At 48.1% G+C, this 71,822-nt stretch overlaps 1 protein-coding gene and 1 long non-coding RNA gene across 3 annotated transcripts; one reads left to right on the plus strand and one right to left on the minus strand.

Annotated features, from left to right (window-relative positions):
- Positions 1–1,539: 1,539 nt before the first annotated feature.
- Positions 1,540–27,039, plus strand: HS3ST3A1 (heparan sulfate-glucosamine 3-sulfotransferase 3A1). Its single transcript, XM_015880124.2, has 2 exons — positions 1,540–2,132; positions 22,736–27,039. Exons 1-2 carry the CDS (start codon positions 1,555–1,557, stop codon positions 23,352–23,354), a joined length of 1,197 nt encoding a protein of 398 aa, XP_015735610.1. The 5' UTR covers positions 1,540–1,554; the 3' UTR covers positions 23,355–27,039.
- On the minus strand, positions 10,607–40,812 carry LOC116654209. 2 transcript variants are annotated; one of them, XR_004309232.1, is made up of 4 exons: positions 37,225–40,812; positions 31,962–32,102; positions 30,860–31,012; positions 10,607–12,233 (listed from the first exon to the last, which is right to left on the minus strand). It is a non-coding gene; the product is annotated as an uncharacterized LOC116654209 (long non-coding RNA). The 2 variants fall into 2 exon arrangements; XR_004309233.1 differs by lacking the exon at positions 10,607–12,233 and having other exon boundaries at positions 26,251–31,012.
- Between the last annotated feature and the right edge of the window lie 31,010 nt (positions 40,813–71,822).

Genomic DNA, 71,822 nt, shown 5'->3' on the forward strand with positions numbered 1-71,822 from the left:
ATCAGGTGTATGGATCTGGTTGCACTGCTGCTGAGTGGGTCTAAGTTTGGAAGTCCCAACATTCGAGTGTCAGCTTAGAGAGGAAGCATCCTCAAGCTGAGAGAAGATCGAGTCGAATAATTCATTGCAAGTAACATTTGTTATGAATTTTGGCCTGTTTACTATTTGGAAACACATTTCTAGTAGTCAGCCAGCTCTGCAGATGGCTGATTACTATTCATTGCAATTTTTCCCCCTTCTCATGGAATAATTTGTAGACGCACCAGCTTAACTTCCAAAGAGTTGAAGTTTAATTCCTTAGTTAAGTCTGCACCAAACAGAGCTGGGGGGGAGGGGGGGGGAAGAGGGCATGAGGGGTGGAGGGGGGTATCTAAGACAAGTGTTTCATGTGTGAGTTTGTTTAAAAAACCTGCAATCTATGACAAACATTTCAAATGAAAAGGACATTCCCACAGGCAATGGAATAATGAAGCCCTCAGCACCAGGCAGCCGAAGCACGGAGCTGATGGATGCTTGGGTATTTCGTGTGCTCTCAAAGGAGGAGAGCAAATTCAGAAGGCAGCATTGCTTTTTGTTCGTGGGAATGCCAGCATCTGCTGATTCCACAAGCAGCCTGCGGGTCATTTGTTCAGGGGAATGGGGAAAAAAAGCTTGATTTCAGGTCTTCCAGCACTGATTTCGGGTCTTTCAGTGTTGAATTGGGACGTTTCCTTGCTGATTCTGTCTTTCAGCACCGATCTCAGGTTTTCCACACTGATTTCAGGTCTCTCCGTGCTGGTTTCAGGTCTTTCAGCACCGATTTCAGGTCTTTCAGTGCTGATTTCAGGTTCCTTCACCACCTATTTCGGGTCTTTCAGTGCTGCACGCATTACAGCTCTCAGTGTAACAACGTCCCCGCAGCTGGACTGATGCTATAAAGAGGATGGTTCTGTGCGAAGAACCTCTTTCCAGGTAAGGATACACCATCGGGCACAGCAGGACTTTGTCCCGGACACCGGGCTGATGATGACGGACACCGCAGGGTGGGGTGGGGGAGCTGACACCCCCCCGACAGACGCCCACCGGACTCACCGCGAGAGCAACTGCGCTGTCGGTGGGGCCGGGAGCGACGTGCCACTCCCGGGGCCGCCCTCCGCCGCCGCTCCCCGCGGACACCCCGCAGCTCCCTCCCGCCGGGATGGGCTGTGCCGCCCCCTCCCCTCCATTGGCCGCCGTTCCTCCCCGCCCCGCCCCGCTCCCCGCCGGTGGTTCGGGCGAACTTTGCCGCGGCGGCCGCCGCACGTGGAAGCCCCGCGCCGAACCCCCCTCCCCTTTCCCCCCCCCCAGCACCCAGAGCCGGCGGCTCCCGGCAGCGCTTTCCCACCCGGCCCCGGGGGCGGCGGCTCCGCCGAGGCGATGCCCCCTTGAAGCTCCGCCGCGGCGAGGTCCGGGGGGCGGCGGGGATGCGGCGGAGCGCGGTCCCCCCCCTCCTCGTCTTCCTCCTCCGCCGCCGCTGAGCGCTGCGGGGCGGCGGCGGAGCATGGCCAGGGCGCCCGGCCGCCGCCTCGGGGTAGCATGGCCGTGAGCGCGGCGGCCGCCCCCGCCGCCGAGCCGCTGCCCCGCAGCATCTTCAAGAAGTTCCTGGTGATGCTCTGCTCCCTGCTCATGTCCCTCTACGTCTTTTACTGTCTGGCCGATCGCTGCCAGACCTTACCCGGACCCATCATCGCCGCCGGCGCCGCCTCGGAGGAGGAGGAGGGCGGCGGCGGGGGGTACCTGGGGGGTTCGGCCGAACTGGCTCCCTGGCAGGCGGCGGCGGCGCGGAGGAAGCGGCTCCTGCAGCGGCTCAAGCAGCGGCGGCGGCGGCAGGAGGCGGCGCCGGGCTCGGAGGTGCCGGCCGGGGAAGGAGGGAGCCGTGCCGGAGGTTCGGGAGGAGGAGGCGGCGGGGGCAGCGCGGCGGGCACGGCCGGTACCCTGACACTGCTGCTGGGAGAGGGCAGCAAGCGGCTGCCGCAGGCCATCATCATCGGAGTGAAGAAGGGCGGCACGCGGGCGCTGCTGGAGTTCCTGCGGGTGCACCCCGACGTGCGCGCTGTCGGCGCCGAGCCCCATTTCTTCGACCGCAACTACGAGCGGGGCCTCGCCTGGTACAGGTACGGGACGGGGGTGCGGGCGGCGGCACGGCGGAGCCGGGCAGCGCTGTACCCGAGCCGGCAGTGCCCCCCGCTGGCCGCCGAACCTCAGCCCCGCTCCCCGGTCCTCAGCCCGAGCGGGCTTCTCTCTCCCCGCATCCCCCAGCCCACGGCTCTCCACCGCTTTCCCCGTCCCTGCTGCTCCCGAACCCCCTCCACCAGCCCTCTCCGTGACCCTCAGCTCTCCCCGCTCCCAGCTCATCTCCCGACTCTCTCGGGGCAGAGCTGCGGGATGCTCCGGGGGCTGACAGCGAGGTGAGCTCCGCGTCCCGGGGCTGCGCGGTGATACGGGGTGGGAGCCGAGCCCCAAAGCCCGCTGCTCCTCAGCCTCCCAGCCCATCGCAGCCTTTAAAAGCGGCTTTCCTGCCTCCAGCGTGCAGAAGGCGCACATTTCCCATGCAAATGTTGCAGGAGCTCTGCGATGAGTAACCCAAAGTGTCAGTTCCAGGGCAACCCACGCGCTCACCTGCCTCAAAAACAAACAGTACGGTGGATGGGGTGCTTATTTAGATGCGTTAGTGTTTCATTGAGCCAAAGAGAAGGAGTCCCCTTGAGAAGAAAGAGAATGTTACAGCCGAGGGGCATTGCTGCTGCTCAGATGTTTGCCTTATGTGTTGCAAAGTTCGCAGAGGAGCATCTGCCAGAGGTTCCTAAGGAAAAGATTGGTCGGGGTGAGGGAGAAACAGCTCTTCTATATAGCGTGTTTGTGGCTTTTGTGAATAAGCAAGCAAAAAGGAGACGATTCGGGGCAGCCCCAGAGCTTATTTTGCTTGCAAGTGAAGCACGGCTGTTGGTAGAGAATAAGAGTGATTTTGGCTGAGCTCGTGGTGACAGCCTTGAAATGTGGAGTAGGATAGTACCGACAGTCCAGTGTTTATGTAAAGTCTTAACACGTGGAAGTGATGAGCTTCCCTGTGTGTCCGATGGTGTCAGGAGCGTGCTGGGCTGCTGCTGGCAGCAGGGTGTGGGTTCTCCAAGCAGAACGATTTCCTTTGGTGTGGGCTGAAGCTGTCTACAGAATTACATTTTTAGTGCGCGCTTATCCAATTTCCACATGCCGACCCCATATCAGAAAGGAAGCATTAAAAAGGAATCTGCAAACCTCAAGGAGTTTAATCGAGGCTTGACTTGGAAAAATAAACACATGGCTTTGGGATGGCATCTACTGAAATTTATGGGGGATACGCAGGAAAGCTCATTTATCAGTGATGCTCTCGTAGCACTGGGGAGCACACTGCAGTGGGTTTGCCCCGCTGGCTTTGAAATGAAGCCTGGGCGAGGAGCGCGGACCCAGACAGAGGAGGAGCCACCAGCACTGAGTGCACAGCGCAGCCCTCAGCACAAGGGGTTTCATTTCCCAGAGGTTTGGTCCTGATCCGGCAGCTCGCACTGGTTGGAGGTGCTGCCCTGCAGGCTGTTTGTGTAATCGTTATGTGTGAGCACTGGGTACGCTGAGCGCTCCCATTAATTGCTGCAGTTTGTTTGTTCTGGTATTTGATGTACTGAATTTCAGCATTTTGTTTTTGCTTTTATTAGCCCTATGGAGGCTGAGGTACAGTGAATGCTTTGTATGGGATTATTCCTCTGAGACCTAATCTTGCTGGCTTTGCTTGTGTGAGTAATCTCTCCAAATGCACACGGTCCCGTTGTGATGGCAGTGTCAGCCCCCCACTTACCCATTATCCACCCATTGTAAATGCTCGCTGTACAAAAATCTATGTCTCTCCATGGGTTTGCTGTAATCTTTGATGAGGGTTCAGTGCTGGGGAAAGGGCCAGATGTTTGCCAGGGGTCCTCGTTTCTTATCTTTGGCATCAGAGTCTTAGGTTTCACGTGCATTTCTGTTTCCCGGCCGTCAGACTAAACAGCATCATTACAAGGCATAAACAGTGGGGTTGGCTTTCAGTGCCCACGGGAAGCCGGCTTGGCCAGCACCCTGTTGCAGGGAGCACCACGTTTATGGCTGTTTGCATGGACACAGGTTTGCATTAGGGGGAACTGCTGCTGGGTCAGTGGATCCAGGTACCACAGAGGGCACCCTGAGAAGCAAAGAGGTGAGATGTTATAGAATCATAGAATGGCCTGGGTTTAAAAGGCCCACAGTGCTCATCCAGTTCCAACCCCCTTCTTCCTATGTGCAGGGTTGCCAACCAGCAGCCCAGGCTGCCCAGAACCACATCCAGCCTGGCCTTGAATGCCTGCAGGGATGGGGCATCCACAGCCTCCTTGGGCAACCTGTTCCAGATGGGACCTCAGGTGTGAGAGGATTGTGGTTCCTCCTGGGAACAAAAGAACACCTCCAGTGCCCGCTGCTTGTTGCACATGATGTGGGGTGCATGGATGGGAGTGGGTCTGGATGGTCCTGGGGTGCTGCACAGTGCACACAAGTGATGGGAAGTGCTGCCTGTTAAATCAAGCAGAATAATGGCTCACCTCACAGCCAACATTGTGTCTGGGCAGGAAGGCGGTTGTCCTACAGAGAGGCTGATTTATAAAAGTCAATCTGACTGGTTTAATTTGGGAAGTGTGACACCTCCGAGCTGGTGTGTGGGTTGAATATGGAGGGAAGATGTGTGCCAATGGCAGCTCTCTCTGTTTTGGGTTTGCGAGCCCCCTGTTTGTACGGGGACAAAGGGAGGGAGGGGGCAGCCCACAAAGCTCTCATTGACTTCCCAGCACAGAAATTGCTGCTTCAGCCCTGAACAAGGCTATTGAGCTCACAGAGTTCAATAGCAGGTGAGCATGTGTTTTAATAGTGTTCAACTGCAACCCCCCACCCAGAGCACGGCTTGCACACAGCCCGGGGACAACTCAGGAATAGGGGCTAATCCAGTCAAGGGAAAAGAGGAGGGAGAAAAAAAAGCCTGAATAAAAAAAGTATCTGTGTTTGTGGGTGATATTGCAAGTCTGGCTGGTTCCCTCTGATCCTTTGTTAGCCTCGCGCTGATTGAGCTGCCTGTTGGAATGTCATTAGGCTGTCAGTCACCCCAGGAACATTTATTTCATATGTTTTAATCTCCCTGCTCTGCAGCACCGATGCCAATTCCACTAGAGCGAAGCCAAGCTAATGTCATTAGATTACACCCGATCCAGGGGAAGATGAAAGATGCTTCAAAGTTACCCCGTCAGGTTGGGAGTGTAAGTCTCACTCCTCCTCACTGCTCCCAGATCTGGGGAGTTCTCATAATTAATGGCCTCTTGAGGTTTCTCTACAAGCCTTTCTATATTTTTCCTTCTTTTTTTCCTTCTTCTTTGTTTTTAAGTCCAGGCAACCAGTGCGAGTCGAAGGGAACAGAGGATGTCTTGGGATGGTTTGGTTTGAGGGGGGGGGAACATGCTCAGAGCAGCTGCTCACAGCTGCATCCCACCTTCTTGTGTAATTTCCCAGCTCAAATCACAGCAAAACGAGAGCCCTGGGGATGAAGGAGGTGGCCCATTCCTGCAGTGCTGGCTGGCCCAGAGGTCTGGGTTTTGTGGTCCCTGTGATTCAGCAGCACCATCTGGGAGTGCTTTGTGACCCCAGTGGTGAGCAAGGGGACAGGAGGGCACGAATGGTGTCAGGGGAGGTGTTGGGGAGTGAGTACAATGAATGAACATTGCAGCAGGCATCGGGAGGTGCAAACCTCTCTGTAGGAGGGAGATGCTGTAGCAATAGCTGCCTTGGAGCAGCATGATCTTATCACCTGTCCTCGCAGCATCTGCAACAACACCAAGGTTGTGTGTTCACAACATGCCCTGCCAGAATGTGGCTTGTGCTGTTGGACATCAAGTTCGTGCTAGTTTGGTTTTCCACTCCCTGCTATGCGTGTGTGAGAAGTTCTGGTTTAGCAACGGCTGCTCCTTGTCCTGAGAACACCATGTCTCCCAAACACATCTGAATTGCAAATAGCATCAAGTGCAGCCTGCAGCAGTTTTTCTGGACAAACCCATGTTGAAGAGGATCAAGGTCCTTGTTTATTTATTAGCTGTGTAATCAGATAGCGTTTCACACCGAGTTCATTGTGCCAGGTGCTGTATAAGAAAAGGAACAAAGGATGGTCTTGGCCCCAAAGCACGGATAATTCACTGTCAACAGCAGGTGGAGACTGGCTGGGATAGGCTCAAAGACAGCGCTCATGTCCTGGAGTTGCTATAGGATGGTAACTGACTGGTTCTGGCACTGCCTTTGCAGGGAATCTGGGCTTGGGCACTCTAGGTCATGTTGGTGAAGGCTTGAAGCAGTTGGAAGGTTGTGCCCTGTGGCTTTGTAGGCACAGAAGGTATTTCTGTTTGCCCATGTGTAAAAGCAGGAGGGAAGTCACTGCTCTGTGTTGGAGACATCGGGATGTGGCACTAAGGTTTAGTGATAGGACTCGGCAGGTCAGGTAATGGCTGCACTCTGTGATCTCAAAAGTCTTCTCCAACGGTACCAGTTCTGTTGATTCTAAGGCACTGAGAACACCAGGAAGGCAGATACAGACGGGCCTTTCCCTGTCGCAGATGCCTGGGACAGCCTCGGCTCCCTGTCACCTCGCAGCAAGGCAGAGTGCCATCTAGTGTACATGCCTGATGGCACCGTCAGATGGTGGCACCGTCTGGATGCAGCACCCCAGCAAATCCAAGTGCAAAGAGCTGGGTTTGGGGCTCTCATCCCTTAAATAAACCCCCAAACGTTATTATTATTGATGGTGCTTTGAAACATTTTGCATCCATATGTATCACTTCTCGTTTTGGGCAGCGGAGAATTATGTTTACAGTGTTGGTTCCTGATGGTGGGGTGAGCTCCCCTGTTGGCACACAGGGAGAAGTCAACCCCATTCCCATCAGAAAGCATACAAACAAATGGTCGATGTTTTATTGGACTCGTTGTTTCAGTTCTTGGGGACATTCAGAGATTCAGAATTCTGAGGGGCCCATCGTCTTCTTCAGCTCAGCTTCTCACCCTTGTTGGTGCCTGGGTGCAGGACCCTGCAGGGGGTCCATCCATGTGCCCCCCATTGCTCTGCCCGGGCCCCAGGGGACTGCAGCTGGGTCTGTCCCGACCCTGTCTGCTGATGCTGAGCAAGCTTGAAAATATGGCCCCAGCCATCCAAGATTTTGTCAGTTAAATTCATAGAGCTGCATCTTGTGAAAAGCAGCGCGAGGCTCCAGCTGGCTGGGGCCAGAGCCCATTTATGGCAAAAACTGCGATGCTGCTTTAGAGAAGCAGCAAATTCACCCTGCTTATAAACCCTGAGTCCTCCTCTGGGGTCGGATCCTGCATTGGCCCTCCCTCCTGCAATTTCTTTGCTGCCTGCAGGGGCTCCTGCCAGTAATTCTGCCAGGTCTATGGGGCTGCCCCATCCCTACCACTGTGCCTGCAGCTGAGCTTGGGTTTCACCCCGACCTTTTGAAGTCTCTAATAAGAGCAGTTGGGTCTGGGGAGGGGGAAGGGAGCTGGGTCCTTTCCAAAGAGCTCAGAGCAATGAACATGTAAGCAGCAAATCGGAGAGTCACCTCCCCCCTGTTTGCCCTCCTTGTCTGCATTAAAACTCCTGAGCCGCTAATTACACTATTTCCCTGGAGAGCATCGAGGTAACCCAAACTGCCTCCACAGTGAAACAGAAGAGGTTGGCAACAGGGAGCAGGGGCTGCTGTTGTGGCCATAAATCTTTGCAAATTCATTATGTGCAGGTATTAGGGAAGGGAAGTGGATTAGATTGCAGTTAAGGTCATGTTCTTAGGGTGGGATGCTGTGGGTATTCCCCCAGTGCAGAGCCCTGTTGGGGCAGTGGGGCTGTTCACGTATGGTCTGGAGGGCTGAGGCTGCCCCACTGTCCTGGCTGCTGTCCCTGCATTGCCTGGAACATGTGAGTTTTCATGGCTTGGGGTTAAACACGTTCACCCCCAAGCTGTGGGACCATTAGCAGGATGTGAATCACAAACAACTCTGCAGGAAGACATTCTCAGAAATGCCTGGTTCCCTTTGGGCACAGCCAGCCCATCCTCCTGGCTTCCCAGAAGTGCTGCATAACTCGTTTTTTCAGTTGCAACACCATCAGCTGTGGAGATAGATAGAAAGATTCCCACTTCAAACTCCCATTGAGCCACAGCCTGGGTCTGGAGCAGCATCCCCTGCCCTGACTGGTGGGTGAGTGGGAGCTGGGAGCAGCCTGTGAGACCTTCAGCTTCCATTGCTGCTGAGCCATCTGAACCTGCTCCATTTCCATTGTATTTTCTTTTTCCTCTAACAAGACATTTATTTTCTGCTGAAAATGTTAGAAAGTCAGGGTGATTTGTTGTGACGTTTCCAGCTGGAAAAGGGCAACTTCCCGGAGCCTGTGCTTGCTGGGGTTGCCTTCTATGGGGAAATATCAAAGCTAATTGTTTCTGATTTCCATGTTTATCTGATGATTGATACGTCTGCACCTTCACACGAGCATTTTTGGGCTCTCAAATGTTGCATTTTGTCAGTAACATTCAATATCACTTTCATGTTCCTTATTGTAATGCCATATACCAGCATCTTTTACTGTTCTTAGTGTTTGTGCTGTCTGGAAGCCTTTTTGGGGGAAGAAATCCCACATCCCAGCTTCTAGGTTTCCCACCATAAGGAAGCTGTGTCCCTGTGGCACAGGGTTAGTGAGAGAAGGTTCCTGTGTTGTACCTTGACAGGCCTTGGGAATCTCCCTCAGCCTGAGCGATGATAAGTCAAGGCCATGTCTGGGCTGTTTCCCCATCTGTACAATGGGGCTGCACTGCTGCACTCATCCACAGAGGGCTTTGTAAGAGCTGCTTTGCCTCCTGTGCTTTCCAGAGCAGTGGATCCACAAGAAGGGGCTCAGAGAGGAAGGATTTAGTGGGATGTGCACACCTGGAGGTGCACTCCAGAGGAGCCAGAAGTGGGGGAAGGGCTTCCTGGCCGGACCCAGATGCAGAGCATGGCAATTAATTGAGTTTGTCTCCCTCCAGCACCATGGGGGTGGGACACAGGCAGGAGCCCTGCACAAGCCCCCCGTGAGCAAAGCATTTGGGTGCAGATATCGCAGGATTCATCTGCTCACAGCTTCCTGATTACAAATGGGGTGTCTGGCCGGGTGACAGTGACCTGCCAGCTTGCAGCTGGTGCCTGGATTTGTCCCCATTTCTGGCTCCCATCTGTGCACCCTGATGATCCCAGGGGCTCTGGCAGCACTGAGCAGCCATCACCCTCCCCTTGGCTGTGCTGACCCTGGCCAGCAAAGGGAAGCGAGTGAGGCTACCACGTCACACCTCAGCTCAGGTACCTTTCTCCTCTCCATCCAGATCCACCTTGGCACCCATGCTTGTAATCTGGCACTCCCTGAAGGCACAAATCATCCTGTTGCACAGAGCTGCTGGAGCTCGCTGGGAGTTCTGCCATGCATGAAGGCTCTTCCCTCCATCCCTGGGAGTTCCTGCTGAATTCCCATGGTCACACTTGCTGAGTGCCCTGTTGGGTCCTGCTCTGCTCCAGGTCACCTTCATGGTCACCTTGCCTTACTGGAAGCTGGCTCATCCAGGAGCTTTACCTTACTACCCCAGGAACGTATGTATCTATCAGACCACTGAGTTTAGCAGACTCTCTGGAGTCCATCTGTCCATCTGCATCCCTCAGTGCAGCTGAACCCATCATCCTCACCCTGCAGTGCTTTCCCACAAGTGAGTCCTCCCCAAGTCCTGCAGCTCAGGCCCCCCCAGGGCAGGTTTCCAGGAATGCTGTCCTTAGCATCTCCTGTGAGCTCAGCAAATCGTAGCCATCATATGTTTAGGGGAGAAATTGGATTTGCCTTGTAATCTAATCGATGTTAAATAACAGTAATTCTAACTCCGTGGCTGTGTGTTTAAAGTGCAGTTGGTCTCTGGGGATCATCGGAGTTATTTAATCTAATGAAATCACCATTACTGTCTAATGAGGGTGCACCACGGGGATGCCTTTCACTGTGCCTTTCTTTCCCTGGAAGAAAGCAATGGTTTTAATAACTGGCAGCCAGAGCAGAGCATTCAGCAGAGATAGGCAGGTAGGGTGCAGTGGAGTGAAGATGGGAACCCCAACCTTGTTGTGCTTTTTTGTTGTTCTCCTTGTTTCTTTATCTCCTTGTAGAGAGAGACAGGGCCTGTTCCAATGCAGTTTCTGAGCCTCCCAGTCAGCTCAAGTCATTGCAGCCCAAGCCAAGCACATGCTGCTCTCCTACGCACGGAGCTCATTGTGTGCAAATAAATGGGAGTTACGGCAGCAGCAGGCAGGGGCTGCGCTGCTGTCAGCTGTCAGCGTGGCTGCATCCCGCCTAGCCAGGGCAGTGCTCCTTCCCCATAGCGTGTGCGCTCTAATTTCCCATTATGATTTCTTTAATAGAACCGATACTTACTGTACGTCGCTCATTTGCTGCTAAAATGGGAACCATTAGAGCAATAAGTGGCAATTACCGTCGGTGCGGCATGGCAGGTGAACTCAGCACAGTGTTTCCCTGAAGGCAGAGCCCTGCCTTTGTGGAATGGACACCCACAGCCTGCAGTGCTGGGGCTCACGGGCAGTTTGTTTGGGATGGGGTGGGATGAGATGCATTGAGATGGGATGGAGTGGAGTAGGATGGGATGAGGTTCCTGCTGTAAGGGTGCCCAGCAGCTTCCAGGTGCAGTGGATGTATCTGGCTTGCTATTGGCAGCTGGTGTGGATGAGGATGGGTTGTGGCTCTATGTGTGCTGCTGATCCACCTGGGGATGTGTCCCCATTCTCTGGGCAGCCCGTCCTCAGGCTTTTCCCCAAGAAACAGTTTCCATGATGGGAGAAAAAGAAAAAAAGAGGAACATGTCTACTGATTCAATCAACACCTAAAAAACCCATATCCATGCTGCACAACAGCACATCAGAGGTCTGGGAAGGATCTGACACCCCGGTGAGGTTGGGTGCAGGTTGGGTCCCCATGCATGTCAATGAGCACCGGGATGGCTGCGTTCAGTGCCTGCAGCCCTCTCACACTGCCTTCATTATTTGTGTGCTATCCAGCGTCATTAAGATATCAAGTTCATTTAGGTACATCCACATTGGCAGTTTAATTATGTCTGGGTACTACTCTGTATTTTATTCATGGACTATCTGGGGGCGGTTGTCAAACACAAGCCCAGGAGATAAAGGTTTGGTGGCTGCAGAATGCTAATGTCCTGCTGGCTCCCTTTTGACAAATACACATGCCAGTTATTACCAAACTGATTATTTCATTCATTAACACCACATACATCAGCTCCCTTCACCCACTATTATTGTATACATTCATCTTTTCATAAACAATTACCTGACAAGGTTGGGAAAGGCAAGTACTGGGGAATTAATGCTCTGATGGGAATTTCCTGGCGTGGGCTTGTAACAAGGTGCTGGGTGTGTGTGGAATGCCCCGTTAGCGTGATCGCTTCATTAATCAAATTAGGGACAATAGCACATCACATGTGCCCTTGTCCCTCAATGGGTTGGGAGCCGCTTGCCTTGTGCTGGGCACAGCGGATGGGCCCCATGTCCGTGATGGTAGCAGGGGACCTGCAGTGATGCTTACAGAGCATCCCCTGTGACCAGCCCATGGTGTGCAGCTTTTCTTTTTATTAGTGTTATTACCGTCACAAGGAACATTTGCATGAGAACAGGTTCTTTGTTCATTTTTTCTGCCCTTTTTTTTCCTGGCTCTCTTGTACTGCTTTCCCTTCCTACAATGGTGATGGGAACAAGTAAGGCACCGGGGAACAAAACATCTGGGGAGCATCTGGAGAACAAAATCTCTGTGTCTTCTTGATACACTTTTTTATTGTCAGGGAGAAAAGAGAATATGGGGAGACATGAGCAGTGAAGAATAACCGAACCCATGTAATAATTAATACTTGCAGCTCCCTTAGAGATAGTGGAGAACACATCCCACGGGGGCTCAGTGTGTTGTTGGTCCCACATCTCTGTTTTCATATATCAGACCCTCCATGTTTTCCACCCAAAGCTGCCACTCAGGATGAGCAGCTCTAACCCAGCCACAATAAGTTCAGCTTCTTGCTTGGAAAGTGCTTCAGGGTCACATTGCTGCTCTGCTCCAGCATGAGATCTGCAGACTAAATAAGGGATCTGAGTGAGATTTAAGTGCCTATCTCCCCTAGTCCCCTTTGAAAAAAGCCCCAACAGGCTCACTAAAAAGCTTTTGCAAAAGGCATTAATCCTCCTTGCTATCTCTGCCCATCTCTTTGATCACACTTAAGAATCTTCAGGTCCAGGGGTCTCAGCTTTTCAAGTAGCTTCAAAGAGCCAACATCTCACTGCTGGGAGCTCCTGGGTCCTACTGGGAAGGAGCCCCAGTCCCTTTCAGTTGGGTGCCAAGTGGGGAAGATGAGGTTTATTGGCCTGGATCCTGATGACTCGTGTTTACTCGTAAACCTCAGTTCACTCATTGGTTTTCTTTTCATCCATTCATATTTTGACAAACTCCTCTCTTTTCCTCCCCTCCCCTCTTTCTCCCCCCCCTTCCCATTTCCCTTCCCATTTCCCTTCCCTTCCCTTTCTCTGTCTATTCCCTGATGAGCTGGATCACCTCATGTCACACTGATTCCCAAGTGACTGCATCCCCATGCATGATGTGGAGGGAGGCATGGGGTGAGCATCCAGCCCCACCTCTGCCTCTCCCCTGCTTGCTGCACAATGTGCTCATGAAATTTAGATCTGCAATCAAGTGAGAATTCCTGAAATATGTAAGATGACTCCGTTTGATACCAGGTGAGACAGTGATGCATTCCCTGGGACGAGGTGGAATAGCTGAGCATAGAAAAGAGCTCTTAATGCACGACCTTTTGAGCTGTGGCTAAAATACCTCAATAGACAGGGGAGCTGGAGGAGGCCGGGTGAGATTGCTTCACATCTTCAGCACAGAACTTGCAAATGAGGCTACGAGGAATCTTTTTTAAGCTTTCTGTTTTCTGGAGACTTTTGCCCTCTTTGCACTTGACTGCTTTGCTCCAGGAATGAAAGTAGGCAGCCCTTTCCTCACCATTAAAGTTTCATTTAGCGAAAGGACAAAGAATTGGCACGGGAAGGATGAAGAATGACTGCAAGGGTAAACTTGTGTGACTCCATATATTTTAGATCATAGCCTGAGGTCAGTCCTTCTATTTTATAATACAGATAAAGGATTTTCTGGCCTTGCAGCAGGAGGAGATGTGCGGTGATATATAAAGAAGTCACTTCTCAGCATAATTTAAGAAACAACCTATGTTCTCAGCAGCGTGGGTCTGGCTAAAGCTCTGCATTGCTGTGACCACACACACAGGTGTCCTTCTCCAACAGGAAAAGAACACGTCAAACTATTCTCCAGCACAACACCTCAGAGGGTGCTTTTACCTCCAAGAGAGTGTGTCTCACCACAAGGTGTTTCTGTTGCCATGAAAGTTGGCACATGGTCCTGCAAAGTCTGCAGCAAGGGAAAGCCCTGTCCTGCTCTCAGGACAGCCAGTGTCCATGCTATGGCCACTTTTTCTTTCCCTTGAAGAATGCGTGTGTTGCTGTGATCGTGCACGTCTAAAATGTATTTGCACAGAAGAAGAACAGGCCAGACATGGGAAACAAGCAAATCACATTATGCATTGGAAGCAATAATGTCGCTCCCAGGGGACATAGATAATACAGCAAAAGACAAAAGAGCAATAGACTTTGCCAGCCTGAGCACTTGCTTGATTGTGGCTTTGCTGGAATTACCCCCAGTGTCCTCAGTGCCACTGCTGGAATTGGACAGGGACTGAGCGTAGTGTGGGGCTGTGCTTTGGGTGCCAGCATCCCTACACTGCTCTGAGCACAGCTCTGCACAGCAGTCCCATGGCATGGGAGGTGTGGCTTCCTTCCAAACTGGCTGCCATTTTGGTTTGGAAAAACTCTTTGTCCCCAGTTTTGGAGGTGATGGAATGGGATGCATTGGACAGAGCAGGGCCCATAAGGTACATGTAATGGGGACAGCTTTCCTTGCCAGCTTGGTGAAGGAGCCTCCAAAGCCAAGGCACCAAGAGCTTTTGGAAGACCCCAGTTGAGCTGTACACCAGAGGCCCCTTCAAAGAGAACACTGAAGCTTCGAGATGTGCTTCAGGCTTTTCCTCTCTTCCCCTTCTTTCTTTCTTCCTTCCATCTTTCTCGCTATTCACTTCTTCCTCCCTTGTCTTCTTCTTTTCATCTTCTTCTTGCTTTTCTTCTTTCTTTTCCCTTCTCCTCTCCTTTTTCTGTCCATCTGTCCATCCTTCCATCTTTTTTAGATCTCAGCAAATTCCAGGGAGGCATCAGTTGTCTTTAACACCCAAAGGAAAAATTGAAGGGAAGGGTTCAATTACTCGTGTGAAAAATGAGTCCCCTAACCGAGGTCTATCCATTTGCTAGTTGTGCTTGTTTTAAAACTGAATTATAGAGACGGCACATTTTTCTGGAGACAAATGCATTAATTTTTCTCAAAACAGACAAGAGGGAAGCAGAGGGAAAATAAGATAATAAGAGTTTCCACAGTGATTTATATGCCTTTGTGAAAAATAATGGGGGAGGCTGCAGCCCGCGGCCGGGGGGGAAGGGGCAGCAGTGGCAGGGATGGCTGCGGGGAGAACTGCCAGAAGTCCGAGCAAGATGTTGGCTTTGGATGATATAAGATCGCTTTACATCTTTCTCTGGCTTGAAAAATCTCTCCTTCTCTCCCTCTGTATACACACACATGAAATATGTGCCATACGATGCTCTTCAAATCAGCGCAGGCCCTGCTGTTTATACAGGAAAGGATTGTGTTTCTTGCCGACCTCTCCCCAGCCCTCCCTCTTCTGCCAAAGGATAAACTGGGACCTTCCGAAAACAAAGTGGTGGCTGCAGTTTGCAACAGATTTGCTCTCAGTTGTGTTTACCCAGGGCAGGAGAGCCCTTCCCCGGGGCGGCCGCCTGCACTGTTAGTCACGGAGCAGCAGGGTTGAGTTTATTTTCTTGCTATCTGTTCCCTTTGGTTTGATTTAGACGCGAAAAGAGATATTTTTTATGATAAGCAATAGCAAATTGGGTTTCTTTATGGCTCATGAGAGCTGTTTGACAAAATTGGACTATTTATGTAGTGTACTGATTGCGATGTAGTCCCGATTTTAATGCCTAACTGAAGGGAATAAAGAAGAAAAAACCAACACAGCAAATGGTGTTTTTTAAAGGCTACAAGCTGTTTGTGAAGGGACATGCAGTGGACAACAGCAGCTCCACGATGTCTTAATGTTTGGCCAAGTGAAAGTTTTGGGGTGAATGGAGAACCCTGAGGGCTGGGGGGCAGTTTTGGTAGTGGCTGTAATTCATGGGACCCCCCCAGGAGGACAACAGCTGCCCCAGCAGCAGACCCTGTGCTGGTGGCTCTCTCCAATTACTCACAGGAATGACTTGATGCCTTTATTCCCCATTGGTTTCTGAGCAGAAAATCCCACGGTGTTCAGAAGGATCTGAGAACAGAGAGGCTGAAAGCGATGCTTGAAAGCAAAACCTAAACGTCTTCCAGGGCAGATGGTTAATGGCGTGGTTCGGTTTATTTGCCCAATGCAAATCACATCCCGTCTGCCCATGGCTGTGGGGAGGCCAGTTCCTGTTTGTTTGGCTAAAGCAAGGCTGAGATTTCTCTGCAGCTCACAGGTGAGGTCCCCAGGGATCATAGAATCGTGGAATGACCTGGGTTGAAAAGGACCACAATGCTCATCCAGTTTCAAGCTCCTGCTGTGTGCAGGGTCACCAGCCAGCAGACCAGGCTGCCCAGAGCCACATCCAGCCTGGCCTTGAATGCCTGCAGGGATGGAGCATCCACAGCCTCCTTGGGCAACCTGTTCCAGTGCGTCACCACCCTCTGTGTGGATGGGGATGAGACATGAGGTTGTGGGATCAGACCTCCACCTCTATGCAGACATTGTTGTCCCCTGGGGGCCTCCATCCATCCTCCTCCCAGCCCCAAATCCAGCAGCACTCTGTTGGTGGGTCTGTCCCCCCTCCTTGTGTTCAGACCAGGAGGGCATTTCAGGGGGTCCTCACCTTCCCCATTGGCCCTAATTGAAGGCTGAAGAGATTTTTCACATATTCCAGGGTTTTTAAAAAGGAGGCATTTGCATATTAATGAGAAGCTGTTCAGACTGATTGGCTTAATGTGTTTGGGGTAAGTATAATTAAATGTCAAGGGAAATATATCATGGAGTAATGAAGCTGAAGCTAATTTATCAAAAAATGAGGCCTAGAGAGGGAGATATTCCCAATAATAAGCAGTTCCTTAACCTTCCCCTTCAGGTGCTGTGCTTGAAGCATTTACTCTTGGCAATCCATATGGGGAGAAGTGACCAACAGATTGCTTTGTCCTGGGGGCATTTCTCATATATGCCGCAGTGCCAGCCCCCTGCTATGGCTGAGCCTATCCATGGGATTTGTGGGGCAGAGATGGGGGAAGGTCCCTGTGGGGCCAGCAGCAGCACTGGGGAGGGTGCTGGGGTGGTTTTACATACAGAATACTTCAGGGAAGAAGAGCATTCATGAGGTTTTGTCGTAACAGATTCACTTTTGCTACTGGGTCACTTATGCCTTTTTTTCCCCTTTGTCATCTCTCTTTTTACTCCAGAAGCTTTTCAGAGCACATGCTGTCTCCTGCTCTGTTTATGTACTAGCTCCTAAATACCAACTCCTGTAGGCACCGCTTTGCTATGAACAAAAAATACAACCCTTGTTCAGGACTGCAGGGCAGGTCCCAAAACAGGGTTTATTAATATCAGAGTGGAGGGTGAGGCTCAGGCTGAGGTCCACACTCATCCCTATAGAGTCTGTGACCCTTCTGCATCCCAAAGTGTGATGGGAGAAGGTGGTGAGCTCCCTTCCCACAGCACAACGGGTACACACTTTGCAGCAAACCTAGTCCATTCCGTTCCATTCCATTCCATTCCATTCCATTCCATTCCATTCCATTCCATTCCATTCCATTCCATTCCATTCCATTCCATGATTGGACTAGATGATCTTAGAGGTCTTTTCCAACGTTAATGATTCTTTGATTCTATCCCATCCTATCCCATCCTATCCCATCCTATCCTATCCTATCCTATCCTATCCTATCCTATCCTATCCTATCCTATCCTATCCTATCCTATCCTATCNTCCTATCCTATCCTATCCTATCCTATCCTATCCTATCCTATCCTATCCTATCCTATCCTATCCTATCCTATCCTATCCTATCCTATCCTATCCTATGAAGATGTGGCTTTAGGGCAGGACTGGATTCACAGAACTCACTGTCATCCAGGCACTGCCATTATGCCCATGGTCTCAGTGGGAAAAATCCCCCTTTGGCAAAATCTGATGGAATCAGTAGGTTGCAGAGTAGCAGAGGCATTGTAGAAGGTCACTGCCAGAGGTGACTGGGATGGATCTGGGCATGATGAGGAACAACAGAGTCTGTGCTGCCTGATGCAGGGCATTCCCTAAAAGTGTTTCCTCTCTGCCCTCCTTGTGCCCTGCAAAGAGCTCTGAGGTTGAGGAGCAGCAGGCTTGTGGTCATGGCCAAGAGGAGACACTGCAGGTCTCCCCTGCTGCAGAGGGGACTGGGGAAGCCAAGGGATGATGCAGTAAAGCCAAGGGAATATATGGTGAAGTCAACCTCCAGCAGATGAAGCTCCTGGTGACACAGCTTTAATGGCTTTCCCAGCCCTTCAGAAGGGAAAGGGGCTTTTCCTGGTGCTGAGCTTGGAGCTGGGCCATCACCCATGGAGGCTGTGCCCAAGTTCCTGCTGTGGGGCAGCAAGGCACATTCTGGAGTGATTTTCTGAAGCACTGAAGATGCTGAACCCTTGCAGAGATGCCTGCGGTGCTTGGCATACAGCAAGGGAACAAATTAAAGAAATTGCTTTCTATAAAATAAATGAAAATCATATAGAAATAGATATATGTAAATTATGTATACATCTATAAATTATGCATTTAATATATTTTAAAACAACGACAACAATAAAAAAACACCCCACTGTCGTGCTTTGGGCACAGGCAGCAGTGATGCTACAGCAGCACTTTGAGGTCAAAGGATCCCTAGCCATTCTCTGGCTGTAAAGTGGCATTCCCCTTATCCAGCCTATCCTAAAGCAGCAGGACCAGGGCTGGGGCAGACACACAGGGCTCTCTGTTTCCCCTCAGGCTGCATTTTAGACATACTGTGTCAGGCTGTTGTTGTTCCCCTAAACCTGTGTTTTGCTGCAGCTTCCTATGGCAGGAGCTGCAGTTCTCTGTTGGGTGAAGTAATGAAAGCACCTTGCAGCCACTGCCACGTTGCTGCCTTCCTAACCTGGGCTTTTTTTAAGTATTTGGTCGTCCAGGCATTAGCGATGAGCAGCATGAGAAGGACTTGGCTGGGTGCCCCAGTGGACAGCGGTTCTTTTCCCATGCATTGGAGTGAGCAGCACTGATTTTAGCCAAATTCGACCATCCCTTGGGGCTGCTGTGCCCATCCCGCAGCCCAGAGGAGGTTGGATTCCTCCTCTGCAAGGGATGGCAGAGGAAGTAGAGAGGGGTCGTGCTGATAAGATGCTGCCTGACAGATGCAGCGTGGAAACAGATGCTCCCAGCTGCAGCTGTAATGAGATCCATAAATACAGAGGGTTGCTCAAATAAACGCTGGCATCCACCGCATGATGAGCTCAAGGAGCTGCTGTTGTCAGCAGGCACAGGGCGGGTAGATTTGAGGCAGGAGGAGCACAAGGCAATGCTTCTGCAGCTCCATGTTTAGGCTGAGGGGTGAAGGTGCCCATGCTGTGCCCAGCACAATTGGGCACTGGCTTTAATATCCTCTCAGGAATATTGAGGAGAACAAAAATCTCTGTGCCCTGGGAGGTGTCATTTTGAGACTCAGATCAGCAGGAAGTGGGTCTTACTCAGCAGCTCTATGCCCAGTGTCCTGCTTTCCCCTTAGGTACCTCTGAGCATTTTCCACTCATTCACCTTCCTCACTCCCATGGGATCTTTGGATGGTCCTACCAGATTGCTGGAAGGCATCTCACCATTTATTGATCCCATGTGATGTCTGAAGGGACAGGAGGCTCAGGGAACTCGTCTGTGTCTTTGCTGCTTTCAGAGCCCTTTGAGAACTGCTGGTCCCCAGCCCAACATGAGGACAGCTCCCTCTCGTTAGGCACTGTTTTTAATTCATTTATCCGTGCACACTCCAGGTTACATTATCACTCTTCCCAGAGCATCTTTCTTTTTAATCTCCTGTACGTGCTGTAACGGCCCTCCTGGAAGCAAGGGCCTAAGAGGAGGGAAAGGGAATTGCATGTGATCACAGTGCTTGTTTTCTTTTAGCATTTTCTGATGCAGAAGTGCTTGAGATGATTTGGAAGAAGAAGTGAAGATGCAGTGGGCGAGAGGAGGAGCCTGTGTGGCTGGGGGCTATAGAGGGCAGGGAGAGACTCTCCTCAGCCAGTGGCTTCATATCAAAGAAGGCTCTGTGCTTCCATCAAGGCTGCTGCAGGCATGCCTATACTGTGGCACCTGGCCTGATCCTGGTTCCCATTTCTGCTTCATTCCCATCACCTGGTCCCTTAGCTCCCAGGTGTCATGCTGCAAGCAGCACCTCTGTTTCTGTGCTGCTGCAAAGGGCTGGGGAAAGCCCCCGGGTGTCCCAGCTCCATGCTCCCAGCAGTGCCCCCACACTGCAGCTTAGGACCTGTCTGTTGCAGCTGTGACACCGCTGCAGGCTGCAAACCCTGCACAAACACACACACACACACACCCCTGGGTGCTCTGCTTGTAGGGATGGAGCATGGTACATTGCTGGGGTTTCTGAACATGAAGCACTGCTTTGTTCCCCGGAACCTTGCTCTCATAGGGACACGCCATCAAGTCTTGTCTCTAAGGACTCTGATCCCATGGACCGGGTCAGGCCAACGCCCAGCTCAGATTTGTAAAGGGATCATTGTGCACTCAGTCAATAAAGAGACATAAAAGCCGCAACAAACAAGACATCAAAGATCATTCCCACACCAGGAGTGCCTGAGGCTGGGGACCGGTTATGGGGACATCCCAGGGTGACCCCAGCATGAAGGTACCCACAAGAAGGACTCACCCAGCGGGGTACACCAGCCAGTAAAGGCAGCACAGCACCCAATGCATGGCTGAAACCAATGATGCAGCCCCACTAAGGGCCCACTGTGAGTCCGCACGCAAATCCCAAATGCACCCTTTGAGGAGAGTCTTCCTCTCCTGTTAAGTAATTAAATAAAGCCCCGAGCTCTACTAAAATTAAAATAACAGAATCCATTTATTCTGGCAGGGCCCGCTGGTGGCTGCTCTTGCCAAAAACATTTTTGTGGTTCTTGTCTTTTCAAGTGGCTCTTTCGCAATAAAACCCAGATGCCATTAGTCCAGGGAGGCCTCCAAGCAACTGTTTACGTCCATGAAAGATGCCCTTTGTAATTAATTAATCTCCTGAAAGCTGTGGCAGCACATTCCTGGTGGGTCCCAGCATGTCCCTGCCCGCCGGGCTGGCAGACGAGGTGCAGGCTCATTCCTGAGCACTGAAGAAAGTCTTTGTGCTGCAGCTCAGCCACTGAAGGGGTTAATCTGCTCCTTGGGAAGACACAGCAGAGATTTCAACACTTAAACTACCAAAACCCAAACAGAGGTTGGCATGCCTGCTGCCATTGCACAGGCTGCTTCTCTTGCTCAATGGCCAAGCAGAGATGCAAGAAGGTGGCTCTTAAGCACAGAAGCACTGGAGTGGGTGCAGCAGACCCAGCTAAACAGCTGTCCTGGCCATTCAGGTGGTGGGCAGCATTGGGTGCATGAGAACAGACAATGTGCAGAGAGGTATTTTTGTCACCTGCATCCAGTTGGGTATGATTGGGGTTGGGGACTACCCAAGGCTGAAGTCACTCAGGGGTTCTTGCATCCTAGTGCCATCAATTGATTTAACCCACCAGAAATTTGGCCAGACTGTTTCTGACGCATATAATCCTTTTGGCTTTGCAGCATCGGATGATGGCAAATCCCAACACGAAACTATGGCTCTGCTTGGCAGAGGTGGCTTCTGTAGAGACCATGCCTCTGCTCAGCCTCTGTGCAACTTGGTTTCAAACAGCAAGAATTGCAGTAGGGCTGATCAGTCCTCACTACCTCATTTGTAACATAACGACTCAGCCTGGGGTTCGGTTGTTATTGGTGTTGTTAGCTGTTGTTGGCTTTTCATTGTTGCTGTCTTGATAGATGGGTTTAATTTGGCTGGTGTATTGCCCAGCGTTGCACACCAGATGTTGCTGTGGCGGGGAGCAGTCCATCACCATGCAGCATTGCAGCTGGGTCAGTGCCTGGGGTCAGGGAGTGCAGACGTGGGTCCCAGGGCTGCAGTTGCCATGAGAACTGTGGTGGCACATTGGTGAAGCCCCATCCATCTCCTGTTGGCCTTGGGCTGCTGAGGTAGGAAAAATCTGCCTCCTTGGATGGGGTCATGCAACCAAATGGTGAACCTCTGGCATTTTGCAGCCCCCGTTTAGGGGTGGTAACTGGGTGGTGTGAATCTGATGGATCTGATGTGGTGTGTCTGTGTAAGGAGAGCTAATGGAGCTCCTGGGAGGAGCAGATAACATTTGCTAAGTGTTCTGCACCGTTCTGTCTTGCCTTTTTAACTCAAATATCATCCACTGGCCAAATGCTGCATTATTTTAGCATATCTCACCCAATGCCCAGACCAGGAGAGCAGGAGTGACCCACAACCAAGCCCTCCCCTGGGCCAGGAGAGCTTCCCAACAGCTTGTGTGCAGGATTTCTTTGGGTGAAAGAAGGAAATTGCTGAGGTCAAGGGGCTGACATTGCACATTTTTATGTGACATTAGCTTGCTGCCACCTTGAAAATACCAAAAGATGGAGTCTTACATCCTGGCCCTTGAAAAATCCTTTGTGTCCTGCAGAAAGGGACTCTTGTTACTCAAGAAATTCACTGTTATTCTGGGGAATTTAAACCAATGTGCAGGAAAACCCAGTGTGGGCAGGACAGAATTTAAAGGGGTAGGATGTCAGAACTGTAGAGGTTTGCTCTATTCTTCCAGTGTCGTGGCATAGAATCATAGAAACACAGCATGGCTGGGTTGGAAGGGACCTTAAACCACCACAGCCCTAACTCTGCCATGGACTGGCTGCTCCTCACCAGCTCATGCTGCCCAGGGCCACATCCATCCTGGACTCGGTCACCTCCAGGAATGGAGCACCCACACTCCTCTGGGCAGCAGTGCCAGCATCTCACCACCTCTGGGTAAAGGATTTTCTCTACATATCTGACCTAAATTTCCCCTCCTCTTGTCCAGAACCGTTCCCCCTTGTCCTCTCACTATCTGCTCATGATAAGATAAGAGGGGGGATCCATCTCAAAATGTCCTTGTGAGGCAGAATAGGATTACAGCAAGTTTCTGGTTTGTGCTAACATGCTTTTTGAGTTGGAGCACCGTGGGCTAACCATGCTAAAAGGAAAGTGAGCTGGGTTGAGTTGTGAGGTGTGAGGACATCACAGCTGTGGTACTTGGACTCCTCTACAACACTTGGCACTAACATGTTCCTCTCTCCTCAGGGACCTCATGCCTAGGACCCTGGAGGGGCAGATCACCATGGAGAAGACCCCCAGCTACTTTGTCACCAAGGAGGCCCCAGCCCGCATCTCCTCCATGGCCAAGGGCACGAAGCTGATCGTGGTGGTGCGGGACCCCGTGACCAGAGCCATCTCGGACTACACACAGACGCTCTCCAAGAAGCCTGACATCCCCACCTTTGAGAGCCTGACCTTCAAAAACAGGACTACGGGCCTGATCGACACCTCGTGGAGCGCCATCCAGATCGGCATCTACGCCAAGCACCTGGAGAACTGGCTGCTCTACTTCCCCATCGGGCAGATCCTCTTTGTCAGCGGGGAGAGGCTGATCAGCGACCCCGCGGGGGAGCTGGGCAGGGTCCAGGACTTTCTGGGCCTCAAGAGGATCATCACCGACAAACACTTCTACTTCAACAAAACCAAGGGCTTCCCCTGCCTGAAGAAGGCGGAGGGCAGCAGCAAACCCCACTGCCTGGGGAAAACGAAAGGCAGGACCCACCCCGACATTGACCAGGAGGTGGTGCAGAGGCTGCGGGACTTCTACCGGCCCTTCAACATGAAGTTCTACCAGATGACAGGGCAGGACTTTGGCTGGGACTAAGGCTGACAAAAATAATTTAAGAAAAGGAAAATATAATATAATATATATTTTTTTTACGTATCAGTAGGGGGTGGGGGGGAAATACAGAAAAAAAAAAATCCAAAAAAAATAGCTGTGCTGAAACACGATTCATTCTTAATTTTCTATTTTTTTTTTCCCTTTTGACCCTACTTGGTTGTCTTTCTTCTCTCAGAGATGTGTCACCAAAAGAGGCTGTGAACTGCAGCCTGGTGCCACAGACATCCCCCCTACAGCTTGGGTGCTTCTTCCAGCAGGCCCAAGGTTTTGCATTGGGGTCCACAAAAAATAACACTGGGGTGCAAAGCTGCAGGATGTCTTCAGGTCACCTTCAGAAGCAATAGGTGCAAGGGGGAGCTCATGGCCTGGGAAGTCAGCCAGACTGGGGTTTGGAAATGCCATTTTAGACCCTTTTTTGTCCCCTTTTTACAATGAAACAAAGGAGGTGCAACATCTAATTTGGTTCTCAAAGCTGTACTCTAGGAGATATTTTTTATTCTATCTTTGAGAATTTTTCACTTATCCATTCTTGGTTTGACTTTTGCCTCTTCACTAAACCAAGCTCTTTTCATTGACCAAACTTAATTTTCACCTTACAGAAGCCAAAAACAACAATCCTTTGGTTTGTTTTTGACCCTCAAAAAAAAAAAAAAAAAAAAAAAGAAAACAAATCATCCTTTTGACTTTAGGATGGAAATGGACAAGCAGTCAGAAGTTCCCATTCAAGGGAACTCCCTGCTCCCAGGAGCATGCACCCCCTCTTGCTGGGCATTTCTCCCATTGAGGCCTATCTGAAGGGGTCTGGGTGATGGGCAGGGAAAGGTTCACAATGCATGAGGACCTGTTGGGTGATGCTCATTAAACATGTGGAAGGAGGTGGGACACCCGCCATCCCACTGCTCACACACACAGGAACCAAGTTTACAGCGTCTGGCGGATGATATTTAAGCCATAATGAAGAATGTTTTTAAGTGGAGAAAGGGGGAAAATGAAGAAAAATTGCATCTAGGGTGAGGAGAAGCTGGTGAATGGTGGAAGGTTTCTTATCCTTTCCTAAAGAAGAACGGAGGGGGAAGTGGGAATGAGAGCATTGGCTGTGCAGGCCTTTGAAACTGTCAGGCAAAACGAATCTCCTGTTTGCAGTAACCCGAAGCTTTAAATTCTTTGCTTTGATCATTATCACCTTTTTTGGACAGTAGAAATGGCTCAGAGACAGAAATCTATTAGTGCAGCAGGATCCTGCATTACCTTGGGCTCCTTTATCTGCTGGTTCTTTATCTCCAGCGTTTTCTAGGCGATAGGAGCACCTAATTATGGCATGGTGCTGTGTACCAACATGATGCTCCCTTTTCTAAGCCCAATTTTAAGAATGTTGTGATGGGGGCCAATAAACTTCACTGGGCATTATGGGCATTACCCAGAAAACCTGGCTGGGAAGGAGCATTGAGCCTCTGCTCACTGCATGTCTGCTTGTCTTCATGTCCCATCCCAGGAGGCATTCAAGGTCAGGTTGGATGGGCCCTGGGCAGCCTGATCTAGTGGCTGGCAACCAGCCTGCAGCAGGGGGTTGGAACAAGATGATCCCCTATAGTCTAAGCCAGTCTATGTTTCTATGTTGGCCATGATCCTAATGAAATCAGAGCAGAGTTTGCAATGAGTCCAAAGAATTTCACAGGGAAAAGATGCAAAGCATGTACCAGAAATTGCCATTCAATGGCAGTCATTTCCAGCTTGGCTGTCCTGCTTGCTGTGTCAGGAGAACAGCTCAGGACCTGGACAACTTCAAGGCACCAAGTCCCACTGCAGGTCCCGGCTGCCTGTAGCCCCCATCCCTGCATCCTTTAGGACACAAACCCACCTGGTTCTGCATGCAAGGCCAAGTTCCCAATGCAATTAAGACCATTTCATTTGCACTATGGGCTCCCAGGACCTTCTCCCTCCACTGTACCATCAAAGCCAACCTCAGGTCCCCATGCCCTGGCTGGCAGGGCTATGGCATGGGGATGGTGGTAGCAGCTGTGTCCTGGCCCCATGGCTCAATACCACCCTATGTGGCCACACTACTGGTTTTCCCCTTCCCACTATCCCTCCCCCAGGCACCAAGGAGGTTTTCCAAGCTGCAAAGAAGAGTTATGCAGGTAGCTCCTTTGAGACTTAAGGGTGGGCTAGGCTGTACATGCTTTTGACAAGTATAAATATCACTTGAGCATGATTTTTTAAAAAAATCAATATCATTATATTGCTACTGTCTCTCATATGGTCACATTTAGACTAGTATAAAGGTGCTTTATAGTGCTACAGATTGTTCATCCCATACTGAACCAGCTCTAGCGATATGAAGCACCTTCCTACAAACAAGTTCCTACAACTGCCAGCAAATCACTGCCGTTAAATCCACACAGCTCCAGTGCATCCCCAAGCCCAATTCTCATACGTGCCTTCAGAACACTCCCAGCATCCCAAATTCAACTCCCATCAACGTTCAGATGCTCTACTCCCATTACTTTCTGAGGGTCTGACTCCCTCGATGCACTCCTAGTAAAACTATTTAGGGATCAGGGGCTGTAATTGATTTTTTTTTAAATCTGGGCCATAAGTAGTTTTGAAAATCCCTCCACATATCAACAATGGCTTTTAAAAAGAGGTCGTGCAATCAGGTCGCTTTGAACTCTAATGGCGTTTAAGCCTCTGAACTCTTTAGGCTTATTTTAAAATCCAGCCATGAAGTTTATTTTAACCTAAGAAGAATTGGAAGTGAAGTGTTGGAACCTGCAGCCCTCCTGAGCCCACGGTACTGGGCATCTGTGTTAGGAGGAGTATGCAAAAGCGGCTATAAGTAAAAATGAAAGTGACCCTATAGAGTACGATGAGGAAGAAATCAATAGATTAGGAAGAAACCAATACATTAACAATGAGAAACTAATCTGGGAGCATTAAGATCTTTCTGATCTCAATAATCCAATGAGCCCTTAGGCACTGGTAAAGCTTGGGCTCGTATGCCACGCATTGTTTGCAGTCTCAGACCATCTGTTTGAAAAGAAAACTATACAAAGCACCCTGAAAATTTCAGACCAGTTGGGATTTCCTTTGTGAGCCCAATTTGGCACTGTGAGACCCGGCCTCTGCTGCTGGGACCTGGGGGAGGGTGAGGAGGGGCTGCAGCTGTGCTGCAGTGAGCAGCACTGACTGCATGCAGTGAACGTCCTTGGCTCCTACAAAACTCTGCCAGCCAAGAATGCACCCACTTAGAAGGAATACAAAGGCCAACACGCTATGAAGATCAGTGAAGGCAACTCCTGTATGTGGAATTCAGAGTGGGCTTTGGGCTGCAGCACCACAGAGTCCAATTTCTGGAGCATTTGGTGATGCCCAGCCTGCACTAAGTCATTTTGACTAACCCTGATGCATAGCCTCCTTGTTCTCTTGCACACACACTAGCATATGCAATGTTACATCTCCACATTTGGGGGGAAAATGCCCGTTTTCTTAACCATTAAAAAGATTCTTGTTCGTATATAATGGTTTCTGGATTTTCTCTCCTTCCTCCCCTCTGCTCTGTGATGCTGTCATCTCTCTCCCTTCGGTGCTATTCCAGTATGGAGCAGACTGATTTTAATTTAATTTAAGAATGAAAAAGCACACATTTAATAAAGTTTACGGGTACTGAGAGGCTGTGCTCTCTTTTTGCTGGCGGCAGCAGCCTGGAAAGAGCAGGGAGCTCTGCAAAAGGCAAATGCAGAATTACCCACTGGTGTCAGTCCATAAGACCACCTGAGCTGGCACTGCTTGGTTGGAGATCCCCGCTTTGGCTCTTGTTCTTCTTGGCATCACTTCCACAGCCTCCTATCTTCCGCTTAGCAATGCTTGATGTCTCACTACAGTCTTTAGGCAGCAGAACACCTTGGAAAGCCACGTCTTTGCATTTCGCCCCTCTGTTCCCCATTCAGTGCCACGTCCCTTCGCCACCATTCATGGAATTCCTTCTTTCCCAAAACCCAGCACTGTGTGAAACCTGAGGTGGGAGCGACGCACCAAGAAACATAGACAGCCCCCATAGATCAGGTTCTCTGTGTGGTCAAGTAAAGCGATATTCTATTTACTTTTTTAGATGTATAAACAGAGTAAGTCCCAGGGAAAATATGCTCCCAAACTTCATAATATTTTATTAAACCACCGAAGTTTAATATAATCTTTTGGCTTCCACGGGAAAAAAATGTTCCATTGCTTCGCTGAGCACCTTTGATTTTATTTTCTTTTAATTACTGCTATCCGGAGTTAACAATGTGGGTTTTGCGCTCCACCCAGAGGACTATCCAGATTAGAAGTGAGGAATTTTGCTGAAATACAGAAATATCTGTGCGTGGTGAGGAGTCAGCGACGGCCGGGTGGAAAACTCTGGGAAAGCCAACGTGTAGAATGAATTCCCCTCAGCCAGGCAATAACAAGACTGCATTCCTCAATCCATAGCATTTATTACCGAGACATTGGCCAGCAATGTTCCTGGGGAAAAAGAAAAATCAGACCTCCTTCATCTTAATGCTTGTCCACAGTCTGCACAGGGGCGGCAGCTCCGCACTCTGTGGGGAAAGTTGTCCATAAATCAGAGCTGATGCAGTGCCAGAGCTCAGGGTCACACAATGGGAATGCCTTGGGATATGGCATCCATTCAGGTGTGATGCTACTGCAAAGCCAGCGTCGCACAGCGCCCCAAAAGCTTCAACAGCACTGAATAGCAGTGCTCAGTGGACACAGCAGAGGGGTGGGAGCCAAGCCGGGCTCTCAGAAAAGACTCAGCATTGTTAAACAGTAATTATGGTAATAATCATCTCATGGTTCCTAAGACAACTGAGTAATTTCTGGAGGTCAAAGCTGTTGGTCTGAGCATTACCTGAAGCTGTTCATGCAGGAACCTTAGAAGCAGATCTCAGCTACTTTGCCAAACTTCCTCGCTGTTTAAAACCTGCCACCAGGACAGCCCTGGCAATGGAGGGCCCTTTATCACTGACGTCCCATCACCTGCCTCCATGCTCTGCTCCATCAGCACTGGGCAGCGGTGACGCCTTGAGCAGAATTAAACCCATTTGGCCACAGTTCCCCCAGCTCCGTTCTTTTGTTCTTTCATCAACAGCGGTGATTTAGGGCATGTGAGCAACATCTAAAGGAAAAGACTGAAAGGTATTGGCTGGGGAGCACTTACCTCCCATGTACAGGGCTTATGGAACAGAATCAATACATTTTCTATATGGCTTGCTGCAGAAACCCCCTGCTGTTGGGCACAGAAGAGACGGCAACAAAGCAAAGCAATTCTCCTGAGAAGGACAATTTGAACAGCACATATAGGGCTGAATGCATCGCATCGACCCAGCAGAACAGCCACTGAGCTAATGCCCAGCTCTCAGGGGTCCTGGGACCCTGGCTCTGAGTTCACAGCCTTTGTGCTTTCACCATGCTGGATTTCACCTCCTTTTGTTAAGTGCACAGAGATCGTGAAAGCAGCCACAGGCTTCTGATGCTGTTGGAGCCTACAGTGAATGCTGCAGGGCACTGATGGCTGATGGCACCCAGGCCAGGCAGTATCTGCCTCTCAATGCTGTCCCAGACCTGTGACCCCCACTTTCAGATACACCAGCTGCCACCACGATGGGGTCAGGCTCCCCACCTTAGGAACTCAAAACCAGCATTGGCCTGAAGCCCACCTCCTCCACTTTACACACAGAAGATTCAAGGTTAAATAAAGGCCACACATGTGGTCTGCTGGCGGGGCTGCTTGTTCACAGAAACACAGAATCACAGAATCATTAAGATTGGAAAAGACCTCTCAGATCCCCAAGCCCAACCCCAGCCCACCCCACCGTGCCCATTGACCACATCCCCCAGTGCCACATCTCCATGATACTTGAATACCTCCAGGTACAGTGACCCCTCCACCTCTCTGGGCAGCTGTGCCAATTCATCATCACACCTTCACAGAATACGTGTCCTACCATCCTGCCTGCACCCCCCCTGGCACAACTTAAGGCCATTGGAAATGTTCCTAGAGGGCTCATCCTGCTTCATTCTGAACTGCTAAAGGGAAATCTGCCACATGCTCCTGCTTTCAGAGGAGCTGAGCTGCCCTTTAGACACCAGCTCCCAGCACAAACATACATGGGAAACATGTTTTGAGTTCCTGAAAGAATGTCCAAAGAATTTCAAACAATTCTTAAGGCATATGGGGATAAATAGCGAGAATCTCAATATTGTTTATAGAGTAAAAACAAAAACCAACAGTCGTTGGAGTTCAGATGAGCCAAGCATTTTGGATGGATAGCCTTTAAACATTTGGTTTCAATTCTCTCAAACCTTCAGCAAAGAAGCCCCATTCATACGATACTCAGCTCACAATTCCAAACGAGGAGTATTATGGGCTGGAAAATGGGATGCTTCTATTTCCAAACAGAGTCTTGGCCAATCTTGGAACATCCTTTCAGAAAATAAAACCGAACCAAAACACTCAGTTGAGCAATTTGTCCGGGCTGCTCTTCTCCTGCTTCAAGTTTCATTATGTTGAATTAGTCGTTTGTTTTTCTTAACAACAACAACAACAAAGGAATACTCAGTCGAAAACATCCTGAGCAGTAACATCTGCAGGCTGAGCGCCTCCTCTTTAGAGTGGGAAAGTCATCACTTTCCCTTTAGCAGTAGAGCTCAATGGGAAAAGCCCAGAGCACCTCTCACTGAGATGTCAGCATTTGCATTTATATCACTGTTCAAATAATCTTTTCCTGTAGGTTTTCTTGTCCCTTTTTTGTCTTTCTCCTAGGGGATGGAGACTCCACCTGCACCATTGGCACTTACCTCCTTCTCTGTTTATAATTAATTTCAGAAATCATTTCTTTTTACTTTGGACATTCTCTCATCTGAACAGCTCTCAGGACAACAGATTGCTGGGGTCAACACGGAATTCTCTGTTTGTGCTGCTCTGGTGGTTACTGGTAGGGTCCCATGGCAGCACACCATTCCCAGGGCCAATAACAAATGTCTCAGAAAATGAAAAAGGGACAAACTGGTTACCAGCATCCTTCATGGAGTGCACTTGGGATGATTGGTAGCCCCTCCTAAACCCATCAGATCTGGAGCAGAACACAACCTGAGCTGACTCCAACCTTTGTGTGAGCCCATAGCATCAAACCCTCACCCTCTGAATTCACAAAAGGGATCCCGCACTTTTCTTCCTGAATACCCCAAAAGACAACAAAATTGGGCACTCTCTGTGCCACAACCCCCCCCATGCAAGCATGCTGCTCCAGAACAGAGCTCTGCTCCAGGTTTCCTAGATAGATTTGGGCAGCGTTTTTGCAGATGTAGGGGTGTTCATGTAGGCGAGGAGCACTTTGGCAAGGCCTGCATGTACCTCTGAGAGCTGCTGCTCCAAAATAAAAGAGAAAAACATGGGGAGAAAAGACTCCCAGATGTTGCACTTGACTTCACATCAGACTCGCTGCTACCTGTGTGGCCCTGGCAGAGCAATGGGGCTTTTGGATGCGAGCTTCCGCGCTGCTGCTGGATCCATCCCGAGATAGGAGCTGGCTGGTGGTCAGGGAGCAAAAGCCAAGCAGCAGCTTTCCCCTCCCAGCCCGTGGGCAGCACTCCAGTATCTGCTGAGAGAAGGAAGGAAGGGTTTTTATTAGCTCAATGGAATAAAGGGATGAAAGGGGAGGTTTGAGGAGCTGCAGGTGGGGAGCCACCAAGTGACTGTGGTGTAGCAGCTGCTCCTGTTGGGTTGGCTGCTGGACCAGCCCTCTGCACCCTTCTTACTGCTCCAATTCCTTTCTCTCCACCACCACTACACCCATCCCCAGCCAGAAACACACCCCCAACCACCCATACGCAGAAGGTGTAGCTCCATCTTTGGGCTTAGATTTACGCACTTTGCTCCATGGGCAATTGGAAACAGAGGCACTCAATCATTCTCCTCTTCTTTTTATACTGCTTCCCACAAGCACTGAAATGCAGCCAAGTTTGGAAGGTATCGGTAGTTTGGTGGACAGCTGATCTTTGTAAAGCGATACGCAAGCGAGCTCAGGAGGATATAATGTTCCAAGGCAACCAAAGCGTATTTCTGTTTTTACATCAAATTTTCTGCTACCTTTTGGCAGAAGGTCTACCCATAAGGTCTTGGTTGAAGATTCGTGCACTTAGCATCTCTGTGCTTGGGTTAGGTACAGAATTCTTTCAAGTCCACATTATCCAGACCAATTCAATCCTGAACAGCAAAGTGCTGGTAACTTCTGTGCCACCAACAGCGTTATGGGAGGCTCAGGCTGGAAGGTTCAGCTTCCAAAGAGCCAGAGGAGTCTGCTCATGCATCTCTGTAGGTGTCTTCAGTATTTGAAGTACCCCACAACGTCACTCCAGATGCATACTCATCTGGTGACGCACACAGAGCCCCTTTTGTCCTTCCAAACACACAACAGAATGCTTTTTTTGCAAGCATTGATCCTTCCTCCCTTGGCTTTGCATGGAAGTCCCCAGCTGGGACGGCTGGCTGCACAAACACCCCAAAATTTCAATTGGATCCCATCTACAATGACCTTGGCAGCTCCATACCTTGAGATGCAGGCTGAGACACTGGAGGAATATCCAGAGAAGACCCATAAGAATGGCTGAAGACCTGGAAAGCCCTGGACATGCTGCCATGGGTGCACACACCAAGCAAAACTACTGGATTAACAGCAACCATTCCTTGGTCTGTAAGAGAAGACATATAGGATCTGAGCATGGTGCAGAGCATTTAGTCACTCACTGAGGTGCTTAAGTTTGAGCATTCAAGTCTGGGTTTCATTGTCCTCTGATATACATTGCCCAGCTGTACTACAGAGTATGAAGTAATTCTTAAATTTCCACCTTTCAGCTCTGAGACATAATGGACCTAAATAAATTGGCTTTACAAAAAGCACCATGGGTGTACTGAGAAAATAATTCCTCCCCATGTTCACCCACACAGCAAGGCAGGCAACTGAATACAAAGGGACACACAGCTTTTCAAAAGAGCAATCTCAGGAAAAAAAAATCAGCACTTGCCTCTAAAACTCTGACTGTGGCATCATTTTACAAAGAGGGGATTCCCACATGGGGTAACTAATGACAGGTACTGCAGTAAGGCACAGCTTGATGGGTAATCAGATAATGAGGGACAATGAGGAGCTCCCCAGGCAGCCACCTTCAGGCTATGTGGCCAAATACTGCCTACCTGCCAGTGTCCATCTCCTCCCCATTTTCCCTTCAGCTCTTTGAGGGCCTATAGCAGACACAATTCAGCCATGACACTTCATCACCAACACAGTGGAACCCTGCATGTGCCAGAGCTCCAATGTGGGATGTGGCACAGACATGGGTCTGATGGAGCAGCACTGCGAGTGGCTCCCAGCTCTGAAACAGGGGTTCTGTGTCTCCCTGGAAGGAGAGGAACATCAACAGCCACAACCCAAGAAGTGAAATGTCTGTTTGTGGGTAATAATCCCAGACAGATGCCTCCCGCACACAAACAACCAGTGCCTCCGAGACGGGAGGTTCTAAATAAATAATCAACAAGTCCTAGAGCTGAATGCACAGTTGCTATTTGCATCATAAATAAATGAGGAGTCTATTATTTACTCATTCTGGTGGCAGAGCACACAACACGAGCTCCTCAGGGCTCTACCAGCACTGCTCCAGCACAGCTGCTCAGCTGGGGATGTGGTGGACACAGCGCAGCTCCATTTGCTGGGAAGGTTGGAGTCCTACATTGGTGGAGAAGGGCTGAATCATGGCCCAAAACTCCATGAAATGCTTCAAGAAACAGAAATGCTTTATAAAAGGCCTGGGAAAACTTAGAAGACACCTCAGTACCTCCCCTCCACCATAGATTCCACCTGGGAATGCAATGAAGCAGCAGCTGTTCTTTCTGCATGGCACGTGGCAAATCCTCCACCCACCATCACCTCTGGGATCAAATCTGTTCCAGGAATTGCAGCTACAGTGCAACTGCTTAAACCCTGCAAAGGGGCCAGAACTTGTGTGCTGAGAACCAGCATTTGAGGCGTCTTCAATAGAAGTGAGATTGAGCCAGAAAGAAAAGTTCCCATCTATTTCCTTTACTACCCACGAGACACGGTGAACAGCCATATGCCATTTCCAAGGAGAAAAGACATAAAATCTATCCTCAGAGATCCCACAAACCACAGTCTGGCTTGGTTTTATGTAGGTATGTATCAAGTGTTATTGATCCGTTTGCTTCAAGCAAACTAGCAAGTGGTGGATTAATACTTTTTTCAGCTCCTTGTGTCCTGAAAATTGTGTTTTTTCCTTTTTGGGTTTAGGGATGACTGATAACAGCACTCAAAAAGCGCATGTGGAACCTGACTCCATCCACACACTGGTGGCATCTACTGCCTTACACTCTCTTTTGGCTCACTGATAGATAAAGCACAACCTGGGCTCAAAGAGGCAAACACATGGGCAAGAGAAGCAGTGGTGCTGAGCTTGGAACTGAATTCAAGTCTTGGAGGCATCCCGAATGCAAAGTCATCCCTCCCCAAAAGCCACTGTCCCGCAACCCTCCGATGACAGAAGGTGGTAAGGGCACAGACAGTGCCACACTGACAGCAGGATTTTGCAATGCAATATGGGGGAAGCTCAAACAAGACCCAGCTGTCTATTCACACAACTGTTTTACCATCCAGCCAATGATCCAGACATGTTTCTATGCCTGAACAGTTCATCCTAGGATTTATAATTCTCTATCTGTGACCCTAGCACTGTGCACTGATCCCACTGCCATGGTTTCCCCTGCTGACCCCACACTGGGGTGCCCTATCCACAGGACACACTGAGAAATGCACAGATTGGAGTATTTGGTGTCAGGATTTATAGCTCTTTCCTACAGGAATGTGAGCTGCTCCAGCACTCAACAGGCTGGCACCAAGCTACTAATACTGCTCAAAATTAGAGCTGGTACAAAAATGTGTCATAGCATTTCTTTTGCAAAGGAAGAAAAGTCATTTTTAGCATTTCTTCTTCTTTTCCTTTTTATAGAGAAAGTATTTCCTCTCCCCACACCATCAGCGCTCCATCCTCCCCCACCCCACTGGAATCATGTCTCATCTTGCACAGGAAATTCTGATTTTTCATTGGGGGGGAAACAAAGTGAATTATTTTGGCACGAGTCTCATCCATTGCAGTTCCAACACTGCCACGACACCTCCAGCACAGAGCACCCAACCAGGGAACAGCTGCCCTGTGGATGTGTGGCAGCGCAGCCAAAGCAAACTGGTTGGGTTTTCCAGTAAAACACATCACCTCCCAGCTCACAGAAAGGCTGGTTTGCCTCCTAGAATGTGCACATTGATGTACAGCCGCTTGCTGCAGTGGAAGGGGAGGTTTCCTATGGGATATGGTGGGTTCTTTATCACAAGGTTTGAATGGTTGAAGAAACCCACTCAAACTTTAGATTGTAGAGTGGTCACGCACTGGAACACAGCATGGTATAAGCAAAGGATACAAAGGCAGAGGAATGCTGGCTTGATATCTTCCAGGGTGCGGGAGTTGGCAGCTTCATCCATCACTACTTGTAGCCCCTCTGGGATTTCTGCAGTGTCCCAGCTTTATAACATACCCAAGAAGAGACAAAGCTTCACCCAGTGGCATCCCATCATGGATAGCACAAGGTGACGCGCTCCAACCTGAATGATCTGCAGTTCTAAAGCAACTGTAATGAAGCTGTGATAACGAGAAACATCAGGAACCTTAACAACAGCAGAGCTGAGCGCCCTGCCTACAGCACAATGCTGCTGCGTTCAGCGAGTTTGTTATATGTGATGTCAACAGCTACACACGAGCTGTGAATAGCTTCCTATCTCCTCCAGCCTATTTGAGTCTGGAGTGATTCAAATGACTTCTTCAGAGCTGTTTTGGATTTACACTGGCTCTGCTGAAACCAAGGATGCACCACAGGGGTCTAGGAAGCTCAATGGGTTCCCATCCCTCCTTGGCACACAGTAGTACTGGAGCTTGAGCAGAGCTGCACTGATTCCCTGCCATTGGGCATCAGGACTTCTGATCACAGGGTGTGGGGTATGAGAAGGGGCAGCCCTGATACGGGACATCCCCATCACCCCCAAGCCCTCACCAACCCATCACATCACTCTATGTAAAAGAGGCGGCTCTTCCATGCAGGGCAGCCCTAAAAATAAACAAAGAAACGAAAGTGATCCTCTCTCCAAAAAATTAACTGTGATTAATTATTCCAAAAAGGGCTGTTTATAGCTTGGACTTCATGAAACGGAATGCATGATTTAATGCACTATCTGACAATGTGCTGTTTTTCATTTCAGCACAATCAGGGCCTAAATCTGTGTCTCCCTCTCTCTCATCTGAGCTGGAAATGGTTTTATATTCCATCTCGGTTTATAATAGGACACGGACTATTTTGTTGCCAAAACCTGCTCTGTAAGATCATCCATTAAACCGTATTTATTTTTTATGACAAACGAGAAAAATGACAAAACAGCTACTGAGCTTCTGCTAATGAGGACCAAATGCCCCCTCAGACACCCTTCCCACCACACTGAGCTGAGATCCTCCCACCTGGGGACACATGGGGCTGTGTCACCCCACAGAGGCCCAAGGGACCATCACTGTGGACTTGCACTCAAGATCTGGGGTCTGGAGCTTTATCCCATTGGGGATGCAAGCAAGAAAACACAGACAAAGGGAAACGCTCTTGGGAACAGCAAGAATGGCCAAAAAGCTGACCTTGGGAAGGCCTCCATCTTGGCAAGGCATCTGGGTTGGAGCAGAGGTTTGAATTCCTCCCACCCATGCTCCTCTGTGGGGCTCTCATCCATAAGCCTGGGACTGAAGTGGGGCAACACCAGGTGCAGTTATTCCCAACACCTGTGATTTCTTCTTGGAGATAACAGCAACATAAAGCCCCTCTGGTGATTGGTACAAACAGGCCCTCCTCAGCGTGAGGTCCATTTTATAGATCTCAAGTTTTTAAATGCTATAGGAAAAAGATCACCAAGATCCTAATGCTATTTCAGCCTTAAAGACTGCTCCATTTATATTACAGTGTTAATGCAGAAAATCCCTCTCCTGCCATCTTTGTTTATTTTTTCCATGCTAGTTACTAGTGAGTGCAGCAGCAAGTTTTCATACTGAGTGCAGCAACCCATCTCATCCCAATAAATTCCTTATGTAGCCTATGAATAGCCAGACATATGAATAATTTAACCATGGTTTAATCAACGTTAAACGAATGCTTTAATCAAGACCAACTACGTCATTTCTCCTTAAAAGAATTACAGACCAAGGCTCTGGCTCTGGTTTCACAGCATAGGAAGAGCACACATCTCCTTGGTAAAGTTTTAAACAAATTAATCATGCATTTCTCCATGGCACCAGCCAGGCGAAGACTGGAGCGCGTTAGCTATCCCTTCTGCTTCACCCAGAAAGTTAGGAATCATAGAATCATAGAATTGTTGGAGTTGGAAAGGATCCCTAAAGGCCATCTGGTCCCACCCCCTCTGCAATGAGCAGGGACACCCACAGCTCCATCACTGCTCAGAGCTCATCCCCTGACCTTGGCTGTCTGCATGGACAAGGCACCACCACCTCTGTGAGCAACTCAAAACTTACCACGTGCTCGATGCAACAGAAAGGAGATGGTAGAAGCAGAGGCCCTGTCAGCCCTGTCCTGTGTCAGGTGTATGACTGGGGAAAAAAAAGGTAAATTCATGGGTTGAGACAAAGATAGTTTAACAGAACAGAAAAGGAAGATGATTACAATAAAAGAATATACAGAACAAGTGACACACAATGCCACACTCACCAGACCCAGCATGATGCCATATGGTTTAGGATATCCTTTTGGTCTGCTGTCCCGGTGCTGTCCCCAATCAGCTCTTTGTGACTCCAGCCCCTCACTGGCAGGGCAACAGGAGAAGCTGAGACATCCTTGGCTCCACGCAGCACTGCTCTGCACCAACAAAACCACCGGTGTGTTACCCACATTATGAATCACAGAATATTCCAAGTTGGAAGGACCAGAAGGATCATCCCAAATCCAAAGCAGAGCACCGTTCCAGCTACTAGGTTACAATCCACTCTATTCCAGCTGAAACACGGACTCCTTCCACTAACAGGGGACAGCCATGCTCCCATGGGATATCTCTGACCTCAGCCACCTGACCTGGGACAGCACCAGCGAAGCTGCAGTGTTTCAGGTTTCCATTCTCAATCTTGCCACAGAAAACACTGATGGAAACAGTGCCTTTTGCCATCACACCTCCAATATCCTTTATGCAAAACACAGGGTACACACTGCTCATGTCCAACACTGCCAGAGAAAGCAGCTCCGAACATCCAGCCCACCCCGTAAGCATCAGCTTCTTTGGGATTTGCATTTATCAGCTGATGAGATTTTTGAAGGAGAAAATCACCACTTACACACTTTTACACTGGCCAATTTGCACCAACAGAAGATGCGGCCCTTCCATCCCCATTGGGAACATCACCCCAGGCTGCTGCTGCTCTGTGACCCCTGCTCTGTGATCCCTGCTCGTGTTGCTCCTTGAAAGGCAACCCAACGCCCAGCACCACAAAACAAACCATTGTACCTTTAAGGCGCTGCTCCAGAAAGAAAAGGCCTTTCATAGCAGCGAACAGCATCTCTTTTACTCCACGCACCATCTGTTTGCCAAGATGAAGAGCTCTGGGCTGGTGGAGGCTTAGTCATTCGGACAAGAATAGGTCCCACTGTACTTACACTTCCCAGCTCCCAAAATAAAGCCACGGCGAGTCACTGGCTTTGCTTAGCGCATGGAGAACATGGAGCTGCTCTTGGGAGCATCTCAACTGTTGTCTTCCCCTAAGGCAGAATCAAAAGAAGAGCCCCTATCCCTGCGGATGCTCAAGGTCAGGCTGGATGGGCCCTAATGTAGTGCCTACTGTAGTGGCTGGCAATCCTACCCACAGCAGGGTTGGAACTGGATGGTCTTTGAGGTCCCTTCCAACCCAAGCCATTCTGTGACTCTAAGACAGCAGTGGGAACCCCGTGGTCAGCAGTCCCTACAAAGGCAGCCTTATCAGGTCAGGGTATTCTAGGGATGGGAGTGCTCCATTACAGCATCCTTACAACCATGCCTAGCAATTGAGCTACATGAAGCCCCACCTCATGTCATTCTGCTGGGAGAATCCCAATGGCCCCATTGCTTCACCATAAGCAGGGGCTGGGATGGGTGCATGGGAGCTCTGATCTTACTGGGGATTTCCCAGCTCCTTTTGCCTGTGGCCAAACTTAAGCACTATTTAAATACCATCACCTCGCTCCCCCTCCCTTTCTTATTGTCACATGTAAATTTAGATTAACAAGAAGGTTTGACAAAGTGCTACTGCATATGTTAATAAAGCCATTAGTGTCGGCCCGCCTGACATATAACCTGCAGAGCCTCCAATGTTTACTAATATGATTGTCAAAGCAGAGGAACATTACTTTTTAATGACATTTCATATCACTTGAGTTGAAGTAATATCCTGGGACGTGATAATCAGAAAGCCATTAAGCCACAGAACTATGTGCCGAATAGAGGCTGGTGCATGAAAAATGCTCATTTTGTCAGAATTAAAACATTTGTGTTTTTGCTTCATAAGTTGCAAGTGCACTTGTGGTGAAACACGTTGTGAAATATTCATTGGAAGCAGCTCAGTTCAGGTAAATGGGGCTTCCAGATGAAACGATGGATAAGGTTTTTATTGCATTTGCTGCATCTCTTGCAGGCCATACAGCAATGGGCAATTGATACCTATGATATGCTTAACAAACCAATGAGGTTTTGGAACTTCTCCTCAAATAAAACTTCTGAATTGGTATGAGTAATCATGATGGGCCCAGCTGAATCTGCTGCTCAACCACGCATGTGCCATCAATCTGATCAGAACAGCTTTCTGATAGAGATTAGCAATTGATTCTGTTCAAATCTCCCATTGGATGGGGGACAGAGCTGATTAAAGCTGTGCATGTACTATTAATAGGAGCGAGATGCCCTTCTGTCATTGTTATTAATTATGCTTCTGTGATTACTATCTGTTCATCCATCCACACATCCTCCCTTCTTTAATCCAATCACTGGCCAGGTCTGGATGACACAAATTCTTACTCTCCTTTCACTCCCAGTTTGTCAGGGTGAGGTGGAAAGACAAAGTCTTTGTCCAGCCCTAATGATGCCCTGTGTGGGCATGGTGGAGATGGGTAGATCACAGAATCATAGAATGGCTTGGGTTGGAAGGGACCTCAAGGATCATCCAAACTCCAACACTCTCTTGCTACATGCAGGGCCACCAACCTCCACATCTAACACCACATCAGGCAGCCCAGGACCCCAACCTGGCCTTGAACACCTCAAAGGACGGGGCATCTGTTCATAGATGCCTGGGCTTTATGATCTTAGAGGTCCCTTCCAACTTTAATGATTCTATGACAATTATGAGAGAGTGGGGGGTTGGAGATGTGTGGGTGTGAGCATTCGTTTGAGAAAAAAGCACAAAAGGAGAGTTGCCAAAGCACGAGGCCTGACCCCAGGCCCCTTCCCACACCCACAAGCTCGTCCCTACCTGGAGGCCAGGTTCTCCTGATCTCTCATCCACTGTCCTCAGGATGGACAGAAATTTTCCTTGGCCAAATAATTAGGCTGTGATAAGAGGAAACAAATGGGCCCTCAGAGCAGTGAGGGCTGCAATAAGAGATGAATTATTAGTCCAAGATGGAAATCTCTTTTGATAAATGACTGGCCTCAAGCAAGGAAGGATTCAGCAAAACACAACAACGTCCTTGTTGTGACACGAGGAAGGAGAAGGAACAAACCGTGCACAGTGCAACAAAGCCTCTGCGTTACCGCCTTGACCAATGGATTAATCAAGTGTGTCCCACAGTGCCACTATGCTTCCCTCTTTGCATTACTTTACAGCCTCACCACGCAGAGGAGAGATGGAAGGAGCTCACCCTGTCAGATGTCACTGTGGAGGGTGTCAGGAAGGAGCAAGGAGCAGAGCCTGCAAATGCGTGGGGCACTTCAAAGCAAACACAGAGCACTCAGACATGGCAGTCTGGGAACAGAAAAAGGAGAGAGAACTGTTTTTTTTGCTGTTTTTCTGCAAGCAGTTGGCTTGGTAGGGTGGGGTAATGCCTCGTACTGCAAGTGGAAGAACTGCCATTTATTAATGCTGGCCCAGTTCCTGACTTTTTTTTTTAAGTCATGTACAGAGCTGGGGAGGAGAATCCATTGGTTGTCAAAAATAAACCTGACAATGAGGCACTGGGCACACCATTGAAATCAGCAGGTTTTAACATCACAGCTTTAACCAGACTTTGATGTTTGGGGGAGTGCTGCCTGCATAGCAGAGTTCAGCACGTCTAACAGCAGGAAGGGACATGAAAACCTCTCCAATACCCCTGCTGATCAGTACCCAGCCCTGTGCAATAAGACTGATGGAGCTTCCAAGCCCCCATAGCCTGCAATGCATTTATCCGAAGGGATGGAGCCTCTGGTACCACTACATTCAGTGGGATATTTAAGCAGAAGTGGTTAGTAGGAACATGCACACTCAGAGCATACATACTGTGTATACACACACCCATACATACATGCTTTTAAAAAAGCTGGCAGAAGGAACTCAAGCATGAATTGCTAAATGTATTTCTCTCTCTGCCCTTCCCCAGAAACCGCTACCAAAACATACCTCTCCATCTAATGAGATTAGCAAGGTACCATGCTAGACCTTTATTAGTTAAAGCTGACCAGAGTGCAAAACTTGGCCAGAATTGTAAACGAGTTGATTGCCAGATTGAGTAGCGCAGCCAGCAAGCAGATTTATTCCAAATTGGTCTCTGCTGTTTGCCTTGGGGAATAGGCTTCCTTCTCTTTAACTCCCTGAAAAATGGTAGCCAAATTTCTGCTCTCCTTACATTCCCCAAAGCCAGCAGTACTGCTGCTTCTCACTCACACTGACCTACGCAAACTTAATCGCCCCAACCTTGGTGATTTACTTGAATACAAGGTAAGAGGGAATGAAACTTATTGGCTCTGGTGGCTCACAGGAGGATTTTGCACTGAGGATGTTTATATATGGCAGTTCCTGCCTCCTCCACTTTGTCTGACTGGCAGCTTGAAGAGGCCAACACTCTAAATACTACAAGAGGGAAGCTCTGGATGCTGATATTAGAAGTGCTTGTTTACAGCATCTTCTGTACTCAGACCACTTACTTTGGCTCCCAGTGTTTCTATTTTGTAAAAATGAGGCAGGGAGAAACAAGTGAGAAGGACAATTTATGTTATGCAACGATTGATGCTAGCCTACCCTCACATGTAGTGATCAGTAGGAAATCTTCCATGAGATCTGCACATTCCTTCCCTCAGTCACGCCCCGAACCTCCCACTAAAGGTCTCAGAAGGACCAGCATATGCCTTGGGGGAAGGAACAGAGGCCAAAGCATGGCCTCGTATGAGCGTTTCACCACAAACAACTTTCTTGCTTTGGAGTAGAAATGGGAAGCATACGCGGAACAGATCTGGTTTCCATCAGGCTGTTATTTATAGGGCTGGTTTCACACCGTGGCTTACACACACTCGTACTTGTTCCTCTAGACTCTTGGCACTCTGCTGTGCTTCCCTCTTACCTGAACTATGAATCTGTGAGTTCTGCCCTGCCACAAGCAGCCTGCCAGCACCTCAGCTGAGCATCCATTAAATAGCTCCACAGAACTTGGCTGCTCATGAAACGACAGTCAGCAAGCAGAGTATCTCCAAAGCATCATTCTGAGCCTCAGGCGATGGTAGAGAAGACAGACTAGTTTATCAAGAGAGCATGAGGGAAAGATCTTCTGGAGCTTCTGATTCACAGGCCCCAAAGAGCTAACTGCATCTCTGTGGCTGAATCAATCGAAAACACCTTTAACACAGCAAAAAATACTGTCTTATGAGACAGAAAGTTGCTCTGCTCAGCTCCTGCACTCTAACAGCTGCATGGCAGCAAAGACTTGACAGAAAGTCCCACTTTGACCAACTCAGTGGAGGCAGCAATGAGACCTCCCATACAAGCATCCCATGGCTGGGCCTGTGATCCTACCCAGCACAGCTCCCTGGGAAGCCTGCAGCCCATCCACTTGTTGATTGCTCATGGAGAGCAAAGTGAGGGCGGTAGGGCCCATCTGGTGTGCCTGGAGTCATCCAGTGTTGTCCTAAGCACTCAGTTCAAACAATGGATGTTTGGTCTCTGCTGCTGATTGAATGAAATTTGTTGTCTGTAATAAAACTCCTGGCACATGATCAGTCGCTGCATATAAACCTAAATCACTCTAGGAAAAGCCAGGATACTGTCAAACAGCTCTAAAACATCAGTAAAACAGAGGCCAACCCCAGGCATGGCTCTGAAGAGCCATGACTATGTTGTCGATGTTCTCCAGCTTCCCCTCAGGCAGACGCGTGGGCAGAGGGTCTGAGGACAATGGCTATCCTTGAGATTTCCCTGCCAGCATCTGCATCACAACACAAAGGCCAGTGCAATTTCTAAGACAGCCAGGACCAAAGAAAATCCAGAAACCCCACATGTATTTAGCCTAAGCAAGATGTGCTCAGGATACCAGGTGACAATGTCTGGCCTACTGATAAACTTATAGGTGCTTCAGGTTAAGGGAGATGGATGTTGCACCCTACTTCTGGAGTCCTAGGACCAGAGCCAGGGGCCTAAATACAGGTACCTGCACCTAGTGCCACTGCAGACATAGCAGCAGATCTGCACAGATATCTCAAACTGCACAATGTGCTTATTGGGGACTAGGAATGAAAAAGGGAACTGCAATTACAGTTTTGAGGGCTGCAGGGTTGAACGGAACCACTGGCATCAAGATACTTACAGTGCTTTATAATTTAGCTCACCAAAATGAAGTAGTAGTAACGTAGTAATGTTAAAGAGCACCTACTAAAGAGGAGATCTCTAACTGCAGAACTCTCTTTAATCTAACAGACAAAAGCCTATCAAGATCAAACGGCTGGAAGCCAAAATTAGACAAATTCAAACTGCAAGGAAGGTGCCAGTTTGTAATTGAAAGAGTAATGAACCATTGGAATTACTCACCCCGGACTGTGATGGATTCTCCACCATCTGAAAGCCTTAAATCCAGAGTGGATGCTGTTCTAAAATGTGCCACACTGCAAGCACATCTTTCTGAATTTGGTAATTATTGGTAAAAGCTTTCCAGCTTACATGAATCATCCAGGCTCTAAAATACAAACAAATATCATGCTGCCTGGTTAGAAACGGAGAAAGGGTATAAAGTGAGTTTCTCTCTTTCCTTTTCTTCCCAAGGAGCATTCCCAACTCTTGCATACTACATAGGACATAGTACATGTGAGATGTGTAGTTTTATCATCTTTCCAGTAGGCAGGAAAGAGAAAACCATGGGGGAAATGGTCATCTGCCAAGACACCTCTGTGCTGGACCCATTGTAAGGGAACGCCTGCTGCCAGCCATCGCGTGAGAGCAATAAACACCTAAGGCTCAGATACTCTCTCATTGAGAAAGTCTATTTTCCTGACTTTAAGGGCATGCAATAAAAACCAGCAAAAAGGGCAAAGGGAGGTAAAAGAGTTGAAGGCTAGACTGGCTCTCTGTTGGGCCCTGGGAAAGAGTTAAGCCCTAGAACTGGGTGAATAAATGATTCCTTTGCTTCTCTGGTGAATAATTTCAGGTTGCCCTCACAAAAAGACAGAGATCAATTCAGCCCTCTTGAAATAAAAACAAGGTTTAAAGCTGCTGAGATATCAAGTGAAGTATTTCACCAACTTCATCTAGTTTCATTCTGAGGCCATGAAAAAGGGGCTTGAGAAATTAAACGTAGGTACATTTCTAAGACACCTGCTTTGAAATAACCAAGAGAAGTATGCCAGTTTGGAAACAGCAAAATGAAACCTTTTGACTTAAAACTGTTAGAGATAGTCTTTCTTGGCTGAAAAGATGTAATAAATTTGTGTATAGTTTTTATAAAACCCCCGCAGTTGCATCGGTAGGATTGCATGTAGACCATAACCAGGAAGGCCTTTGCAACACACCAGCTTGGAACAGCCCAAACAGAGGAACTCTGTTCCTCCTCCTTTCCCCAGTCCTTGCCTGCAAACACATCACTACAGTTAACACACAAAACACCATTCACTACAGTCAGAACATGGGAGCGCACAGTTAGCACTTACACCCAGGTTGGGATCAAAAATGTAACAAAAAAAAGCAAGGATGAAATATTGACATCTTCTGAAAGCTCCAACAGAAAGAAACGTTACTGTTCCTCAGGCAAACGGGAAAAGCAAATAGAAGTATTTTTTTCTTTGTTCATTTGAGTTTATTCAGCCACATCTAGGGAATGTGCTCCAGATTTATTCACAGCAGAGTGGCTCAGAGCAAAATTCAGCCCATAATGGCAATGCTTTGGGTCCACACCAACACTGCATAGCCAGCTGCAGGCCCTCAAAGTAGCCAGCACTGCTGATAAGTTCATATCAGATAAGTTCAGCCTTATTCTGCCTTCTATGATGGTGAGCAGGTCTCCTGTTCAAGAGCTGCTTTATCTGAGGTTTGTTTGGGTCTTCTGAACTTCTACAGAGCTCCTAGAATTGCTTCATCATCTCAGCATAAGTCATCTGAAAGTTATGGCTGCAAGTAGACAGCATCTTTATGATTCAGAAGCGACCAGAAATGTGCAGACCTTTGCTAAGCAATTACACAGCTAAGGCATAAGTGTTTCCCCAGTTAGAGTTAGCCAGTTTGTTCTGTTCTGGATATAAATAATGTATCAGGGATTGTTATTACATTAACATCTTTTTTCAGATCAGGACTTAACCACAGAGAGACTGAAACAACCCATGTGATGGCAAAAGAGGAGGTCGATATGTGAGAGGAAAATCAAACCAGATCTGGCCATACCTAACCCAGCAACTTGCACTTCAGGAGGCAATAATCATTGATGTGTTCATCCTTTCTTCTCTCCAAGCTCACCATTCTTCACATTTGGATCAGCTCATGGCCCTAGGAGGCTGCATACCCACAGCCACAGATGCCCCTTCCCATCGAGCAGTGGGTACCGCACCAACTGAACCACAGAACAGCGGGATGGATGAGAAATCCTCCCCTCGCAACGGGAAATACAGCAGGCAGGATACTGAGAGGGTGGTCTGCCTGTTAATTCATGAGATAGAATTCAAACTGAAAGCTCCATGTGGTGCAAATTAGCAGAAACTAATTCTAATCCATCCCACACTGGCACAGAGGCACGTCAGCCCCGCTTAAAATTGCACCTCCCTTCAGATCCAGGCTGCCCCTGTTCTATGCCGAGAGAAAAAAGGATGCGAAGAGGCGGCACGGCGGCTTGAGTGCAGATGGTCCGGATTATCGAATCGCTGTGGAGTATCAGCCACTTGCCCTGTGCCCCGTGATAAATCCCAGTCCCCTTCCATGTTTGTGGGGAAGAGCAACGCGCTCCTGGGGCTATGATCGGGTTGAAAGCCTGCCTAGTTAAGGAGATGTAAATACCGAGCCCCTATCAGCCTGTAATTGTCATCATCATCCTGTTTAGGAAACGAGCCACATCTTTGAGCAGTTACCCCATGTCTCCTCCACCTCAGGAGAGGGTCTGGGGCCCATTTCCGGCAGCCGGCAGCGAGTTGCTTTCCTTGCGGTGATGCAAACCGAGTTTGTCAGCTTGTGCATCCTTGGGTTCTGCTGGGTTTGAAGTTGCTGCGGGGTCCTCGGGAGCAGCTGGAAGCTGCAAGCACACGGCCTTCACCACAAAGCTGCCATTGAGCAGCAAGACCCGGCCCAGCGCGGTGCCTTCGGGGCAGAGCCTGCATCCCCACCTGAGGGGAAGTGACACTTCCAGTGGCTCTCGCGGAAGGCAGAGCCAAAACGCGCACGTTCACTCCCTTCTGCAGGCAGAAAACTGAAGAAAAACCCAACCGGGCCAAAATAAATACATTTGGCATCTTTCCTGCATCCGCACCGGCACGTTTGTGGCGTTGGGACTGAAAACAGGCCCGAACTTTATTTACACTACGGCCTCTTTCCATCACTTTGGCAGTAGGAAGGGGCTTAGTCTTGGTACATATTATATTTTCTTTTCAGCATGTGTAAATGAGGATCGAGCTTTCACATTGCTTAAAATAGATGTAAATGACCCTTTATGCCATCAGAATGGTGCTTTCCTGCAATAAAAAAACCGGCCCCATTATGCTTTCATATCGTGCTCCACTCATTTAGCTTTGGTTTCCCAAACTCAGGCAATTCCCCTTGACCTTGGCAATCTGTGCTGAGATTTTACACAGCTGGGCCTAAATCCAGGGACAGGAGAAGGCACGTGAGCTCAGATAGAAACCTTCAAACTGAACTGGATTTGAAGGCCAGCATATTCCTAATTGCCTCTCATTTATCTGTGACAATATTTTTTCCTATCAGTTGTTTTGGAGATGGTTTTAAAAAAACTTTATACACTCCAGTTTTCTTTAGAAACTATGAGAAGGAGAAAAGGCAGAAAGAGGGAATTGAGAGACATTCTGGGCTTCCAGAGGGGTTCTCCTGCCTCACAGAGGGACTTGTCATCCTCCTGCTCTGCTAAGAGAAACCACCACCATGTATCCCTGCAGAGCCCTGATAGGGTCTTTAAAATAAGGCAATATATTTTCACAGTGGTGTTTCTGCCAATAATAAGCTCTAGAGCCAGGAAGGTGCTGGCTGTTACCTTGATTAACTACTGCTGGTGCTCCTCATTGCCCACTGCTTCTCCCATTTCAGCTTCTATTTGTTGTCTGGACTGCTGAAAAAGAAGGGTTTCATTCCGCCTTCTGGACTATTAAGCCCAGATCCCATCCACACAACTGCAGCTCAAACGTTTCTCATTCCGACAAATAAGGTTTCCTTATAAACTGCACCATTTCAGTGCAGCCAACCAACAAACACAGAGACATCCTGACAAGTCATCAATACCATCCATCCGCCTGTAAGAGCTGGAGAGAGCGATGCTGAACCCAACTGCAGAATAACTTAATGGAATTCGCTGATGCTGTGTCAGCCCATCCATTCCCACAGCACTCTGTGGGCACTGCCTGACCCAGCACAGCAGTGAGGCCACAGGATAACCCAGCCAAAGGGCAGAACATTTACAGTAACTATCATTTTCTCTTCCTTGCAGAAGAATGCACAAGGGATCATCAACACTTTCTAGCCTCCTCTTCTTTTCCTCTGCAGAACAACCTCTCCATGCTACTCCATAGCTTTTCTCCAGAAGCAAATGTAACTGCAAGCACCCAGACAGATATTACCCAAAAGCTTATAAGGAACAGCTCACAGACACCCTGAAAACTTCAGCATACTACCTGGAGTGCTGCAGATTACTATTGCTTTTTAAATCTTGGTATAGTTCTGGGTAAGGGTTTAATTGGGCATTATATTTCAAAGCCAGGGAGTAGGATCTATGCAAAGCACTGGCTAGTTTTTGCATTAATTGACCATCAAATCCTTCCCCTTTGCATCTGCATTTTATTATTAGAGAATGTAAAGCAGTTTACGGGGCTTTTAACCTCTTCAAGCAAACACTCTGTGCAAGTTATGCTGCTGCAGGGACCATATTAGCTTTATAGACTTCGTTTCTAATCCAAGCAGAGGGAAAAAATGGAGAAGAGACGGAGCAAAGGAATGATTTTTGATAGTAAACTCAGCACAGCTCCGTCACATTGGGTGGAACTATGCTGGATTAAGCCAGCAAAACATCAGACATTTGATCTACAACAAGGTCCTCATTCCCATGAGGCCAAAGCTGTACCAGATAAATCTTCATAGACCACTTACCAGACTTCTCAACTAAACTCCCTTCTGTTGCATGGAAAAGCCCTGATCAGATGCCAGGGAACTATCTGGTAAAATAGGCATCATGGCATACATACACTGTGTGAGCACACAGTCACTGGGTGGAAAAGCTCCTTTATAAAGGGACTCTAACGACTTCTGTGGCCACCAGCCTGTCCCCAGAGCTCCCACTGCGATGGCTGCCAGAGGTAGAACCACACGGTAGGATGGCAGCCTACAGGTTTCTAGTGTGCAAGGGAGATGCACAGGGAACACAGGATCAGTACAGCACACATGGTGTGCACACAAACTACCTTCCCTTCTGAAACTTGCAATCCACTAACAGAGGGACTTGATACCTGCACATCTGATCAACTGCTGCCCTGGATCCACATTAAGCACAATAGAAAACAGGTAGCTGCATAGTCTCCTGAAGAAGAGTCATATGAAGGGAGAAGATGAAATCTATCCTTACCAGGCAGGACAAGCACAGTTTGATCTCTGTGCAGCAGGATCAGAAGGAAAACTCCTCACACAATTTGCTGCCTCTGTTTTCTTTATACAACAGTTCCAGCACCCCACAGCAGGCAGGATTCCCATTTTGCAAATCCCCACCTAATTTCTTTCTTTCACAGTAACCCAAAATGTCACTAAGCTGAGACTAGGACAGTGATTACAAGCATGCAAACAATGGTGTAAGAGCCAGTATAATTATCTTGTTCCTAAGCATTTGATAATGCTTCCAAGTATCTTGTACTTAGTTACTTGCTAAGGTCCTGAACGTCTGGCTCTCAGGCACTACGGTTTTATTGCTACAGAATGAGCCAGGAACCATTCAAAAGCTTTAAAGATCTTTTTAAATACTCAGAATGAATTTACAGCCTTGGCTGCCTGGCAAACGCAACAGGCATTTCAAGTGGAAAGGAACAACCCTTTATTGCATCTGATGTTGGCATTTAGGGCACTCTGATCGCTAGCAATTCCTCAGCTCTATTGCACAGCATCCTGCAGGCTGCTGGCTGTGCAAAGCCAAGGGCAGAGTGCAGTGCAGTTATATGAGGGTTCCTCCACTACTGTCTACCCTTCCCCAAAGGGACTCTTTTCCCTATGAGGAGATGTGGGGCAGAGCCAGATCTGCACCCCCTTTGCAAGAGCCAGATCTTATCTCCTATCCTAGGTGAGGTATTTACTGCTTTTGTAGTATACTGGTGGTTTGGGGGTCTTTGCCTGCCCATTCTGGGCTCAAGAACATCCAAGAACATCGTATCTCACCTCCACTGGCTGGTAAAGGCTGCTTAGGAAAATATATATAAGAGCCAACTGCTCTGTCCTCCCCTGGCACAGCTTCCAAAGAGCACAAGTTTCCTCAGGACGCTAAAGGAAAGCAATTGGTAGAGAAGGCAACAGCCAGGAAAGTGTTTTACAAAGACTGAACAGGATAATTTAAGGGTGTTGTTATTAATGATGGCAATCACAGCGCTAGGAAGCTCAGTGCTTTTTCATACAAGACTGATAAAGGAAAAGGAACAAAACCAAGCATTCTCGATGAGCAGTATGGGGCTGTGGAAACCAAACAAGATGAGTCTCTGAACAACCAAGCAAAACCCTCCACTTGAGTTAGCCAGTGTGGGTCCCCTGGAGTTCAGGCTGGAGAGAACCAATGCTACATCCCACTGACCAAGGCAGAGGATATTAAAGCAGAGCTTTCCAAAGACCTTTCAGGAAGTAAGCTCAAACTCGCTGCAATTAAATAAGCCAAGGAATCCCCCTGAGGCTGCAAGAATCCCTGTCTGCTCTCCGAGCCTCCTGAGAGCCACCAGACCTGCTGTCACCCACATCACAGCCCTACGTGCGCCTGTGCTTCCGTCAGACCTTCGCCTGGGACGTTTCCTGAGCATCACGCCAAGGCCAGCAAGCCAACCGGTCATTAATTCTCAGGAAGCACCCACTGCCTCATTGCTAATTACTTAAATAAACTTCCCTTTCATGGTGCCTGAGCCAAGGCCTTTCTTTCTGACACGTCCCAGTAAAGCTTTATTTAAGGTAAGATAACATGAGGGCTATGCACGAGGGCTGCACCTGACTAAACACTCGACCACGGGCAATGGCCGGATGGCTCCAGCAGGATTTCACCACCTCGTGCTCCTCTCCCCACAGCCAGCGCAGCCCCCTCGAGCTCACAGTGAGCAGGGAAACGGCCCATGTATGATTTCCCCTTCTATATGCAGCATATATCCCTCATGCAAATCTGTCTCATAAATCACTGCATCCCAGGTGCGCTGCGGAGTCATTTGCTAGGAAAATACTGTTCCAACCGAAGGACCCAACATACCGCAGTGGTCTTTATGAAGGGTAATATCCAGGATGGGGGTGACTTGGAGGCCTGCCAGGCTCCGAAAATGATTCATCCTGCCTGACCTTAAATCTTGGGTTCTGACTATTGCAGCCGTGCTTGCAGGCAGGAAGCGTCAATCACTGCACGCTCATATCCCGGCCATGGTGACTGAGCCCTGGGGCCACAGGAGAACCCCCACCTGAGAACCTGGGGGTTACGAACGACCCCGTATTAACCAAAATGAGGTCTCCAGAGACACCAACCCAACACGTCACGTAGAGCTTTGTACACCTTTTGCTTTCTGCAACTTCACTAAAAGCTGCAGCCCACGCTTTTCTCACTTGCATGGCTTTGAGAAGACCAGTACCAGTCTCAGAGATATGCTCCAAGAAAGTCTCTGATTTAAGTCCACAGATCTGTCCCCTGATAGAGAATTCTACCCAGACCATTGCTTGCTACAGCTCCAAAAAGAATCTGTGCATCTCAAATCCTCAAATGTTCCCATAGAATCCACTATGTGCCCAAAAAACTTATTTTCTATGTCAGCAATAAAATCTGCTAATCAGACCTTTGACTCTCTTCCACACAGACCACTGAGATATTTTAAAGTGGCTCATGAGCACAGGATTCGTTTTTCAGAGGGCAGCTTTAAGTAACTAAAAGAAAGATCCATTTAAATGGAACGCCTAATAGCTTTGTTGTGGCAATAGGGGATATCAAAGAGTCAAGGGAGGAATATTGTACTCAGCTAAGAATATGGACGAGCAGTCAGACACAAAAGCCCTTCTACTGCTCTGACAAAGAAACAATAAACTTAAGCTCTTGTAGAGCTTAGCTTAAGCCAAAGGGATAGAAAAGGGAAAAAAATGAAATGCAGAATTAAGATGCCCAGTCTATTGATATTAAGTACAGTAATGAGGTGACGTGCAATACCACAGAAATTATTAAAGCTCATAAGAAAATATAAAATAGAAAGACACGCGGGTCAGGGATTTTCAGTAATATCCTACAAATGGACATTTTAGACCATTTAGCACCACGAGTCCCCAAGGCTTTATCCATATTCAGCACTGCCAATACCATCAGGCACCAGCAGCAGACTGCAGGAGCTCAGCTCTCACTGTGACTCGCCCCCAGCGCTACCTTTAGGTGTTTTAACAGAGAGATGGTTGATCAGGATTGATCAGGAACAGGGACAAATGGCAACAGAGGGCTGCTCAAATGCAAGCACCTACTAATCGATGTGCTGGCAAGCAGCTCTCCTGCACACCACGAAAGGGATGGGGATGCCTCCTCTTCCCAAGCAGCTCATGGTTGGCAAATGGTACCAGACAAGAGGATTTCCATTCTTTTCACTACTGCAGCTCTGAAACCAATGGACCAGTTGATGCCCACAACATATTCACAGTCAGTGCAAGCAAGCCCTGGTGCACTGACAGCCCTTCTGCTGGGTCCAGGCAGGCACACGAATGCTTGGCCCAGATGTCGTGCAGAAGGGAGTAGATTTGCCCAAACACACACCAGGGACATTCAGTAAAATGCTTTGACCTCTGCCCTCCTGGAATGAAAACAGCCCCTCCAAACTACCAGAGAGGGGAAGAGAAAATTGTAAATGACTTAAAGTGGGATGGAAACCTCCGAGGTTGACGATCACAAGCTAATCTTCTTGTCACGGGAGCAGACTCACCAGGCAGAAGGGAATTCCTGCCTTTGACTGGCCTAATTAAAGGCATCGAACTCTGCACCCGCTATGGCTTGATGTGCCTTAATGCGATGTGACATTCGGCATACGCGAGGAACGCTGACGCACACATACGGTTCTCATTGCTTGAAGGAGTTGGCATCCGCAGTGTCCCAGCTGCAGCACACCTCCCTGCCTAGTCCTGCTGTAGGGGGGGCAAAGGGGGGATATCTGTGCATCCAGCCCTACTGCTTCTCTCAACTCGGGGGGGCTAGACTTGATGCACAAGGTCCCACATAGGGAGAGGACCCTGGTTCAGCTCAGCACTGGAAGGTCATTCCAGGCTGGGATTCAGAGCTTCACTCATGTGAATTGCAAGTGGGAGGCTCTGGCTGTCTTGTTCCCGTGTAGGGATAGGAACAACTTGTTGCTGTGCCTTTAGACTGTAGGATAGTTCCAAACATGAAAGGACAGAAGATTGCAAAGATATCATACTAGGATCTGTTAGAGCACATCCAGAGGAGGGACACAAAAATGATCCCAGGGATGGAACACCTTCCCTATGAGGACAGGCTGAGAGCTGGGGCTGTGCAGCCTGGAGAAGGGAAGGCTCCACAGAGACCTGTGAGCAGCCTTTCCATGTCTAAAGGGGCTGTCAGTGAGAAGGGGACAGACTCTTGGGCAGGGTCTGTTGTGACAGGATAAGGGGAAATGGTTTCAGAATAAAGAGGGGGGATTTAGACTGGATATAAGGAAAAAGTTGTCCACAGAGGTGGTGGAAACCCTGTCCATGGAGACATTCAAGATGAGGCTGAACACCTGATCAAGCTGTAGGTGCCCCTGTTCAGTGCAGAGTTGGACCAGATGGCTTTAAGGGTCCATTCCAACTCAATTCTATGATTCTACAGTTTAGGAGACAAGATAAACCTACTGGGCATCTACATGTAGTGATGTGCATCTCAGACACTGTGTCCCTCATCTCCTGTTCCAGATCTGGCCTCTCCATCAGGGGATACATCGCAATGTTTGACATGCACCAGAACAGCTGGACCAGCCCTGGGAAGAAACCTCACCTTAGGAACGGATGGGAAGGTGGCAGGTGAGCTTGGACATCTGTGCTATGGGAGCACCTGGCTCTGAAGACCCGTGTTAAGACTCAGACTCTGGAAAACAATAAAGCTTTCTCAATGGCACTGTAAGAAACCAACTTTCCTCTTCAGTTATTGTGTAAAAGATTAGAGTCCCGCAGTACTATTACTTGTGCTGCAAGAACAAATGTTGGCCTGCTAGGTCACACGGCAGCAGGCTGTGTGTTTACATCGGAAGGTCCCAAGTTCATTTCCAGTTAATGATCCATAAGAGAGACTGCAACATTTCTCACAGGAAGACTGGAAGCTACAGATAGACTGCTTGGGCTGCGGTAGAAACAAAGCAGTGAAATACTTGTCATGAGTTATAAATCAGAAGTCAGCGATGCTCCACAGGAGCAGTAACGTTTGATGCATGCTTGTACCAAGAGCCAGTCAGTAAAAGCTCCTTCAGAGTGAAAAGAAATATAGAGATGGTGAATTCAGTGCGACTGAAAGGCAGAACATGTTCAAATTCATATTTAATAAAGCAATTATTGTTTATTACTGAAGTACCAATTGATGATTAAAAACACATTTATTGAGGCTGGACCACAAGGTAACAGATATGTACCTCTGGCATAGTTGCGAAACCTCAGTAAATAGCGATTATTAGAAACACATTTATTGAGGCCTAACGATACCATAAGATGTGTATCAGTTACAGAGCTCTTAAAACCTGATCAGTGTGTTCTTAAGCCATATTTACTGAGGGTTTATAGCCCAGCAGCAGAGCTACATGTCTTCATTTAGGGTTGCTAAGCCACACTGAATATCATCTTAATGCTCATTTGATACTTGATTAGATCACATTTACAGGGAAAAAACTACACCAACCAATGGGAATGAGGGAAAAAAGCACTTTTCTGCTGCCTAAAACACAGACCTGAGTGACTATTTGACCTGCTGTCAAACCTTTTGCTAATCGCTGAGCACCAGACTGGCTGCATCCACTGTGGATGAGCTGAGGATATGGCCATGCAACTGCTTCCACCCCAGTGTCCGATGCTGAGCAGAGCAGGAACCTTATAACCAGCCCTGAGCTCAAGCCTCCATCAGCTACTGACCAGCCTGCACTCAATAAACCTCTGTTCTCCCCAAGGAAATTCATTGGGTCCTTTCCTGCCATCCCTCACCTCCAGCCCCACAGTACCTGCAACCCACTTTGTCATCTCCATCCCATACACATAGGGCACCCCTGCAGCACAACTAATGGAGACATCCCTGCACCAGCTGAGCCTTTCCCATGCCTTGGGATGAATGCATGAGATCGGCTCCAAAGGACACAGTGAGCCAAACAAAGAGGCAGGATGGAAACCACAGCAAAAGCAACGATTTTGCCCAGATCATGCAGAACGGCTGAGAAAAAACCCAGGGGAAAAGGGAAGTCTGCTCCTTTTCTTTCGCCATGCCTCAGACCTCCCTGCCTCCCTTGTGGAGGAGGAGGGGAGAACAGAGCAGAGATTACCAAAGAACTCCCCTAGCTCCATTCTACACTGTTCCAATTTATATATTCCACTACAGGTGACATCATGATTGCTGGAGTCTGACAGGTGATGCTGTAAAATGCATGAAACCATAAAAATTTCAACAGCAGCAAGCTCCATTGCTGCTACATCTGACAGCACTTAGCTGCCCAGCTAACACAAATATTATAAAAGCACTCGAGAAAGAAATCCAACCTGCCTGACCTCAGTTTTGGACTAATAAACAGTACAGCATGACCAGATTTCACCCACATATAATAAACAGAGGGCTTTCAAAGAAACCAAAGCAGGGTGATGGTAGGTGTAAAGAACTAAGGAAAGGGATGAGTTAAAAGTGGGTGAAGTTACTGCTGAATGCAGAGGGCTCAGTTCCCAATGTGGGGTGCCCCTCTGTCTCTGCTAAGAGGACATGCCTTAGAAGTGACCAAGCACAGCAGCAAAGAGATGCCCATTGCCATTACACAGCCACATCAAGATGGGTAATTCCCTAAAGTGATGTTCATCTCTGCTCTCTACAGCAAAATAATGTGTAGTCTTATATCAGAAAGTTGGGCAGTAGGTGAATCCAAAGGAATCACTGCCCTTTGTTTCACACCCACAGTGCTAAACCATACAAGTGCAAAGATCTATTTCTTTCTGCCATGAGGTCCCTTTGGTCTCCCTGGTTTCCATGGGCCTCCTCGGAGTTTGTCAGACAGACAGACAGGCAGAAGGAGCCTGTCACCTTCTGCACACTGTCTTGAGACAGACAGACCCAAAGGTCTGTACACAGAGTATGGGAAAGGGGTGTTTTCTTGAGAGGTGTTATGGGGAACCAAACAACACACAGCTTTGGAAGTATTTCCAACTGGCCACCCCAAAGGCTTTATGAATGGAAACCAGTGCTGGGACATTCCTGCTGTCCCCAGCCACCTCTCGGGTCCCATTTCCAACCCAACCCACAGCCAGAAACCAGCTGTTACTACCCACACACAGCACACCCCAGGCACTGTCACAGCATCCAAGACCACCAGAAGCTGTGTCCAGAAAACAAGTGGGCAAACCAACCCAGCAGATATATCAGTGTCAAAGCGCACCTGCAGGCTGATTCATGGTTAGATCACGGTGACAGGCAAGCAACAGAAGTTGCTATAAATACTGACACAGCTCTATTAAATCCCCCTTTATTCACATGACTGGAGAGCTCTCATTGAGCTGCTTGCTGGACTAGAAGGCCTCTAAGAGTCCCTTCCAATTCAATTGATTCTACATTTCTATTCTTACCAATACAAGCAGACATTACAATGACTTCAGTGTGGTCTTTGCAGTCATCTTTATGCAGAGCAGAACGATATTCAGACACCTCATTTCAGCTAAAATAAAAGCGATGCCCATGGGAAGTTTCTGTCTAATCACACCTTGGATCTCATCCCACATCTCCCTGCAAAATGCAATGGAAGACGCCAAGGGGACTTCCCAAAGCAGCGTCAACTTCAATTCCTACTTGGGTAGCGTGATGGCTCAGCTCCTCTAATTAACATGAGGTCGTTATCAGGAAACGAGCTCTCCCTGCCTCACTCAGGAGAGCGGCTCTGCATCAAGCACTCCCACCTCCTGCAGCTGTTCTTTCTCTGGTTAATTTCCCCACCACGACTCCAGCCCAAAGGGAGCACAAGCAGCTGCCCCAGCGGATGGAGCAGCGCTGACAGAGCCCCAGTTAATTCCTACTGAGCCAGGAGATGGCACTCCACATCACGCAGAGCAACGCTGGGCTCTGCAGCCCCCAGCACCTCCCTTCTGTGCCTGGTAAAGTTTCTTGCACCATCAGCACCTACACGAGCTGCAGAGCTGTACCAGACCCCCACAGCCACCCACCCATGTGTCACCACTGCAGCACCTGCAGCACTCCTTGGGCACCAGCTGGCTGCCAGCAGCTCTGCTCTGCAACCCGAGAGTCTCTTTACTGCAATTCCCCACTTTTTATGGAATAGGCAAAAAAACGTAATAATAACCGATCATAAAAAATCAAACTCGTTTACCTTTCAGGAGGCAGCTCAGCACAGACTATTACAGGGTAATTTGGTACATCATAAAGTTTCCTATTAGAAAAGAAAATAGGGCTGCTTGCATGGGCTGCCAATTGGAAATAAAATAGTAGTGGGGTCGTGATCATTAGCACTGCTCTTTCTGTTAGGCTTGCTTTCCATCAGGGTGGGAAGAGGAGGGAGATGGAGGCATGTACAAGCACATTCCGCTTTGCTGCAGGCAAACTGAGTCTGTGTCCCTAATGCCCAACTATTTCCCCAGTTCCTGGTTGCACTCAGGCGATGCAAAGCACCCAGCAAAACCCAGCCTCCTGCCAGCTGCATTGCAGGGCAGAAAGAAGTACCCTGGGATCTGCAGGGCACAGCAAAGCATGAATTGATGTGACCAAGGCCCCACAGGGAAGCAGAGGCAGAGGCTGGGTGAGCACCTGGGCTAAGGACTGCACTCCAGGATCCGTGACACCCAATCACCAAGACCACAGAAGAAACTGCTGCATGGAGATCCAGGGATGTCAGCTTAGAATTTGGGGCACAGTGGTTACAAAAGGCTTCAGCTGCACCACAGCTACGCTCCTCAAACCAGGACAAAGAAAAATGCCCCTCATGCCAACAATACCTATGGCCCAAAGACTGCTTCTCTCCACCTTTGCAAACCCCATGAGATGAACACAGAAGCAAGGTTCCAGGATGAGTCATGTAAAACCACTCATCTCATGGCCAACCTGGTCCCAAACCTGGCTCCAACCGATCTGCTCCCAGATACCAGCTGGGTGTAATGCTTACATGGGCCAATCTGTTGATGCTCAAGCCAAGAAGATCAGCAGAGAGGTTGAGCACCCCCACCCACTCAGCCCCCACAGATCCAATAGCTCCTAACTGAGTTATTAGCCAACAGGTACAACGTGATGCAACTTTCAGTCATAGTCATCTTTTATTACTAGGACTCTTTCCTGAAACATTTTCTTTACCTTCTGTCCTTCTTCGATTTTGGCTTTTCTTATTAATTAAAAATGCAAGTTTCAATAGTCCAAGATTGAATTATAAGGCTTGTTTAGAGCAGGCGGAATGATCAGAGCAAAGGGCAGAAGCTATATATGTAATATATACATACACTTAGGATACAGAATTTTGCTTCCAGACGTTTGGAACAAATTAAATAGAGGATCAAATTAACCAGTGATTGAATTAAGTGGAAAGCATCTCATTACCTAAAAGACGGAAACATGTGTCACTTTAAAACAGCTAAAAATAAAGCAAGAATGGGTCGAAATGAAAAGCAGGAACCTTGCAAATGTCAGCCAAATCTGGGCTCTGTTGAGCCCTCCAAATGTGAAGGCTGTAAATAAGGTGGGTTTTGCTGCATAGTGGGAACTGCTAGGAAATGATGAGCTTGGGAAACAGATGTTGCAAAAATGAACTGCCGCACATCGCATTTCATATGCTGGCAATCAAGGGAACATGTGCAGGGTGAAAGGGGTCTCATCTACAGATCACAGCTTAGCAGGAAGGGTTTGGGATGTCCAGGACATCACATTCACCCGCAGGGAGATATCCAGGGCTTCAGATCTATTACATGGCTGAAAACAGAGTAACTCTGCTAATTCTGTCAACTGGATTAATAGTTCGCTGTCAGTCAATGTCTGCAATTCACTCTTGCAACTCACCGCCCAGAGTTATTCAGTCTGACTGAACATCAAGTATTTCACAGAGAGGACCAAGACATTTGTATCACTGCAACCCAAAATGAAGACATCTTGTGGCTGCCTTCATTCAGCACCTTTGTTCAAGAGCTCAGCTCCTCTGGTTTCCTGTCACTCAGTCTCCCCTGAAACCAGAGAAAGACTCAGATCCTTTTGTTTCACCACCAGAGAAGTGAGATCCCTTCACATGTTTTGCCTCCTGTGACACCGATGCTCACCTTCCTGCTTGTCTGGACCTCGCCAATTCCAGCCACTCACCTTCTCTTCCCAACACATTTCACTTAGTGCTGCATCAGATAGATACCGGTCTGAGGAAATCAGTTTTTCACCCCACCAAACTCCAGTCCCAGACCCAGCATGAAGAATCAGGCTTCAACCCTCTTCCTTACGCCGTATTTCTTCCTTTTGTTCCTCTTATATATCACATTGTGACAAATGTGAGTGGAAGTTTTCCAAGATAAATAACGTTATCTCTGCAGAACCCTACGGCGCCCCATGGCAACTCATTATTTTTCAATTAAATTTACTGTTCATTGGCAGTTGCTCCTCTTTAATTTTCTGCCATTTGTTTACCGAAGAACGGAACGCATAACACAAAGCCCTATAAAAGTCAGACTAAGTTAATTAAATGTGAAACTGGGAAAGCCTAACTTTGCCTCCAGAGCAGTTTTATCATAAGATCTCCTTAAAAACGTCGCTTTTTGCAGGGATTTATGTAGACATAAGCAACCACTATTAATTAAACGTGCGGTCCCTTCGCAGCTCTCTCCAAAAGACACTTAGCAGTATTTTGTAACCACTGACTGCAGGAACAAGAGTTTGCACCACTCACAGAGCCAGATGAGGAGCATATTACTCAGTCAGTCCCATACCTTCAGCCCAATTCCTTACATGACTCTGAGTGAGCTATCCTGCATTCAACCACGCTAAGTACCAGTTTGGGAGTGATGCATCAGATTGTTTTCCTTCTAAAAATCAAGAAGATCTGATTCCATCCCTTGATAAGAAGAAAATGTACTGATTAGGGTCCTCCACCAGCTGCTACGCCACACAGCACTTGGATCAAGAAATGCACAATGGACATCAAAAATGAGTCAAGATGCAAACCTCAGCTGATGATGTCCCTAGCCAAGATCAGAAAAAAAGTGATTATTAAGCAACAGTATTCAATATTTGCATGCTCTTCTCCAAACAGGCTAAATATTCTTCATAAATTGTACATTCTTGGTTCCTGTTTTTGTGCATGGGTGATGGAGAGTTTGTTATTTGCTCAGATACGGATGTCTACATTGCTAATCAAACATCTTAAGGGGAGCAGCTGAGGGAATGGGATGGGTCAGTCTGGAAAAGAGAAGGTTCAGGAGAGGCCTTATTGCTCCCTACGATGTCCTAAATGAAGGCTGTGGTGAAACAGGGGTCGGCCTCTGCTCCCAGGTAACAGTGATAGGATGAGGTTCAGGTTGGATATCAGGGAAAAAGTCTACTCAGAAAGAGCAGTGATGCAGTGGCACAGCTGCCCAGGGAGGTGGTGGAGTCACCCTCCCTGGAGGTGTTCAGAAACCTTGGAGATGCAGCATTGAGGGATGTGGTCAGTGGGAACGGTGGGGATGGGCTGATGGTTGGACTTGGTGAGCTTAGAGACCTTTTCCAACCATAATGATTCTATGATTCAATTAAGTCCATCATGATGGTCTCAGAATGCAGTGCCTCACACAAACCCTCCACCCAGGCACCTCTATCAACTGGAAATACTTCATCTTACCCTGAGAGGTATCTAAAATAGGTGACATGAATTACTACTTGGAAGTGCCTACTTCCCACCTCTGATTGTAGCAGCAGCCTCTGCAATTTCCTTAGGTAGGTCGCCACAGTTCAGATTGAAAGCTGGGTGCAATGTATTCACAGAATCATAGAATGGCTTGGGTTGGAAGGGACCTCAAAGATCATCCAGTTCCTACTTCCCTCTGAAGGTCTGCAGGGCAGCATGGAGACACTGGACAGAGAATTCCAAATGCATCAGTGTGTGCATGATTTCCCTGCTACTCATCTCCTGGAAAGCAAAAAGTGGTGCTGAGATGGCAGCACCTTGAGGCAGGTGCAAGTGAAAGGCGGTGTGACGGCGTTGAGGTGAGCTTTACATCTTGGGCAAGGTGAGAGAAGCACAATGTCAGCAGCTAATAAGTTTATAAAGGGGTTTCTTCCTCAAGTCAAATGCAGCCCAGATTTATAACTCCCCCACACTACTCTGAACTTCCCGACACTCCTCTTGAAACATTTCATTATTGCTCCATTACTGTCATGTTCTCTTAAGGACCTGAAGGGGGAAGGAGGTCTCCATTTGGAGACCAGATGCCATGTCTATAGATATTCACAAAACTGCCCTGTGCAATAAATCATCCGTTCACCCTTTGGAAACAGGCTTTGAGGATATCATAAGGTTCTTGTTTCATTTTTGGTTTTAGTTTTGTTTTAAAGAAAGAAGTGAAAACTGTGACATGCCCTACGTGTAACAGAAACTATCCAGAAACAAAGATGTTGATTTGGTGGCAGGGCACCTCCAGCTGTCGTGCAGCCAGACTGCCTATCTGACATGGAGGCAGCAAAGCAGAATACAAAACAGCACCTACACAATCTCCAGACACACTGAAAGACACCAATACTCGTGGCTGTCTGCACAGCATCACAAATCCTGCCCAAAACAGGCCTGGAGCGACAATTTGGAGCAGCTTCTCCCAGACACCCCTGGTTGGACTAACCTCAGAATGGGAATCAGGGAGAACCAGTTTGGAAGTACGATCCTCAGCCCACCCTCCAGGACACACCATCCAAGCTGAGCTCTAGAAAGTGATCAACCAAGTCTTTTCCAGACCTAAAAGCTAATTTGACCTCTTCTTCATACAGCCAGAGCAGACCAGACTTCAGGCAGAATCACAAGCACTACAGCCCCTCCAGTACTGATGTCTTACAGTCAATATCCTTAAACAGAAGACCAGGTTGGAGGATCCCACTGAGCTTAAAACTCACTCTCAAGTTACGTCTTAGAATGCATGAATCAACTGACAGCTCTCCTACATTCGCTGGACAGACACTTCTACAGCATATTACCATCCAAAATGTTCTTACCGCTTTGATACTTGTAACATGTCTCCGTTTCTACATATGGAAACCACATTATATATTCCAGATGGAAATTCATACTTTATTCCAGAGAAGGAAACGAGAGCTATTTCATACTAGATGCATAATTTGTTGTGTGAATATGAAATACGTGACTCCCTCACATGCTATGTTGCGAGTTAATCATAAAAAAACATAATGAAAAAGGTCCCATCTGTCTCTAAATCCTATAATCCAACTGTTCTCAGCTAACTCCAGCTTTGGCAGTACCTGGTATACATACAGCAAGGAGAGTTTTCTGTGCCAGAGAAATACTGGAAACCAGAGGAGCATGAAAAAAGCTGCAAGTGAAGTTTCATCTGAGGCAGCCTTAGAAAGTGGGGACACCTTATGACACCTCTTCAGCTGGCTGAACTCATTCCCCAACTCTTCAAATCGTTCTTGACCTGCCTTTTTATCCGGGCTACCCTATAATTATCTTCTTAACATAATTTCCCTGCGTTTCCCCTAAGAGTCTTAATGGGATCACTGGGAAAGATCCAGCTACACATTTTAAAGCATGGGGGCAGAGTGCTGTCCCCAGAAGACCATGGGAATACTGCTGCTCACGTTGTCAGGCCGTGATTGCTAACTGGAGTTTGCTGGCAGCTGAAGCAGATCTGCAGTGCTAAGTGCTAAGCAGGTGGGTCTGCCCTGCTCTGCTTCTAATGCTGCAGTTTCATTTATCCACAGCCAAATTCCTGAGCCTGATTTTAAAGTTTTACTGCAGTATCACCAAAGAAGCTGCTCCACTGGCACCTGGAGTATTGTGAGGTTTGGCTTGGACCTAACACTGGGCAAGGGGCATAAATGGGATGGTTACGGGCTCTTTGAGTCCTTGAATAGAGGATGCCAGATATTTTGACACACACAGCAGCTTTCAATCCTCTCCATTAACTTCAGGGACTCTGCTCCCCTTTGCTCACCCCCTGCACCACCCAGGATCCTGTGGTGAGCAGCATGGCTAAGTTCATCCAGCCATGGAGCAGAGACATCCCTCTTACAGCCGAGCTGTGGCAGCAAATCCATCACTTCTGAATGATGGTGGAACTCCACGGTTATGTCACTGCTTCTGCGTGCCCAGGACACAAGGATTTCAGTGCCAGATGGAACAGCTCACTTTAAAAGAGCCTTAAACCTCTAACAAAATATTTCCAAACAAGAGCCCTTTTATTGTTATGTCACTTTCAAGTCATGCTGAAGTTCTTAAACATCTGGGCCCGGGCCATTGCCTTTTGAATTTAACCGGTCCATCAGCAATTGCATTTCAGCAGTATGAGTTGTGTCTGTCTTTCCCCAGGCCTGCACTCCATTTCCCACTCAAAATAGGCCTTATTTATCATCATTCCCTCCCACCCCCCAAATAAATCTCTTTTTTATCTTTCACAAAGTCTGGCAGAAATGGCATTTCAGAGCCCTCTGCCCTGTGGGCTCCTCATCCTGAGGAAACACAAGGAGGACATTAGCAGGGAGTTTGTTAAATATATCTCCTAGGAGAACATGGGAAGCAGACCCTGCTATGCAGAAGGGCAAAACAAACAATACCAAAAGAAAAGTTCTACCTACCAATACCAAACAAATCTCCTTCAGTCCTAAACAAATGCATCTGGATGAAGAACTCCCTCTTGACCCCACGTGTGGGGACTGAGCGCAGCACTCAGGCTTTTACAAGAAGGTGATGCCAACAGGTCTGAAGGAAGCTGCTCACCTCCTGCTGTGCTGCAGGCCTTACGAAGAGCTTCCCTAGCCAAGCAGAAAAAGCAACAACAAATTGTGCTCCTCTGTGTGCATAGGGTTTAAAAAAAAAATCAATCTGATCTCTTTTCAAAAACATTGGGGATGTCAACAGATTAGATATGCAGGGACTCAAAAAAAGCTTTTTCAGGTCCTAGGCACTGCTGTTTAGTTATATAATCCCTTCCATAAATCTATCAGATTGCATCTTAAAACAACTCCCCAAGCCCATCCAAAGGCAGCTTGACCCTTCCAGTCACAGCAATTCACTGAGAATTCCTGCCAACAAGGATGTCTGCAATACTTCTCAGGTTCTGTTCCCTCCAAGATGGATAGATCCAAGATGGAACCTTCTCAGGTTTCCATCCCTCCAAGCTGTAGACTCCAGACTGCCCCCTTCAAACAGCAAACTTCAGCTCTCTCTTCATCCAGGGAGAAAAAGCACCTACCAAGGCAGTAAGACAGCCAAGACCACAGAATCACAGAATGGCTTAGGCTGGAGGGGACCTCAAAGATCACCTTGTTCCAATCCCCCTTCCATGGGACAAGATCTAGATCACTGCTTGGCCACACCAATTTCTCTCCGCCATTGAGGGTGATGACATTCTACCTTAGATACCACAGTTAAGTCCCCAAGTTTAATGGGACAAACTTTTGGCAGTGTCACAGGCTACAGAATAAACCTATTTACAGGATTACACAACAGCAGTTGCCTGGATTAAGGTAATTTTGTTGGCTTGAGTCCACTTTACTAAAGAACACATAAAGAACATACATCCTCAGGATTTATCACCCCATTACCAACCAGTCTTTTACAAGCAGAGCACTTGCACTGTCACTTTAGAAAGTTCCATGTTAATAGTTATTCAAGACATTCAGCCTACTGCAACCAACTAAAGACATCAATACATTTCACCAAGTTTTAGATCTGATTCCTTTGGATTCTTCTTCAGTTACAAACTAAGTAGATGTTTTAATCAAGAGGTGATGTATCACTGAATGAGAAACTAACCTGTAGGTTTCTTGGCCAACCAGATGACATTAGAGATGTTTCTGATAAGATCTGTCTTCCATCACACCATAAACTGAAACCAGTGAATTTTGCTGTCCCTGCCGAGAGAAAGGCAAATTAGCAATGACATTAATTCACACCTGTCACAGCTCCAGTGACATCCCCACACCCTTGGAACATGCCCAGTGCATGTCCATTTCACCTGGAAATCTCCCCAGATCAGGATGTTACCAAGTGCCTGCTTACTGCTGACAGCAAAAGTCATAAGAAAATAACCCAAAGAGTATGTAATATGGAAAGGAAAACATGGAAAGGAAGGGAAAAGGGGCTGTGGCGAAAGTGCACGACTGGCCTAATCTATCATGCACATTTGGGAAACTGGTCACCTCTGGTCTTCAGTTTGTTTCGGTTTTTACTTCAGCCTCTGACTTCTATTCTAATGTTCCCCAGTGGCACCAAAGCGTTTGCATGGGTTGGATATACTTCTGCCTTGGTCACCTTTTCCCTTGATTTGGTTGTAAATCCCTTCTGGATCCTCGTTTTAACACAAGAGACGGGGATAGGGAAGAATCCTTTAACCTCTTGGACTTGGGTAAAACAAAGCATCTGGTTCTAAGAGCAGTCGCTTGCTGTAGGAGGCATGCACTGACTTTTACAAACAGCAGACAGTATCCTGAGGCTTTTGGGTGACTGCTGTAATGTTTTCTGGCTGGATGTAAACAGCCAGGTAACCATCGCAAAGCAGGGTTTGAGGTTCCTCCCGTTTTCCATAGAGACCATAATCCAAGATCCTACCAGAGAGACAAATGATTTATCATAGCAGGAGTGTCTCGTTAAGATTTATTACCAACCCTTGTGATCGCTGAGGAAAACTGCTTCCAGGAGTCATCCAACATACCAGAAAGAACAAGACAGCCCTTCAGGTGGAACTGTGCTATCCAAATCCCTTTACACTGACCTGCAGTCCAGAAATGCTGCGACAGCCACAGCAGCTGCCCTGCATTAACAGATATGAGCAACTTTTAACAAGAATCAGGCACGGAGCTGCTCCAAGCCTCTGCCATAAAACTGATGAACTGAGAAGAATACAGCAAAGAGAAACGCGGAAAACACAGCATCATGCCACAGCTATTTGATGGTGATTTACGTCCCACTCCACCTTATCTTAGCTAAGTCTTTCAGGAAGAACACTACACGTGCTGCACAGAAATGGCACTTTGTTCCTTGGTGTGCAGTTCTGCTTCCTCAAATGACGGGTCCTGCTGCACAAGAGAAGCACTGGCTGACACCCACAAGGCACACATGCAGCTGTTGGATGCACTGATGGCACCTGCACAGCCACAACACAGTGCCCACAGTCTGGGAGTTACGCTTTGAAATGTGTGCAGTGTAAAACACAGCATCAGTCCCCTTGGGAACATCACTGCCTCAGCTGTGCTGACGTCTTCATCCACAGCCACAAGCAGCCTTGGACAGCTGGGGAAAGAGGAGCTCTTTGGCACAGAGCTGAGAGTCAGAGCACCATGCCACTATTCAGAACCAAACCTTCTGCTGTTTCATCTCCAAGTGACATTTTTGTTTCCAGGACAAAAGAAAACATCCAAGCAAACAAAAAGAAGCAAGTTTTCCATTTAGTGTGAACACATTTCCCTTCGTGATACACCAAATATCTGCATTTCTCACACTTATCCCATAGCACAGCAGAGGGAGGCTGAATGCGCCTACTTAGAGCATCAAACTCAAGCGTTCTGAACTGTGACAGGTAACCAGTTCTCCCCATTTAAGGAATCAATATCAAGTTCTCTCCATAGCAATTAGAGTAACTTTAAAAGGCTGGAGAGCCCAGAGCAGCTACTGCCTTTCAATGTTGAAATAACTACTTTTGCAGTGAGCTCAATAACACAAGGGAAAGCTGCCCAGTATGTGAAAAGATCCAGGACACCACTTCTCAGCTTGTTTCTCCCATCAGTGCAGAATACTATCCAGCTCATACATAGCTGAACTAGAGCGTCCCTTCCAGGAAGATTTCCAGGTTCAAGGTGAGGCATCCAAGCAGGAATGAATTTCCCCCTTGCCTTGTAGAGCAGCTGCTCCACTGGGTGATTACCGTGCTGCTCCACAGTTGTCTCATTTCCAATCTGAGTTCAATTTCCATCCACTGGATCTTCTTATATCCGTTACACATCAGAAATCCTCTCCTGATGCAGGGAATCACACTGTTTCTGAACTTTCTCTTCAATAAGACACAGGCACTGAGCTCTTTAAGCCTGCCTGAGCCCCAGACCCTGGCTCGTCCCACTACAGCTGAGGTATCCTCCAACATATATCCAAGAAGAGAACGAAAGTCATCAGCCCATATGTAGAGCCATAAACCTCATGCTTTGCCAGCAAGCATCACCCGCTGAAACTGCCCCAGCAACAAATCCCACCTTCCTGCCTCAAAGGGGATGTGTCAGAAGGAAGGGCAGGCTCCAGAGCCCCTTAAAGCAGGCGTTTACCAATGCCAGGTGTCCATCAGCCCAGAATTCTGTTCTTAACCACACCGTTGTGCCATGACTCTAACTTGCATGAGCTGCTTGAGATGGTTTCACTAAAAACTTAACCCATCCTTGGGGAAGACAAAAGCAATTCTCCATGCAAACGGCTCGTTCTTTAGGCACTTGCTTTGGGAGAGGTCCAAGGAAAGGTTTTATGAATAAATCCCTCTCTGGATATCGCTGACATCCAAAGTGAAGAATCCCACTCAGTGCCATTCCTTCTTGGAGCCCATTCCTCCACTGTCGAGTCATCATCCAAAGAAAATACATTAAAATCAACGCCCTTAAATATGACAAGCCCTGAAAATATGTGCTCTGCAAACAGAGACGGTCAATCCAAAGCTGCTCAGGAGGCAGCCCCCAGTTGCCAGGCTGCCTGTCACAACACTCATACGCAGTTTTTCCCCAGTTAAATATTGCTCACCTTGCTGGACCTAAAGAAGCTTGGAGCAGACTGTGCCTTGCTGCATTTGTTCAGTTCAGAGCAAGGCAAATCTAGCCCTTGACTCACTCTGCTGCCCTGCAGAAAGCACATCCTGACACAGAGGGGAATCAGTGCTTCCCAGGGGCTGCACTGCTGGTCCCAAAGCAGACTTTGTTATCTCAGCAGCAGCTGCAATTATGGAGCCTAAGGAAGCAGATAAATGAACAAGGAGCTGAATGATTCCACGAGTGAATTTAGGGCTTGTGACAACAAAGATGGAAAAGTAATGTAGCTAGGCAGTGCATGGGGTTAATGCTGGATTTTTCCAGCAGTTTGACCAAGGCAGCAAGCAGGGAGCTGCAGAATCAGCCCTGAAACCAACGCAGTGAGCTGCTGTACTCTCTGGACCTCCAGCAATACCTCTAAGATTTCACCCAGTTCTGCCAGCACCCAAAACTGAGCCCCCACTAAACCCCAGCACCTACAGATAACAAAATACAGCCTCAGACCCAAGAGCCCTCCACACACACCATGCCCCTCTACCCAAACCCACCACATCACCTCCCTCCCAACCTGCTGAGTATCCTTTGTGCAGCTTCCAAGTAACAGTGAACCATGAAACAGGGACACAAGAGGAGCAGCAGGGCTAATTACTGCTTTAAACAGAGACAGTCCAGCCATTAAGAGAAACTGTTAAGAGAAACAGTGGGTTATCACCACATACTCTGCCCAGATGGAGTGGCAGAGATGTTACAGCCAGAAGTGAGTTAGTGGGCTCGGCTGTGAGGTTAATGGACAACATTTCATAGTCCGCTGTTCAGAAGGTCAGGTAGAAAAAGCCTTCGATGTTTCCGCCTCTATGTCTGCATCTCCGAACAAATGGATGAGGGAATAACAAAGAGGCTCCTCCGGGCTGCTCTACTCCTAAGTTCAATCATGGGAAAGTTGGGGCAAGTTTATAAAACGGTAGCATTTTCTCTTGTGTTTGGCATGGCAGGAGGCCAGGACTGATCTCTGTTCAATGCTGTGGATCACATTTCAGTGAGGTTATCAGCACTGACCTGCCAGTCTCACACATTCCTCCCCAAGAACAAAACTGTCCATCAAATGTTTCTTTGCTTTGGGGATAAATCTGGCACCCAGGTTCTCTGCATGCAGAAAACTGCTCCCCCCAAACCCAGCTGCAAGGAAACATCAGCATAGGAGGGGGTTATGTTGGTGTGAGCACTGACCTGCTCCCCGAGCCACCAAAGCCATCTGGGATGTGCAGTGCAGCTCAGCAGAGGTAATACAAGCAACTGGAGATGTAGCCTTGCAAAGAGCCAACATCTTCACCCTGCGCCATCTTTTGGGCACCACCAGCTCCCGCAGCAGCAACACCTCTCTGACGCCTGCAAAGTAATTAGCAACAGCTCTTACAGCTGTCCCCTAATGGGAGATGGCCTCGTTAATTACATTACACGGACTCATCTTAGCGTGCTTGGAGATAATAAAAACACTGTTAGTCCTCCTTCCAAAATAAGCCTGAGCTCACATTTTACAGTCACTTACAGAAAGATACCATGATAAAAATATGACACCTTGTGTTTCAAGACTTTCCGTCATGCCTCAGAGAACCTCATGCCTAAATATTCCCTACAAGAATCTGCTCACCCACTGCTGAACTGCCTGCACCAAACAGAGAAATATTTTAGAGTACCCAGCAGAATGGGTTGAGGTGAAGGGGATGGAGTAACTCCGCTCAGGCTGCAATGAAGCATTGGTTTTATGTTAATGTTCACCTGCTTTGATTCAGAACTGTGGAGCACCCCTAGCAGAAGGGCCCTCATTGAGCTCATCTGCCTCAGCTAAATGAACCTGGTTGTTAATGTAGACTAGTCTACATACTGTTCAGGATGTTAATACCTTTCACTTACAAACCGCATTGCTTTGCAACAGTCTATCATCTTTACACCCTACAGATGCAAGGAAGCCCATTTAAGCACTTCACAATTCATGTAGTGCCCAACACTGTGCATTCACAGAGCCAGGGTTTGTTCTCCTGACCTTAAACACAGGAAAGAACATTTTGGAGCGCTGCCCCATTGCTGTTAATGAAAGGCAGAAGAATTGAATCACCTACCAGGTGAATCCCTTTTCCTATGCTGATTTTTTTAGGAAAGAGGGAAGGAACCCTCCCCTGGTAACTACTACATGGTAGGACTGAGGCCATGGCTTCTTTAAGGGAGAAGTGATGGGTTTATCAGGGGAAATAAATAACGTTACTCCCATTCTGAAGATGGCCTGACATGTTTTGTCATCTTTCCCAAGTGCATTAGTCCCAAAAAATTATCAGCATTTAATTTTTAAAGAGGGATTTAAATGGTTCTGGAGCTCGCAGCTGAAGCAAAAATGAATCAAAGTGAACATTTAAGGCACTCCATTTATTCTGCTAAATAATCCTCCTCTTAGCAGGATCAGAAAGAAATTAAGAAACTTCTTTTTTTTCCCCTCAATTTAACAACCCAAAGTTTAAAAGAAAATCAATTATTCAGAGCTCTGGTGCTGAGCTCTATTGAAAAATCTACCTTTCCAATAGGCCTGAGATCATTAGAAAGTATTATTTAGCACAACCACGTGCACCAAATGAAAGGGATTAGCGTGAGGTGGGAAGCCAAGGCTGTGTTTAATGCCAGTCTCCATAAAAAGCAGTGACAACATTTGACAATTGTTTGTATTTCTAATAAAGCAGGCGGTTTCGTCAATTACAACGGAGATGCTATCTTTCTTACAAGCAATGCAAGTGGAAATACTCAGCGCTGGAGAAATTAGGCTGGGAAACCACATATATACAGAAACAGGTCGTGTTCCACTGAATGAAAGAGGGACGGAAAAGTGAAAAATGAAAAGCTAAAGGCAAACAGAACTCAACTTCTTACTCCTCAACAGTGCCCTTTTAAAGAAACTACCTGTTAAGTTTTCTTTCCAAACACTGAATCAACGGGGAAAAGGGCGCTGGGATCTGACCTTCCTTTAATAATACATTGGCAGTTTTTCCTTTTGAGGGAAAGACGTTTTATAAGAGGAAAGACAAACAACCCCATCAAGGTTAATAAATTTGTTCGCGGAGAGAGCTGAAAAAGGAAGGACCACAAATCAGGACAGGCCCTTTGTTTTTCTTTCAGCCCTGTTTTTATTTTAGCACCTTTTCTTTAAAGAAAAGAAAGGCATACCATAATATTTGGAATAGCACTGGGTGTTAGGGAAAACAGAGCCTACCCTGAGCTGCTGGGAGGAGCTCAGCCCCGCTGGGCAGCTACAGAACCAAAGCATAGGGAGCCGAAGCACAGCAGGGACAGAGGCTGTTCTCCTTTTAGCTCTTGTTTTCACTCCTGGCTCAGAGGTTGCTGGTTTATATAATTAACTAAGTGGTGTCTCCCAGGATGGGTCCTGCTCTCAGTTAACACAGAGGGCAGTTCAATAGAATGGCCCCAGTGTTAAACCATTGGTACAAGCCCCGTGTATCTGGAAGGGATGTGATGGTGCTAAAGGATCTCACCAAGGTTTCATGTAAGCTGGGGGGGGGGGTGAAAATATAAGGGAGGAGGAAAAAAGCTCAGAAGTGGGCACTGGGGTCAGATTTGGGGCTGGATTCTCAATTGCACAAGGTACTGGGGGGCTTGTAATTGCACAGGCTGGTGTATAGAGATCAGGTTGTTTCAGAGGTTTTCATACCTCCACCCATACAAGAACAAGTACATTGAGATCAGAGCAGCTTCCAGCCCAGGGAAGGCTGCACCAGGCAAGCAGCACTAGCACAGCAGCCTCCCAGCAGACAGCCCTAGAGGGCCCAGAACCATGGAGGAGCCCCACTGGAAATCTCTGTGTAACTATACTCACATCCTTCCTGGACACAAGAAAATGAAGAGCTATTGTGAATGTGATGACTCCATCCAACCCATTGCTCACTGGATCCTCCCTAACACAGGGACCAGACCGTGAGGGAGCACACAGCAGAGCCCCAGTTCCTCAAAGTGAGCTGGAATGAGGAGGTCAGGATGTCTCTTAAAATTCCGGATGGGCACATGCAGCAGATCCACACCTTGGAGAGGTTTCTGCCTCCAGCAAACTCCATGCTGAAATGGGCCAGAATTGAAAGCAAGAGGAAAATCAAACTTGTGTAGCTCAAGGACAGGAGACACAAAATGCTTATCCTCTCTAAGGCAGATACAAAACTCCACCAAAGGACAACAGTACACCCAGGCACTGAGTACTTCAGTGTTCTAAAGAGAGCTCATCTTTCCCTGGGCTGGAGGCTGGACCATCCCACCATGGGCACCCCTCTCACTCATTG

This window comes from Coturnix japonica, chromosome 18 (genome assembly GCF_001577835.2).
Source record: "Coturnix japonica isolate 7356 chromosome 18, Coturnix japonica 2.1, whole genome shotgun sequence".
Lineage (NCBI taxonomy): Eukaryota > Metazoa > Chordata > Aves > Galliformes > Phasianidae > Coturnix > Coturnix japonica.

What these genes read in the sequence shown, in the direction of transcription:
- HS3ST3A1 (XM_015880124.2), top strand. Translation starts at nt 1,555, where the DNA reads ATGGCCGTGAGCGCGGCGGCCGCCCCCGCCGCCGAGCCGCTGCCCCGC. An exon ending in CGGGGCCTCGCCTGGTACAG is followed by an intron (nt 2,133 to 22,735) that starts GTACGGGACGGG and finishes CTCTCTCCTCAG; the next exon opens with GGACCTCATGCCTAGGACCC.